This window comes from Neodiprion virginianus, chromosome 7, assembly GCF_021901495.1.
Source record: "Neodiprion virginianus isolate iyNeoVirg1 chromosome 7, iyNeoVirg1.1, whole genome shotgun sequence".
Lineage (NCBI taxonomy): Eukaryota > Metazoa > Arthropoda > Insecta > Hymenoptera > Diprionidae > Neodiprion > Neodiprion virginianus.
In genome coordinates, this window is record NC_060883.1 from 14,115,029 (window position 1) to 14,187,117 (window position 72,089).

Consider the following 72,089-nt stretch of genomic DNA (forward strand, 5'->3'; position numbering starts at 1 on the left):
GTATAGGAAATACGCGAAAGTGTCGCCGAAGATTATAAACAATGTGCGTGCTTAAGACTTTTTCAAGTGATGATTTTGATACGCGTTTAATGATTAAAGTTCAACATATTTGATTTCATTATTCGTAACGTCGAGTTGTTTGTTGTTTGAAATGCCTGCATAGAGTAAAAAAAAAACATTTTGTTGCAGATCTGTGTCGTATTGTGTCGTATCCGACAGAGATCCGACAGATTGTGTCGGATTTTTTTTACAGGGTGTACAGCAATACTTTTACTTTAATGTGAAATGTTGCAAATCATATGGTAATCGAAAATCAGCTGATAATGATATTGGAGAAATATATTATGTTATTGTACTTCTAATCAGATCTTTATAATTACGTTCAGTATTAATATCCGTACAAATTAACCTTATATTACGTTTTATATATTAATATTTTTACCTAAGTGTTGAAAGATGAATGTTTCACATTTTTTTGTAACGATTCGGAGTGAGGTTTATGGTGTTTTGTTAGATATATACGTGACTTCGGATATGTGATAATACTGTAATAAATTATTTTGAGTCGTAATGTTATGGACCTTCGGTGTTTGCAATAATTATACTGATATAGTACTGTTGTCATTAAGACTGATATGTGCAAAGATTATTGTGCAGCTATATCGACATTCGGGGAATGTGTAATCGTGTTATATATTTTCTTGATAATGTAGTACCGTTGTCATTAAGACTGACATGTGCAGCTATATCGACATTCGGGGAATGTGTAATCGTGTTATTTATTTTCTTGATAATGTAGTACTGTTGTCGTTAAGACTGATATGTTCAAAGATTATTGTGCAGTTGTATCGACATTAGGGGACATTAGGGGGAAATATAATATACACCCTTGATATTATAACCTACTTGTGTACCATATCCCGCCCCATTTCCAGATTTGCACCGGATACAATCCAACTGCAGGACGGTAACGTATCCGACAGAACCGGATAGGATACGACCACGTCGGTATGCCGCCGTATCCCGTACACTATCCGACAGGAATGGTCGACACGCGATCCGGATGCGTCATTCTACCGAACAGAATCCGACACGATCCCGCGCTAGTAAAATTCCTGCCTTTATTCCGTATACGGTCCGACATGATTCGCGGTACACGATCCGGATGCGTGACTTTCGCGAATAGAATCCGACACGATCACGGACGAAAGAAATTCCTGGCGTATTCCGAACAGAGTCCGACAGAAGCCAAAAATGAAAAATGTTGGAGAGAAAATCCGAACAGAACCGTTGACGGCGGTAACACCGGTACGACACGGATCGTACACAAAAAGGTTGTCTGCGAGGAATGGGATTCAGCCACAAAAGCCGTACACAGTCCGACAGCCAGATCTCTGTCGGATTTGTTTTGTACGGTAGAGAACGGTATCGAGCTTAGCTTCACGACATTTAGAGAGGAAATTCAAGCAAAGAGCTTAGTCCGAAAATCGAGAAGAGTATAGAAATTAGAGTCCACGATAGCCCGGGACCTCTAGAGGAAACATTGAATAGAGCCGCGTATTTAACGTTTGAACTGTAGGGAAATTTAGGAGCAGAACCGACGAATTCTGATAGTTTTATTATTTCTTTAATTTTATTTTTATCTTTTGTTCTTTACGGTTAATTTTGTAGAACCATATTATTGTCTTCTGACAATAACCATTGTATTCGAATTTATTGCTATTAAAAACTTGGGTGTTATCTAAACATGCTCTCGTCTGTCTCGCTGTCAAACATATTTCTTCAACATAAAATTTCAACTTGTAGAGGGGAGGGGAAGTAAACCAACAGCCAGCCAAGGTACTCCCTGGTCTGGAAGACTGGAAGTGTTTGGGGTCAGTAAATCATAACAGATATTAGGCAGGCGACTCAGTTTACTCTGAGTTCGCGATTAGAAGGGAGTACTGGGAAACCCGTATCTCCGACTAGATGACATACGCCTCTCTCTCTTGTCTCCGAATTGAAGCAACGACTTACAAGCTCTTGTCTTACCGAAGGAGGCAACGGGCGAAGGTGCGCTTGTTTATATATTAAGGCGGCTTTGGTGATACCTAAGTCCGCGTAGTTAGACTGTCCGGGGTTATTTGGGTCTGATAAGCTGATCCTGCTTTTTACCCATCTGAGGGAGCTCCTTATAAATCTTTCGTTTGATCAGAATTTGACAAAGAACACACAAGAACGGGTTTATCACATAGGCTCTGGCCCCCAGATAAACCGTACCCGTTACAGTATTTATTTAATTAATCAAAATGAAGATTTTATGTTCCCTGACAACGAACGTCTTTTGGAATAAACGAGTATCTTTCTGGATTCCTGGAACGGACTTCTAACGACACACGTCTCCTTGTACTTTTGTCCTAAAATAAACAGCCCCAGTCTTTTCGAATTCTCTTAATTATTTATTTCGCCCTCTTACGTAACAATATTATAAGTAAAATGCGTAAGTAATTGTTATAGAATTCATATGGTATAGTGCTTCCTGTCCCCTTGTTGTATAGATTCCACAAAAAATTAGTGGTGGGCCCAAACTATTGTACGGTTGATGAAATGACGCAGATTAGTACCTGTAGTTTGGAGAGCATAATTTCTTGTCAAGGCATACAACCTAATTTCTATGTAAGCGCGTAAGCTCGTATTTGTGATTTACGAACTCTTCGACTATCAGCATATCTCTTACATGTTTTTCAAGATCCTAAAAAAGGTTGCCACTTCCACACGAAAATTCTTTGAAAGTTGAAGAAGCGAGTACAGCTGAAAAGTTTTGTTCGTGTAGGGGCTTACCAGTGTTCGCATTACACGCCCTTCGAAACAGTTTTTCTGCAACTACACAGATTCTTGCTACACTTGGTGATGGAGTTATGAGCCCGCCATTAGTTTTTGCAGCTACAAGCGTACTTTTATTGGCAAAATTGGCATCGCTCTCAATGCTTAATATAGTCCTGCATGTAGCTAGGCATTCAACACATCGAATTCTCCTGCACATGCCTCGGATAATGAAACCAGCAATATAGCCCACCGCTTGTTCAGAAAATTCGCTTAAATTGCTTGGTACAGACCACGAGAAATTTAAAAACTCTTTGAGCAGACTATTTGCAGACCCAGTATTATATAAGTTATATCTTTTCTCAACTCGTAGATTATCCATTTCATTAAACACATTCATGTCGTACCTATCGATTTGCGCATATTTTTTTGTACGAAAAACATTAAAAATTTTTGTCTCGTCCATAGCTGTAGCATTTCCAGTTCATATTTTATCTTCATATCTAATTAGAAGTCGCTTGTCAGCTGAAACAGAGTTGCTGTCGGGTTCGGACGCCAACCACTCCTGCCTCTGACCGCACAAAAAAAGCTCAAGGTGGTCTTGCCTCATTTTATAAGTGAGCAAATATTTTAACTGCAATTCTGGTGGTTTAATATTGGTGTCAAAAATATTTAAAACTGATAGAACAAAAGTGAATAAGCCTACGAAGCCAGCTTTCCGCCTCGACTGAAACATTGATGTTCCATCAAGTTGCTTTAGCTTAGCTAAATAACTAATTTCAGCAATTATCTGAGGGCGGCACAGATGCTCATTAGTGGTTCTCAGTGGACTTTTATAACCTTTGCCCCATGGGTTTCTAGTATTAAAAAAATCAAACATTCTGTCAATACATCGAACAAAACGAACAGTTGCTTTAGAACCCTGGAATTGCGACAAGTTCAAAACATCACAACAAAATTCTATAACGTCTGCTACACTTGAGCTTAATGTTTGCGCTGCTAAATATACCTTCATGATATTTTTGTTTAAATCTACATGATGCAAACGCAACTTATGTCCTAAACGTAAACCGTCTTCCTGTTGAAAGGTAGTAAGACTTTCTATAAAACGCCATTCTATTCTACCATTATCTCCATCTGAGTGTTTTATATTCTGCGATGCAATTTTGAGCGTTCTTCAGCATATGTGAAGGATCCAAAAACGCATTAACAGGGAGTTCACCAGCTACTGGATGTTTCAAGCACGGAGGTGGATCTGAAGGGTGCATCGGCATATTTACTCCTAGCTTCTTGAGCATACTTAAATAGTCAGGGGGTCATCCATCGTCAGTGAGCAGATTTTAACACCAACTTTTTGTGGGCGAATTAAAGCTTCTGTACCAAGCGCCGCTTTTTTCGCATTTAAATGATTAATTATGAAATATCCAATCGGGATTTTCCTGCTAGAATCTAGGGTTACTGCCATTAGGACGAAGCTTCCTTTAGCTACGGGCAGATCATCTCCAGTTTCATTATATAAGCCAAAATCAACATAGCCCCGCTGATTACCATCCCTTCCTCTTTGAAAGCCTCTTTTAATCCCCATTTCATCCATCAGCACAGCACATCTGATTTGCTTTCCACCCTGATTTGCTTTTTCAACCTTACGTTGCAAAGTATTAATGCATTCCTCTGTAAAACCTGGCTCTGCATCGATGTTAGCATACCATGTTCTCAGTACATTAGGATGAGGAAGAGCTAACTCAAAAGTATCCCTAACCTAGTTGTAAGCCTTTGGCGAATAGAAATGAAGGGTGAGTGCGAAGTAACGAAGCTGAGGTGAATATTTTTCCTGAGTTGATGGACCCCTCTTATAAGTAGCTACCTTGCGTGAGAACAGTTCAAGAGGTGTCTTATTGTACGATGATAAGCAATCCAATGCAATTGGTGAAACTAGCTGTAGATCTCTTAACTTATCATCCACACTTTTTAAAGAGGTTACTTTGATATTGAGCCGCTTCACTTGACACTTCAATACTTTGATCGATTCCCTGGCATCTTGTAGTTTCCTTTCTGCAAGAACTCTTTTACACTTACAGGTCCTTGGAGTATCATCATATCGATGGTCATGCAATATTGCATTTTTCCGAGCAGCAGTTGAGGGAGTATGTTGTCCCGCACAAGCTGGTTCATCTGCAGGTGATATAGTGCTTCTGTCAGGGCCTAAATATTGAGCAGAGTTATGTCAAACTATTTTGCAATCAACAATTCTGAAGAATTAATTCTTATCATATTGAAACACGATATTGGTACAGGTTAGAGAATTCGTTGATAAACATTCGTTTCCTACATTACTTATCTAGTATGGATATAATCACTGATGTTGACTCACTATTAGCATTTTGTGATAATAATTGTGAATCAATATCACAGTTCGACGAAGTGACTCTATTGTGTGCGACAGATTGGTCCTTCTTCATATGATATTCTGGAAAAATGACATGCCACAATGCTATTTTACACGTAGATATACTACAAGTTTAGCAAATATGTTTACTTTCGTTAGACAACTTTGAAGATTTTTCTTCTAGTTTGCGTTTTTTTGGTGGAGTTGATTCTACATTAAATAGTTCAGGAAAAATTGTAGGGAAGCTCCGTTGCTTCAAATATACCCTGATGAACTTCTTATCCAAACATTCTGATGTGAAATGGTCAGAACGTAGAACGATATTTTTATTTGTTCTCAAGTTCACTTTTGCCAAATATTTAGACAGTTGGGCACCAGGCTTTAAAGGCCGAAAGGGACGATATCCAGTAATTTAAAAAGTCATCATACGATAATAAAAAAAAAGAAAAAACAAGAACAGCTGCTCTCAGCCGTTAACCTTGACCTCGCAGGATGCTCAGTTGTCAGGCTGGTACAGGGGAGCGTGCGGGCGATGAGTAAAACAAAACATATGCATGCGACAAAAGAGGTTAATGGTAAAATAGATAATTTATTGACGGAGGTTAAGGTAGGTCTCGAACACATACACACACATACGCACGCATTGATTTAAAGTAATTTCACACGAAAACCCGAGGGATGATGCAACAGGTCGAGCAACCGACAATGGCGGCTTCGAACGGTGGCGTCGTATTTTTAGGGAACAAGTTTAATGGATAAATCTTAAGAAAGTAACTCGGAGAGTTGTGCGGAACGAAAGCTTACTTAAAAAATATAGATCCAATAATCCGTACAAAGATACGAAATGAAAGGTAACACAAATATCAACAAAAATTTTGTACGAGAGAAACACGGACATATTCAACGAAATCGGTAGATGTGTGGCGTTTTGACCCAATTTGATTCGTCCCATCAGCTGGATGACGCAGTCTCGGCGATTGACAATATGGGCGGTAGTTTTGCTCACACTTCGGAACTGAAGTACCCAAAGACCCAGGTACTCCGGCTGAGGCGTTGAGACACCTGCAAGGTGTGATGACGGGAAGGTAGTCCAGCTTCTTCCTGATAGCGTTGACCTCTCTCCTGGTGACTGTCTTATATCGGGCCACTCAACCATGGGAAGGGATAGGAGGTTCGGGATATTGAAACAGATATTTACAAAGAGGGATGAGAAAATATTCTAAGATATATACAATTTCGCTCGTATCGAGACTTCTCGTCGCTACTGAATTTTACGATAATTCGAGGTGGAGGTGGTGGTCCATAACATGTGATATAAGCGCACTGTTACAACTTATAACCTTTGTATAATTTCGTGTTAAGTCATTCTTATATGTTAGTTTAAATTTCCTTTTATCTTTATCTTCTGAAAACCGTTTCTAGAAACAGTTATTTTTGTTTGCGTTAACCTTATAGTCAAATAATACTAAAGGCAGTCTGAATCCAAACAGACTACGTGCACGTGCGTACCAAAAGGACGACACCAGAGAACGAGTGGTATCCTTTAACTATCACAAGCCAACGGTCAAAACATTTTCTCTTTTACAGTGCTTTTTATGGCTTTGACTATTCATCTCATCAAGACTTGAGCAAAAACTGTTTAGCGTCAAACAAAAGTTCTTTAGGACAAACCAGATGCCCGAAAATCATCTTTACGATATTTTCGAACATGCAGCAACTGTTGAGCACGTGCAGCGTAATAAAAACTTTTTCAAGTCTGTTTGGGAAATAACGACCGAAGGCCAGAATAGTTTATCTTTGTATATATGATGCAAGTACGGAAATTCTGACCCGCACCCGCGGGAAAGGCCGGAGTGGGTGGAATTAACCCACTACACTGGATCCAGAGGGCAGGGGTAGTTTGGGGCCAATAAGAAGGCCCAAAATATCATCTCAACTTACGTAAATCTCCCGTATTGGTTCTCTTCTCATAAGAATGGAAGGAACCAATTAGGAAGCACGTTAGAAAATCGCACGCTAAAGAATAAGAGATTTGCAGCATGCAGAATCAGAGCAGTTCAATCAAGTTCTTTCAACAGAGCAGATCAATCAAGTTCTTTTAACAGAGTAGTTCAATTCAGTTCTTTCAATAGAGCAGTTCGACCAAATTCATTCAATAAAGCAGTTTTTCACAACCCGCTAATCGAGCCAGTTTGACTAAATCGTTTTTAAACGAGTACACTTCTTCGTAAACCTTCAATCAAAATAGTTGATAAAATCTCTTAGAATCAAGACTAGTAAATTAATCCTGAAGAAATTCCGTGTTTGGCGTTTTATTTGAATAGCATCATCTTGTTATAATATTATAACAATCCATTATTTTAATTTCGATTCAACTAAAATTGTATAAACATTGTCATCGTGTTGAATCCATATTGTGAGTTAACAAAATTTATTACCTTTAATGTGACTAAATCAAACTGGCAAAACTCAAATATTTCCGTACAGATTTTAGTATACCCACCGGCGCCCTATTTGGCCTTGGTGAATTATCCTTCTTTCTTTTGAAAATCTTCCATAAAACCCCACTGTAGATGCCAAAAAGCAAGATTTCTAAACAGCTAAGAAAAGGAAGTAGAGCAGGCAGAAGGGTTAAATTCCGTAAACTCCGAGTAATCGAACGGGAAGCTCATTTTAGAGAATTGTATTCTACAGCAATAGAATCTATGCAAGTCAAAGATAAAACAGAACATAATGAAGTATAAGAACAATTTCAAAGTGCGGAGAATAACGAACTATTCCGAAGGGTTAGTGAACAATTAATATAAAACATTTCATTCATTCTGCCATAGCTGATAATTCAGTGGCCACCGCCAGAGCAATCGTGCGTGAATAGAAACGGCGTGCTTTTAGAAAAGACAGAGACAATTTCGCAATTTATCTCTTATGCAGTCTCCACTGGACACACAGAGCCGCCCACACAGCCCGAGGCTACCCAGATCGACTGAAGGTAAATGACAAGTTTTATTCCAAAAGCTCAACCATGAGAGGAAAAGTCTGTGTTCATCTAAGGTAAATTGTGTTGAGGGATTCTGTCCTTGTATGAGGGTTAATTCATTGTGGCGAATTTTGGTTTTCCGTGAATAAATAATATAACCAATCAAAATCCAGCCCGTAACAAATCTCATTATGAGACATTGTATAATGTGTCATTTATAGGTACATTCACACTCGATCGTGACACAAAAACTGTATAATTCATTGAAACTTATTTGTACTGGATTTTTGAAAACCAGAGCAAATCGATAAATAGATATTTATCATTCAAATTGGCTGTTACACCATTATCATTTATTCATTATTATAGTTTATGGATATCCAGCCACTAACCTTATGATAGCAACTATTCGATGATTCAATAGCTGCAGTGGTAGAGATAATTTTTTCTACCAGATTACGCATAGACTTGTAGAGTAATAAACAGTTTCTATACCATTCGTCAAGGGTTGAAGTACTCGGAGAAAGCCACTTCGCTATATTTAATTTATGGTTATTATCCATTTCAAGTAAATGTTTTTCACTGAAGTCTTAATTCAACAGCATATGTATTTTTAGGAACAATTCAACGTTGTTTTGAGTATCATGCGCTCAAACACTTCGCTTAAATCACTGATGTATTAAAACTTATATGTAGGACTGTTGTAAATTGACAGTTGATTCAAGTGTAAGAATTGTTTCAGTGAAAATCCGGTACATCCAATTGTTCGGGAGAAATTCAATATAAATCTATATCCGCACTTTGTATAATTTAGTCTCTGTAGTATTATTCATATTGTGTTATATTGTAACAGATCGACAAAATCGCATAATTATGTGATTTTCCCGGCTCACTCGTAAAGGGTGTAAAGGCATACTGGAACTAAATTGATGTTAGCGACTAAACAAACCCGTTGCCGTTGGAAACAGTTTGTGGGTCGTGTACAGAAGTGAAAGCAGATTTCTTTAATGAAAACATGAACTGGTTTTCTATTTACACTGAAACGTATTTGTTGCATTGTAACAAAGTTATGGATTTGAACAAGATAACAATATATTATCAATGAACAACTTATCAGAATTCAGAGAATAAAGAATAAATAAAGATCTACCGAGAGAATATCTTGACAGTTCGTAATCGGTCACCGCCGACTCGGCACCACTCAAGTTCTTCATCTGCTTCTCGCAGGCTGGCCATTCCATCTTTAATTTTAAACTGTGAAATGCGGTAAAATAATTACATTGACGACGACGCCGATTATGTTTGCATTTTATTTATAGGGTATTCCCTGTCAAAACTTCTGGGAATAATAATTTGAGTTTTTGATTCCATCTGAATTTTTATGGGTGATTACACCTAATGTGATAAGCCTTCACGACTTTTTATGATTTTTTTTTGTTCATCTGTTCTTAAAATACGAATTTTTGATTTTTGTCTTATATTCACAACTTCTTGAAAAATTGACGTAATAAATCTTTTCTTTTTTTTTCTTGAAAACTTTTGTTTCTAAATATACTTTAAGATAAAAGAATATAAAAAACATGATTATTTTCAATTACGGTACGATTTTTTCATCTTAAGCTCAATCTTGACGATTTCGAGAGGTTGAACATTTTTTTTTTCTAATTCCCATACAAAGTATTGTTTTTTTTTTCACAAATTATGCTGAGTGATTAATCGACAACTCATTCTTTTTTTTTGAGAAATTTCGTTCTGTAGAATAAGGCTTCTGTATTAAACTGGACCGGAAAATCTCCTTAAATTTTAACTGAATAGTGAAATAGTCCCTTGTCTTCGAAATGGTAAAATTTACTGAGCGAGTTCTAGAGGGACTGATAATTCAACGAAATTGTCCTGTCTACAAAAGCCTTATTCCGCAGAACGAAAACGTCCAACCTCTCTAAATCGTGAAGTTTGAGCTTTAAATGAAATAATCGTACCGCATTTGATAATGATCACGTTTCCTGCAATTTTATTAAAGTATAGTAGTGAAAAAATTTTTTTTTTCAAATAACAAAACACCTCAATTTCGATTATCAATTTTTCAATGATTGATATTGATATTAACCAAAAAAAAAAATTATATTTTGTATCCCCAAATTGAAAAATCATGACTTAAATTAGAGAAAGACCCTACAGAAACTGATAAAAAACTAGCTTATCATGTTTTAAATGAGTAAAAAAGGTTCAATCAGGAAACGCATACTAGGGGTTTCAAATTAATCTAATTAATGTAATTATTTGAACAGTACCAAATTGTACCGAATCTTTCTATTATTGCAATATAATTTATCCTTATCACAATTTTTAATGATATCATTGAATAGAAGTTTTAATTAGAAAATTATAATTCTAAAATCTAATTACAAATATTGTTAAACATCGAATTATCCTTTTTATTATTGGAAATCAAGATGACAAATTTAAAATAACAACAATAAACATAAAAGATCATTGATTATGAATTAAAATTGATGTAAAATTGGGGAATCTCATCGAGTTTTCACTGTTTTACTCTTTCGAATAAAACTATCATCACGTCCATAAAAAGTTGGATATTTTTTTACGCTGTCATGTGTCTTAAATAATCTTAGAAACACATTGATGAAGTGAAATCAAATAATTTTCGAATTAGAAAATATTGAAGTAAAAGGATCTCACCCATTAGTACATCGCAACTTACATTTCTGAGTCACCGATTTTTAGATTTGACTTCATTAATGTGTTTCTAAGGTTATTTTTTACAAATGTCAGCATAAAAAAAAATAGGATTTTTTAGTCACGTGATAATAGTTTCAATATAAAAAATAAAATAATGAAGAATTCATTACAAAAGAAATAGTTAGGAGCCCCACTTTGTCCATAGGCTTGAATTGTTCGTCCGTACGTTGAGAATTTGTGGAAATTTTGTCACAAAAATCATACAGGTCCAACTTTGCGAAAACTCATTCCTTCTGTTTAAAGCATAATTTCAACGTTAAAAGTGCATTGAATATTTACTCATAATTTTTTCTAAGAAAGTTCATTTCAGGACAAAGAATTTAATGTACCTTATCTTAATGATTTAATGTGGCGATAGAAAGATAATATGGCTGATTCGAAATATGCTGCTCAATGAAAATCGTAACTATTGGAAATTGATAGCGTGTGAACTATTCGAAATAAAAATCGGAGGAAAATACTAAGTATTGTTGTTATCGCGAGGAACGTCATCGAAAACTGGTGAGGAAATCGGAAGGGGTAATGTCCTGTGATAATTTATTCTAGAAAACCATTGATGCATGGTTCAAAATGGCTACCCATCATTACCGTGCAGTACCCCAGGCGATCATAAAATGCACCAGTAATGTTTAACACGTGTTCTGGTAACATATTCTCCAAGACGTTGGTGATTCTTGCCTGGAGTACGACACGGTTCCCGATGCCGCCTTGAGTGTACAATCGGTTGTTTAAATAAGCCCATAGGCTGTAATCAACTGGTGAGAGATCAAGGAACCGCGCGGGCCACTCGATGGTAGGACTTCCCCTGCCAACCCAGCGACCAGGGAATTCTTGGTCGAGGTATTCCCTTACTTTCTAGCTTAAAATGGGGTGGCGTCCCATCTTGTTGGAACCATACTTTTGGACCCTGAAATATAGAATCAAAGAATGATATTCATATTATTATGAAAGATGTTTGTATCATTATTTCAACTTCGTATTTTTCAATTGTAATGTGTATTCGTTGAAATAATTCAATTAACAATGAATAAAATGATAATAATGATTTAATTGTTAATATCCTTGTCAGAATCGTGGAAAACCGAAGCTTCGGGTGACTGCACTGAGATTTGAACCCAGGTCCTTTCGATTGCATGCCAACTGCTTTGCAACCCGTGTTGGGTGTAATTGATTAAATTTGATTTTCGAATTACAACTGTAATTTATAATTGAAAGAATTAAGATCGCAGTCTACAAAGAAAATCATATTGAGCACATTTTATAATTTTAATTAGTTCGACAAGTATTGTCAATTACTTTGGCCATCGAGATTTTAATAAGATTCTTAGTTCACATGGGGACCCCGATGTTACATTATTATTATTAATTTCATTATTGTTATCATCATCATCATCATCATTAATAATATTATTTATAATCTAGCACTTGAATAACCTTTACTTACGTCCCTTTCAATCGCTATGATTGCAGGTATAGCTGCTCCCTGAGGAGCTATAAATATGTTTCCCCATTCAGGTTTCCCTCGATGAAAAGCGGCCCGATAATGTGCCGTCGACAACACCCACCCACATAGTCAACTAGACAGGGTACTGCGTTCGACTTTCAAGGAAAACATAGGGATTATGTTGGGACCACGCTCTTGTATTTTGCCTGTTCGGCTTTCCCACTAAAAACACCGTACTCTTGTCACTGAAGCACACTCTGAGCCGCGGATTTTGGTCATAAAGATTCATCATTTGTTCACAAAATATCAGGCGCCGTCCTGCATCACCAGGCAAAAGCTCTTGGTGATTCTGCAGCTGGTATAAGCTTTGTATTCCGCCGTACGCAACACATATCACTGAAAGTTTTGCAATTTCTTTCTTCTGAGCGATACGGCTTGCAGGTTTCATCGGATCTTCTTCGATACATAAACGTATCGCTATTTTCATTTCAAAACTTATTTTTATATTCGGTTGCGATACCTTCAGTGTTCTCCCATCTACACTTCCATTTTGTTCAAAGCGTAATACAATTTGACGGATCGTGTCAACCGGTACGATTGGGCTATCTGGGTATGTTTCCGCGAAATGGTCCGAAATCCGTCTATAGCTCATTCACTCGTAATGTTGTCACACCATCGCCACTTTTTCTTCAAGAGTGAATTTATAATTCGGCATTTTTAACGATAGTGAATTGAAAAGCAGATTCAGTTATGCCGAAGTAAATGATGGGCTGAACGAGCCATATCAAGCTGGAACGGCCACATTCAAAAATAGAAAAATTTCCTATGGAATAATTAACGGCTAATTGAAGGCTAATTAAATGCTCTATTTTCGAATTGAAAACTCCGCGCTTTTTAAAAGAATCCTGTAGCGGTGCCAGCTCGAGATGAACCTGGAACCGCTACTCCGAAAAAAAACGGGAACGAGGTGAAATTTCCGAAAAGTATTAGGGTCATGATTGAAGGCTAATTAAAGGCTCTTGGAATTTCCTATCTTTGATTTAATTGCTCCGCGTTTTTTCAAAAAAACCTGTGGCGGTGCTAGCTCGAGATAAACCTGAAACCGCTACACCTAAAAAAAACGGGAACGAGGTCAAATTTCGAAAAAGTGTGAAGGTCATAATTGAAGGCCAATTAAAAACTCCAGGAATCCGCGAATAAAAAATTTTCTGAGAACCACCCCTAGACAAGACCACCACTCCACCTCAAAACTTTAAAATTCGGTGTAACTCTTTGACGGAACAAGCTGCAGACTTCCTATAGGCGTCAAAATTACTCTACAATTAAGGGCTTTAAATCAACCACCAGCGTGAATTAAATGCTGCACTCCCAAGGGGTGGAAATCACCACAAAACTCTAAAAATCGCTGTAACTCTTGCACGGAACAAATTACAGAGTTCGTATAGGCGTCAAAATTACTCGAGAATTAAAGGCTTCTGGAATATCACCCGCTTGAAACAACTGCTCCACCCCCAGGGGGTGGAAACCACCTTAAAATTCGAAAAAATCAGTGTAACTCGTGGACGGAACAAGTTAGAGGGTTTTTAGAGGTTGTGACGATATCATAAATTCAAAAGTGCCCGCGGAATCTTGCTTAGCACAGCCATCTCGATTCAGGCGTCAGGCGGGAGACACGGCTTAGCATTTGAAAGAGTCTACGGGAAGACGCCCAACCAACCGGTTTATAATTCCCCGTAGTGATTACTTAATCATTGTAAACGAGAATTAAACTAAAATTCACACATCGATCTCGCTAGTTAATATCCATACGAATCTGAACGTCATTGCGAGATCGCCGCAAAGAAAAATTAAGAAGATCGTGGATTCCAAATTTTATAAAAAGATTCGCAAAATCACATGGACGATTACACGACGGAGCTGCTCCCGAGTATTAAATCAAGGGATAGGTGATTTTTAATATATTTATGACTGACCAACTTTTTACATCATCACCATAGACAATTTTAGATCCCAGTGAAAATTCCGGCGTATTTTATCTTAATTTATTTGTGAATGTTTGGAATGAATGTGTAATTTCAATTATTTTGACGATGGACAGGATTTGAAGTGTTTTTATATGTTATTTTTATTTTAGTTATATTTCATCTACATTTTATTTATATTTTATTTATATTCCCTTTATATTTTAATTATTTTTCATTCACGTTTTATTTATATGTTATTTAGATTTTATTTATATTCAATTTTTTCCATTTATAGTCCATGTCATATTTATTACCGTACTCGTCATTTTTTTTTTTTTTTTTGTAAGCCTGTCCATTGATTTCATATTATTTCTTTCATGTTGACAATAAATTCAAATTCTTTACCGTCCCCTTATTGAGGTATGTTATTGACCTCCCACATTAATTAGAATATAGGCAAAAACAGAAACAAAAAAAAATTATTTACAAGGTATTACATCAATTTCATAATGATAGGCTCTCTGCACAGTTCAAAAGTCTGTGTTTCAGAAAATCCATACAAGTCTTGAAGTAATCTATTTCAATTTTCAGATGTCGGTCACTCCAAAACAATGCATTATTGAATTGTCTCTGATAACAGAAGAATTTTTAAGATCACAAGCCCTAGAAAAATCAGCAGAGAAGTTTGAGTAAATTTCAGGGTTCACAAAATTTTTCAGTGCTCAGTTGATTTCACCCATGTTTTGTCAACGATCAAACTGATTATTCTGTTTTGTTAGTACTACAAAATAATTCAAGTTTCACGGGACCGGTTGCCAGTATAGTTCGCTTCTTCGTCGCTATCAGGACCTCTTTTCAATCCATGATTCCCGAGACTATTTTAAATAGAGCAATTTCTGGTTGTGTCCATAACTTCATGGTGGCGCATAAATACCTATGGAGTGCTATTCATCAGGTATCAATATTGTCAAAAATTGTTTATCGCTCACAAATTTGTTGCAATAATGTGTTCTGCGTACATAAGCCAGTCATCGTCATCCAAACCATGTTTTGCTCTCCATTGACTCGGTTCATTTTCGACGTTATCGCCCCCGATCCGTTGATTTGAATCCACCCATGAATCAGATGCGTAAATCAGTGATGATTAGTAATAAAAATATTAATAATGAAATATGATTTGATGATGATCACAAAATGCAGGTCAACAAAGGATATTTCACATTGTTAGTGTTAATATTGAATATCATCGGTAGGAAAAAATCTTTTTCATTCAACAAAATAGCTATAGGTACTCACAGCATGTATGATTTCAGTAGACTGAGGATTGTGTAGAGGCGACCGTGATGTTGGCCATCACAGCACTACCGTACATCTCGGGAAATATTTTGATTGCGAGATTTTTTAAAATAATCAATATTGCCATTTTCAACTTTTCTTGTGTGGTGTGAAGATTAATCGACAATATACCGAAGCATATTCACATCATGTGCTGTACAGCGTTGTAAGCCCTCACCCTCAAACCATACTCCGTTTTTTCGTACCTCACCACAGGTAAACATGGGCCGTTTGCATTCGCGGCACATTGAACAACTTACAGCTTTATAATACTCAAAATACTAGAAAAATATCTTCTTATTTCTTGAGGTCTTAAATATGAGTTGAATTCATAATAATATCGAACAATCAATTTTACAACTATTGTGAACGTACAGTTAGGTAGCTTAAACAAAAATAGTAGTATAGCAATGGGGGTTCTACACGCAGATTCCTGTTACCGACACTTACTGACATTCTCCCTAGACTCAAACCCTTTTCCGCGATGACGTCACAGTCTGCCGTACCGACTTCAGGTCAAAACTATGCAACCTTACCGACAGTTGTATCGGTCAACGGTAAAAATCGCGCTGCTTTACCACCAATTCTTATCGGTCGAAGGTCAAAATCGTGCTGTCTTACCGACAATCTTACCGACCGAAGGTCAAAGTCTTTATGTGGTGCTCGTCTGCCAACGGTAGAGGGTGCGGCGGGGGCGAGAACTTTTTTACCGTCCCGAATTCTTTTCCCACGATAGGACTGCTGATGTGTAACATTAACCACTCCAAATTCCTTTCCCACGGTAGGACTGCTGATGTGTAACATCAACAACCCCCACATTCTTTTCCCACGTTATCAACCACGTGACATTCCAAATTTGATAGTTCCAAGAATTGTTTTTTATCCACTCGGATGTCGCTGATGTGTCACATCAACCACCTCACATTCCTTTCCCACGCTATCAACCACGCGACATTCCAAAATTAATGGTTCTGAGAATTGTTTTTCACTTACTCGGATGTCGGTTTAATATCAACCACGTGACATTTTTTTGGCTTGTAACTGTCATGTGAACTCAACGATCAATTTTGAACGGGTTCAGTCAAGACCAGAGTGCAAGGTCGACCGATAGCCGCGGTACATTCAGAGCCATGGATCAGCGGTGTTGGGTTACTATCGCTCTAGGAATGCTAAAAGGTGCGCGCGCACACACAAATATACATACAGCTGCCCTATAAAAAGGACGCTCATCAATGCAAACGATCATTAAGTCACAACTTGTCAAGTATACGTGAGGAAAAAGCTCAAGATGGAATCCGCGAAGTGTTTGAGATTGATCGATATTATGGAATCGGCGTACAAAATCTTTGACGAATCATCATCAACAGCAGAGATTCAGAAATAGATAAAATTTGGAAGTCAAAATATTCGGCTTCTGAACAAAATTTTGCGAAAGGCTTCACCAATTGGAAAAACGATGAGAATTATCACAACGATCGGACTCTTGAAAGCGCTCGCGGAAAAATTCAAACGTCTTCAGAAAACGGGTGCATGCACGCGGAAAGTAAAAAGAAGCGATCGAGTTCACTGGGAAGATTTGGAATCAGCTTTCGAGGGGAGAATTCGAACTGGATCCATCGTCAATTTAAAGCATAAAGATGTGGAGAGATTTCTAGAAGACGCAAAGGTACTAGCTGTGAGGAGACTAAGAAACGCTTTGAATAAAGACAGGAGCTTGAAAGCCAACGTTATCCTGGCTTGTAAAATTGAAGTTAGAAAAGATGTTCGCACGGTGGAAGAGATCAAATTTTTTAATACGAGAAATGAAATCATCCTCCAGACAACGGACATCAACGAATGGTTCATCGAAAACGCTCCGTCGCGTTTGTCAAAAAAGGTGGAAGATTTCCAGGAAAAGGATTCAGGCTGGTCGCTAACTGAAATAATCAATTTGACTGTGGATATCAACAAGTACGTGCCACTACGAGGTGGTGTGTTCACATACACCCCGTTACCTAAGCATATCAGTGATAAGAAGGCTGTGGTAAAGATCAGAAACAACGACTCTTACTGCTTTCTTTGGTCGGTCACCGCAGCTCTATTCCCAGCCGACAACAACCATCCTAACGCGACCAGCTCGTACCCGCATTTCAGCTCAGTGCTACGGTATGATGGTATAAAGTTTCCTATGTCTCTAGATAAAAACACCATTTCAAAATTTGAGAAGCTTAACGGTCTTTCAATTGACGTTTATGGTATGGACCAAAGTGATCGGAAAAAAAGTGGAATAGTACCGATTCACATGAGTCAGAATGAGTCTGATAAACGTGTAATTCATCTTTTGGCGATAGAAACTAAAATCACTGACGATGACGATGATGATGTCGATATGTAAAATTATGAAAAAAATATAATCTTTCATTTTACTTGTGTTCGAAATCAGTCTCGATTAACAAGATCTCAAATTTTCAAGCATAAATGTCGTACTTGGTGATGTGATAGATGTTTGACTCACTTTCATTCTGAACAGTGTTTGACAAAGCACAATGTAGATTGCATGAATTTAAATAAAACCAAAGTTATTCTACCTACAGATGAGGAAAAAATACTGAAATTTAAAAATTTCAAGCACGAAGAAACCGTTCCATTCTGTATTTACGCAGATCTCGAATGTTTACTGAAACCTACGCTCAAAAAGATGGGTACGAGAATAATTTATCAGAAGCATCTTCAGTATAGTATAGCTTACTATTTACATTGTGCGTTTGACGATTCGCTTTCAAAATTCGAAATTAATCGTGGAGAGAATTGCATTCAATGGTTTGTGAATGATTTAGCGGAATTGGCACATTCGTTAGAAGTTTATTTCGAAACTGTTGTACCGAGGGAACCGCTCAATTTCAATCAAATCAACGAACTTCATTCAACAACAGTGTGTGACATTTGTAAAAAACCGTGTTCACTCACAGACGTGAAACATCGTGATCACTGCCATTTCACGGGAAAGTACCGGGGTGCTGCTCATCGAGGTTGCAATCTAAATTACCAAAATTCGCACACTATCCCAGTGATATTCCACAATCTGTCGGGTGACGATTCACATTTTCTCATCAAAGCACTGGCTAGATCATTCGAGGGCACAATTGAGCTTCTACCCGTAAACAAAGAAAAGTACATTTCTTTTACAAAATATGTCAAGGGGACAGATATAAAGTTTAGATTCGTAGACTCGGACCGCTTCATGCCCAGTAGTCTCGAGAAATTAGCAACGTATCTCGGTGATGATCAAAAATCTATCACACGAAAATTTTATGGTAGCTTGGATAAATTTCAGTTATTGACCAGAAAAGGAGTGTTCCCGTACGAACACATAGACAGTTGAAAGAAGCTCGAGGACAGACGGCTACCATCCAAACAACAATTTTACCCAAAATTAAATGATCGGGATATATCGGACGACGACTATGCACATGCATGTCAAGTTTGGCAAACTTTTAACGTTCAAACTTTGGGAGAGTATTCGGACTTGTATTTACAGACGGACGTTTTTTTACTAGCCGACGTTTTCCAAAAGTTTCGACAGAGCTGTTGGACAACGTACAACCTGGACCGGTTACATTATTACACCGCGCCCGGTCTGTCGTTTGATGCGATGTTAAAGTGTACCGACATCGAGCTCGAGCTTCTCACCGACATAGATATGGTTATGTTCATCGAAAAAGGTATTCGTGGTGGTGTGTCACAGTGCTCGAACCGATACGCAAAGGCTAGCAACACGTACATGGGAGAGAAATTCGATCCTGAGGTCGAAGAATCTTATCTCATGTACTTTGACGTTGATAATTTGTACGGTGCTGCTATGAGCTTTGCTCTGCCATACAGTTCCTGCGAATGGGTATCAGACTTCGGACAATGCGACGTTCTTACCATCTCGGACGATGCGGAGTTTGGTTACATACTGGAGGTGGATTTGGAATATCCTGAGGAACTGGATGAAATTCATAAAGATTTACCACTGTGTCCGGAGCACTATTTTTGGCAAAACGATGGGAAATGTTGGGAAGTGTAGAGATGTCAGGCTGATCACGAAATGGCATGGAAGATACGGTGCTAGAGCTACAACAGCCAAACCCAATTCTTACAGCTGCACCGTTTTCGACAAAGATATAATTATCGTCGAAATGAGTAAGACGAAAGTCAAGTTGAATAAATCATTGTATGCAGGTTTCTCCATCATGGATCTGGCTAAAACACATATCTACGATTTTCATCATAATTATATTGAGCAGAAATTCAGCAACCGAGCAGAATAATGTATACGGATACCGACAGTTTGATTTACAATTTCACCGTCCCCGACGTATACGAACATATGAAGGAGGACTAGCAGAAATTCGATAAGTCTGATTATCCGCTTGACAACGTTTATGGAATGCCTCTAGCGAACAAGAAAGTTCTCGGATGGACAAAATATGAGAATAACGGAAAAATAATGCTGGAATTTTTAGGATTAAGAGCTGAATTGTACGCATTCCGAGTCTTGGGAAATGAGAAAGACAATAAACGTGCCAGAGGTGTCAAAGGATCAGCGTTGGGAAAAATAACTTTCAACGATTATTTGGAATGTGTTTTGAACCATGAAAGTTTGTCTACAAATCAGCATTTGAAATTAGTCGAAAGCACGAGATATACACCGTAGAACAGCAGAAAGTGGCACTGAGCTGGAATGACGACAAGCGGATCGTGTTTCAAAACACAACCGACACGCTTCCGTGGGGCTACAAGCATACACCTTAGCTTTGTAATTTTTAACTGTACAATTATGTATAAAATATTATTATGTAGGATAGTGAATAAGAATGCTCCAGAATATAAAAAATTGTACAACGATGCATATGTCTGTCGGGTGTTATGTGTCGGGTATAAAATAAAGAGGCACATACGTTTTTACAAAAAATACATCTATTCAAATGTTACATGTCCGATTTGTTTATCCAACTGTTGTGTGTATTATCAAAACCTATCGATTTAACGTATATTTTCCTACCACGCTTCTTGAGCACCTTCTCCACCAGATAGATATCCGGATGTTCAACCCTGAGGAGCTCTTGTTCGTAGAACCAGCAGCGATGGGTTGATCTCGGTAGTCTTTGAGCTTGTACGTCACAGGATAAGTATTTTCCACTCGACTTATCGTGAATATTTCAGTCGTCCAATTGAAAGTGTAACTTTTCTCGAAGGCATTTCTGAATTGGCTGATTCGAATTTTGTCGCCGGATTTAAATTTTGCCGATATGGTAGGTATCGCTCCAAGCCCTCCGTACGCCTGACGTAATAACAGCCTCTCGTTTGCAACGGTGACATCCGACGGTTTTATTCTTACGGTTCGGTGTTTGGCGTTGTTGTAAGCCGAAACCAGAACAGATAAGATATCGAGCCACTTATAGATACCTTGCATGCTTAACCGTGTCCACATTTTACCTTTCAGCGTGCGATTGAAACGTTCACAGATCGAAGCCTTCAAATTACTGTACGTGGAGTAAAGTTTGATTCCATAGCGTGTCTTAAGCGATTCAAATTTCGAGTTGTAATATTCCGTTTTTCCGTCGACGTGTTAATTTTTCGGCATCCGTCCTTGAACAAGCACAGATTCCATTGCTTTCGTAACATCATCTCCAGACTTGCTCTTCATCGGTACAGCCCACGCATACTTTGAAAACGTATCAATGACTGTGAGCATGTACTTGTAGCCTTTGTTTTGTCCAGCGTATGACGTCATATCAACAAGATCCGCCTGCCAGGTCTCGTCGATACCGCGCACGTCTGCATGTCGATGCGGGTAATTCCGGCGTGCAGGCTCATGCGGTTCCGTCATTAGTGCTTGCTTTTTCTCGTTCATATTCCAACGCTCTTAGTCAGGTGTCCAATTGAGAAATGTTATCAGCGTTTCGAATCGACAGGTCTCTGCCTGTTTTAAAGTCTGTGTAAAAGGTATCCAAGGCTTTCTCTGTGGTGAGCTCTAATCCTTTGATCATTTGATCGAGATTGTCGATTTGTTTTTGCAGCACGTTGAATTTTCGTCTCAAGGTTTTTGAAGTTACAGCATTGTTCGGCTCTGCGGGATCTGCGACATTGCACAGTCTCTTTTTCCGTACATCTTAATGCCCGTCCGCTGTTATTTGGAATCCGACACCCGGAGGACCGCGAGTGCTTGCGGCCGTGTTTTTATCCAGATGCCATCCAAACACGTCGACGCTCATCTCGGTAATGAATGCGAAAACAATGGGAGCTGCTTGATAAATGATTCCTGCTTCGCGTAGCTCTTCGATAATGGAGATTATTTCGTTATTGTGACTCGGATTTCCCGCTGTCTGAGATGCCAGGTGTAAACGAAGACGCTCCACTCACTCGTTTGGATCATCCTCGAAAACGTATTTCGTTTCAACACCTTGTCGAGTGATCATAGCTTGCGGAAATAGACCTGTACCCTTTCGCCGAGGTAATGGGGAATAATCCATCAATTTGGCAATGACATTTTTGAATTTGTAACTGTTACCGTTTCGAACAGCCCCATCGGATGAGTAATACTTTTCATGCGCGTTCGTTGCGAGGATTATGTCTTGAAAATTTTCCCGATCTCCGGCGCTCACAGAAGAACCGTCAGGCTCCTTTATGAACAAAAGTTCCAGCAAACCCTTCGTTTTAGGGTAAAGCGTATCGCCAATACAAATGCAGTCACTCTTGAAAGATATCAACGAACCACCAATCATTGGTCCGTTTGAGAGGTTGCGTACACCGTACACGTTGTCCAATTCACCTTTTGTCTTCGCATCTCTCATCAGTGCAAAATACTCATCCCCGATTTCCTCGACCTGTGTTTCTACGATGGTTTCATCTCCCGCCGAAGCAAAGGGATCGTCCATTTCCAAGACAGTTTCATTTTTCGTTTCATTTTTGATTTCATTTATTTCTTCTTCAATTTCTTCCACCTCTTGTTTCACAGGTTTAGTATCTTTTGTAATATTCACCAGTTCTTGCAACAGAGTCACTACTGGTTTGAAAACGTCACTCAATTTCTGAGTCGTAGATTCCTTGCCCGACTTGAGCAATCTGTGGTTTCGACGGATCGCAGTACTTGCTTGAGCGGTCTGATGTAGGACATCCTTTTGATCGAAAATTTCAGAGCTCTGCATGTTGACGCAACTGAGTCTGCAACGCTACTGCGTCTCTCGGTCGAAAACGTTAGATTTTATTTCTTTTCCAGGCTATAAAAAGAATCGAATCCCCTCCTGTATCGTCCTTTGTTGAGCTCACTGTCTTTGCAGATCACCAGAAACCCGTACTTCTCACTGTTTCAGCATGCAGAGCACACACTTTTAAACTCTGTTTAAGACACATTGGTGTTCACATGGTCGTTGTATACGTGTCTCTGGTTCAGATCGTCTTGTTTAGATAACACAAGTAAGTTTACGTTGTCGCACACGAGATGTTCGGGAATACGCGCGTACGTCTGACTGGGATAGAAACAGTCAACGTCGTGATGTCTACCCATGCAAAAGTAGGCTCTAATATTTTCCTGCTTCTCGCACGCCACATCGTTGAATATGATTATTGAGTTGGGCCGTGCTTCTCTCGGTGTAATCACTTGCTCATGCTCGGTAAACGCGAAATACTCCGTATTCCTCATATGGTCCAACAATTGCTTCAACAATTGGTATGGAGGTTGGTTTAGAGATTTCGAGTAGATATAGATAATTCTAAATCTGAGTCCGTTGGAATGGGTTATGAGTGTGAGCAACGCATTAGTTTTACCACAATTCGACGGTCCACAGAATATTGCACGAACACTCTTCGGGAGTAATTCACCGTGCCGTTTGTGCTTTTTGACATTTTGCTCCGAAAGTTTGTCAAAATTCATCACGGAAAGCTTAGTAGGTTGTTTCTCAAAGCGCAGCTCAGACATGACTAATCGGATTTGCTATAAATACCCCGTTTTGAAGCACTTTTCTTCAGTCAACGCACGAACATGATCGCGTACAGAGGTGAACGAAGCAGCAGGCGGCAACATCGTGGCAAGGGTCTGGTAAATGAAATCATCAACAGCCTTCCAGTCGGATTGCATGTACCTGGTTATTAGTACTGTGGGCCTAGTACAAAATTAATGAAGCGACTCGCGCGGGGTCATCCGGGAATCAGTCTTCTTGACGCAGCTTGCAAGGACCACGACATTGCTTACTTGCAGAATCGTGAAAATCTTGAAGTTAGAAACGAGGCTGATAGGGTGTTGGCTTAGAGAGCTTGAAAACATGTTCTCTCAAAGGACGCAAATTTGGGTGAGAAGGCAGCCGCTTGGGCAATAGCTAATACAACGGAAGTGAAATCAAAACTCAGAATGGGAATTCGAAAATCAAAAAATGTGACCTTGAGAAAAATTATAAATGCTGCAAAACGTTCTATGGTTCCAAGCAACGATGCAAAAGTAGCTTTCGGATCTACACTGAAGGGAGCTGAGAACGCCGTTGGAAAGCGGGTGGGAAATGTAAAGTGCGAACACCTCGCGTCCTACCGGTACCTTCAAAAGTTGGTGGTTTTCCACGGTTTCTGATTCCTATTTTCCCTGGACTTAGTGTTACAGGCGCGTTAGCCGGTGGTGCGGCAGGTATAGCAAAAGCTGTTAACGATGGAAGTGCTGCTAGACGAGAACTGGGAGAGAGCAAACGACACAACAAAACTATGGAAGCTAACGCATTGGGCAAAGGGCTCCATATGAAAACGTACAAAACAAGTCTTGGTCTCCATCCTTCAAAAAACTAGATGCGATGTTACCACGTCGAGCGTTCACTGATTGAGACTTGTTGGAATATACAAAAATCTTTAAGGTCCCGCAATTCCGCGGTGTTCTTATGCGAAACGAAATGCCCGAAAACGGTGCACGAAAAAACGAGTCAGCTATAATTAACTTCGACGACAAAGACGGTCCGGGAACACACTGTGTTGCATACGAGAAACGCGACAATAATATTGATGACTTTGACAGTTTCGGCAACCTTCAACCACCCTCAGACCTCATAAAATACCTCGGCGTTTGTAGTGTTAAATACAATCATGAAAGGTACCAGGATTATGATACATTTGAATTCGGATACTTGTGTCCGAAATTTCTAAGTCGTGAGCTATATAAACATGGTGCGTGATTCGTCGAAGTCAGTCTACCACTCGCAGTCATAGATGATTCGTTAACGTTAACGATTTCGGGAACCTCTTCGATTCTCGAAGCAGAATATTTCCTACCGATCGAACTTGCTCCTGATAAAAGTAATGCTCTTGGCTTGGTAGAATAAGTAATCTTCAATTCGATTCCCGACGTTGATGTTGGCCAAAATAAGATTTACGTAGCTGACAAAGTGATCACCATACCTACTGGCAGCTACGAGATCGAGGACATAGGAAAGCATCTTCAAAACGTGCTAAGAGATACAGATATCAGGCTCGCCATCAAACTCAATAATAATACATTACGCAGCTAAATCACATGCAACCACACGATTAACTATGAGCCGAATGATTCCATTGCTCAACGTTTGAGATCCACACGACGTGTATTTGAGGTTGATGAAACTAACGGATCAGACGTACCTGTAACTATACTCGAGGTAAACGCGTTGCAAGTCGAGTGTAGCATTACAACGGGCGCCTACGTCAATGGACACAAAGTACACACTATTCACGAGTTTTTCCCGACTGTCCCACCAGGATATAAGTTCGTGGAAGTACCGTCGCACGTCATTCACCTTCCGATTACCGTCAAGACCATAGATCACGTTCAGCTCTGGTTAGTGGATCAAGACGGAGACCTGGTTAATTTTTGTGGATAAGTTATTACTGTGAGACTACATATCAAATCGCAATAAACGATAGGAATTGTATACAACAGACTGTCAAAGAGTAGGTATATCAGTGAGTCGGCATGCCCCGATCAAGTCAGTCATCGATCGATTCCCGAACCGTTAACACCTCGAAACGTGGAGTTCCTGATAGCTCTGGGTCTAAAGCTGGCACCTTTTGGAAAAGGAATTTCCGACAACTGAAAATCCGATTTTGCTTTTTTATCATCTGCTGCGTACCATGGAAGAAGAAATCTTAAACATTCAAACACCAGTCGTCTTTGACGAATCCGTTGCGCATTACGAGATTCACGCTCACAAACGTTACGCCTCGTCAACTTTCAACAACAGCGATGAGATTCAAATCACTGTTCAGCATCAGGATTTATGCATATTACCCAACAAAAGTTTGGTACAAATCCATGGACGACTCCTCAAACCTGATGGTACAGCTACTGTGAACACACAGCTCGTCAACAACGCGATCTGTCATCTGTTTGAAGAAATTCGCTACAAAATTAATGCAGTTGAGATTGATAGAAGCAAGAACGTTGGCTTGACAAGTCTCATGAAGGGTTACGCTTCCCTGCACCCTGGTCAGACTTGGCTGATGGAGAACGCTGGATGGCTCGATGTAGAAGAGAAGAAAAAATTAACCGATGCCGATGGTAACTTTGACGTACTGATACCGCTCAGCATGATATTGGGTTTCGATGAAGACTACCGCAAGATCGTTGTCAACGCTAAACATGAGTTAATTTTGACGAGATCAAAAACTGACGTCAACGCAATCATGCAGACTCAGGAGGAGGAATTCAAAATCACGATCAATGCAGTGGAATGGCTAATACCGTATTTGAAACTCGCGGATCAAAAAAAAGTTGACCTACTAAATTTCATTCAGAGAGATTCGCCTATTTCGATGAGCTTTCGCAGTCGGGAATTGTACGAATATCCCTTACTTCCCACAACATCGAAACACGTTTGGACTGTGAAAACTTCCACTCAGCCTGAAAAACCTCGTTACGTCATTTTGGGTTTCCAAACAAGTCGAAAGAGCAAGACCGGCAAGAACGCAAGCCATTTCGATCATTGCAATATCACGGACGTCAAGCTATTTTCAAACCCTCAATCTTATCCGTACGGTAACCTGAACCTCAACATGAGTCGTGATCTGTACGCGCTCCTGTATGAGACGTACGCAAACTTCCAAGCTACCTCCTACGACAAGAACCCTGAGCCGTTGATGACAAAGAGTGAATTCCTTCGAGACGTCCTCTTCTTCGTTATCGACTGTTCAAAACAAAACGAATCTTCACATAAATCAGTACGGATCAGTCGGACCTGTCGACATCATTCTTGTCTTTGGAGCTGAAGCCAACTTTCCCGCTGAAACATTGGCGTACTGCTTGCTTGTTCACGATTGTATTGTCGAATACAACCCGCTCAGTGGTGCAGTGAAAAAGATGGTATCAAAGCTGACCCGTTCTTACCATCTCGCACAGTTCGAAGATGGAGCTTATCGTTGACATACAAGGCTTTCGTAGACCTTCCAAAAATACCTTCACATTGAAAGAATTGGCTGTAATTCCAATCTACTTGGAAGCATCTCCATCAATATTTTCCTTTAAGCCACCTTACGAATGGGATTGCTTAGACGTCAAATACAAAAGTCAGAATTCTTGATTAGAACGCGATGTTCACGGTTTACCTTGGAGCTGTGGAACCATACCGTTTGAGAAAGTTGAGTGGACCATTGAGGACAGGCCGTGCAAAGTTGAAACCGCGTACGTAAAAGGAGAAGAAAAACGAGATTAGTTGCTTAAAATTGTCCCGAAAGTTTAAATCATCGATATGCTGGACTTTGACTGTCCGTCGCTTCAAACCTTGCAAAAAACTTCAGCTGCGTCTCTCAGATGCGACCTTTACACAATACCCAACGCAATCTGTGCAGCACAAAACGTTCTGATACTTCAAAATCGGCTACAAAATCATCATACTGTTCGGATGACGAGGATGTACGATCTGCGTTACTGCGCAGAAGCGTCTACAAGAACGGTCCCGCATTACTGGCGAATATATCATTCTGGTCATGCTACTGTTAAATAGAATTATTGTACTCTCGTTGTGAAGTAATTGTCAACTCAAAATTGTACCCTGAAAATTGTACTTAATAAAACTGTTTTTTAAAGAATATTCAAGAAATAATTTTACACCTCCACCTTCACCTTAGCCTTGTAAGTAAGATTCAACCTTGCTCACCATCCTTGACCGAGCTGTACTCAAACCGAGTTATGTTTTGCATTCCCAGAGCGGTAGTAACCCGACACCGCAGATTCTTGGCTTTGAATATATACTACCGCAGCTATCGGCCGACCTAGCACTCTGGTCTTGACTGAACCCGTTCAAAATTCAATGTTGAGTTCACATGACAGTTACAAGCCAAAAAGAATGTCACGTGGTTGATATCAAACCGACATCCGAGTGAGAGAAAAATAATTTTCAGAACCAATAATTTTGGAATGTCGCGTAGTTGATAACGTGGAAAAAGAATGTGAGGTGGTTGATGTTACACATCAGCGATATCCGAGTGGATAAAAAACAATTCTTGGAACTATCAATTTTGGTATGTCTCGTGGTCGATAACGTGGGAAAAGAATGTGGGGGTGGTTTATGTTACACATCAGCAGTCCTATCGTGAGAAAAGAATTCGGGACGGTAAAAAAGTTCTCGCCTCCGCCGCACCCTTTACCGTTGGCATACGAGCACTACATAAAGACTTTGACCTTCGGTCGGTAAGATTGTCGGTAAAACAGCACGATTTTGACCTTTGACCGATAAGAATTGTTCGTAAAGCAGTGCGATTTTCACCGTCGACCGATACAACTGTCGGTAAGGTTGCACGGTTTTGACCTCAAGTCGGTACGGCAGACTGTGACGTCATCGCGCAAAAGGGTTTGAGTCTGGGGAGAATGTTGGTAAGTGTCGGTAACAGGAATCTGCGTGTAGAACCCCCATTGCTATACTACTGAAAATATATTTCTTCTTACTTTCAAACAAGTTTGAAAGTTTCATTCCGGTAGGAAAATACGTCTTCCAAAATTTGAACCCCTAATCTTGACATTAAGAGGTTGCGCATCGCACATGTCTATTCTACGTATGAATGACATGGGAGAAAAATGGTTTATGCTCATTCTGATTTTGATCACCAGGTAACGATGCGTCGTACGGAAAATTGAAAAATATTTTTTTAGAGAATTCAGCGCGGTTCGAGAAAAGATATCTTATTATTTTCTGATAAATCTATTCTTTCAAAAGCTGTTTAATGTTCTCAGATGACGATTGACCTCGAATAACTTTTCAACGAGTGGATTTCTCGAAAAATAATGGAAGACCTTTTTTATAGAGCGTTCAATTCTCTAAGAAAATTAGTCTGTGAATTTTCTGCACGGCACATTGTAAGCTAGTTATGAAAATGAGAAGGGGTAAAAAGCAATTTGCCCATGTTAATCTGATGAAATGAAGAAAAGTACGGTGCGCATCCCCATAAAATCAATAATAAGAGCTGAAATTTTAACACGCGTATTTTTATACATAAATGGAACTCTTGAACCTGTTTGAAGGTGATTAGCATTTTTTTTTAATGCGTTGTGTTTTAAGCATTCTACATGTCTGGTCACAAATGCCTCCCTTTTTCGCTATGTTATTCATTATATCGTTAGTTTGTTTCTCTATTGTATTGGTCAAGTCCTTACATTTTTTATACATATTGGTATCATTGAGTATTTCATTTTTGAAATCGTAATAATATTAGACAAAGAGACAGACTGGCATAAAAGAATTGTAAAAGAAATGATACACATATCAACAAATGATACTGTAAACAAAAGAACAGACATCGAAAATCTCAGTCACCTTTACGTAGACATGTTATAATATCGCAAAAAAACATAAGTGTTAAAGGTCATGTAAACAAAGTGTCCAGTATAATAACAATCACATAGATAAACATATGACATTATGTTTAGAGAGATGGCAAAAAGATATGGATCATCGACGTGGGATCCGCGAATTCGTGACGAGAACGAGTGTGAACGGAACGAAAGTGATGTTGTGATGGAGAGAGATGATGATTAATAGTAACCGAGAATTTTTATTCGTTTTGATGCGGCGATACAGACCGTATCGCAAGAGAACGTTACAGAGAGTGAAGATTTTACAGAGCGAGAGAACACATAGACTATACACATACATAATTTCGAGATAGTAGACAATACATGAGATACAGCTGATGGGTTTTAAGTCGCGACACGGGCAAGCGGCGAGATTTGACGCAGAGACGGCAAGTAAACATTGCACGCGACTGTGCGTACATGTGCGAGGACGATTTTGAGTGTCGCGAGACACACATTTAACTATTCGATACCTTGCCGAAACATACCGCCCGCTTCGCTATCGGTAACGATCGCGAAATTAGATTATGCCGCCCGCCGTGCGTCATTCATTCTTAGAGTCAATAATTGTCTTAAGAGGACACTGGAAGCACACACAATTTTACGATTGGACGTTTTAACACAGCGGATTTCGTTTTAACGGTCACAACGCGAATAAGACCGTCGGTTCCCGGATTCAGTTCGATCACTTTCGCGAGGGGCCACACAGATGGAGGTAGATTTTCGTTTTTTACGAGAACGATGGATCCGATTTTGATGTTCCCGCAATGAGTCTGCCATTTCGAGAGGTTTTGGAAGGACTGAAGATACTCCGTACTCCACCGTTTCCAAAAATGCTCCAGCATTTGACGCGAGTGTTGCCAATGCGATAGCCGTTGAACTGGCACCTCGATGAGTGACGGCTCAGGAATTGTGTTCAATGCTGAGCCGACGAGAAAGTGTCCTGGAGTCAAGGCACTTGGATCCCGTGGATCGTCCGAGATAGCGCAAAGAGGTCGAGAATTAAGCGTGGCTTCTACTTGCGTGAGGAACGTCGCGAATTGCTCGAACGTTTGAGTAGCTTCTCCGATGACTCGTTTGAGGTGAAATTTGACTAACTTCACTCCGGCTTCCCATTTTCCACCGAAATGAGGCGCGGAGGGAGGATTGAACCGCCACTGGGTTCCGTGTGATGCAAGGGTGTTTGCGATTTCTGCGAACTCCTTTGACGATGCAGCGAGAAGACGGCGAAGTTCTGAGTCTGCGCCGACGAGATTCGTTCCACAATCGCTTGCGATTGAGGCACAAATTCCTCGTCGAAATGTGAAGCGTTTGTACGCCGTGATGAATGCCTCCGTCGTGTAGTCCGAAACTTGCTCGAGATGCACAGCCGAGGTCGTGAAGCAGATGAAGATAACGATATATCCCTTGCATGATTTCGCTCCTCTTCCGCGGGAGGCTCGAATCGAGAATGGACCAGTGTAGTCAACGCCAGAGTGAAGAAACGGCCTTGATTGCGTGACTCGAGACTGAGGGAGTTGGCCCATCTGTTGGCTGCTGAGGGTGGCGCGATGACGCGCACAAGGAACGCAACGATGTATGAACATGCGGATCGGTACTCTTCCTCCCAGGATCCAGTACCGCTTTCGGATTGTAGCGAGAGTGAGTTGCGGACCTCCGTGGAGCGTCAACCGATGATGATGATCGATGATCAATGTGGAGAACGATGATTCGCGAGGCAAGATGAACGGGTGCTTTTCGTCATACGAAAGCAATGAGTGATTCAGTCGACCACCGACTCTGAGGAATCTGTTCGAATCGATGAACGGCGTGAGTCGCGATAGTGGATGACTTCGAGTGAGACTTGAGCTTGTCTCGATTTGGCAAATTTCTTCTGCAAAGTACGCCTGCTGGGTCACCTTGGTCCAAGACAGTTGGGCGTCGCTCAATTCGAGAGTAGAGATCGGTCCGAAAGTGATAGACGTGTTTACGCGATTCGATGTCGTCTTCGCGAGGAACCGATTTGCTGCGCGTTTACACAATGATGTGACTCTGAGGAGAGTCGATAGTTTTGAGTAGCGATCGACGAGATCCCAGATTTGTAGCACCTTAGCTGTTGCGGTGTGCGTCGACAGCCCTTTTCTTTCCTCGAGATGAATGTTTTCTTCCGGTCGCGGAGATAAGGATGGCCAATTCACAGAAGGCTTCGAGAGCCAGGATGGTCCGAAGGTCCAAAGTTCTGATTTTTGGAGTTGCTCCGGAGATGCACCACGAGACGCAAGATCAGCGGGGTTTTCAAAACCCGAGATGTGATACCAACGAGCGCGCGCGAACTCTTGGATTTCCGTTACGCGATTACGAACGAATTCCTTCCACCGCGATGGGTGGCTTTTGATCCACGCGAGCGCGACTGTGGAATCCGTCCACAGATAAACCGGGGTGTTTTCGAAATTAAGAGTCTTTTCCACATGACACATCAACCGGACGAGAAGATTCGCAGCACAGAGTTCGAGACGAGGAATTGTCACCTTCTTTAGCGGTGCTACTTTGGTTTTCGCGCACACTAGTGAAACGCGCACTTCGTGAGTGTTGATATACGTTCGCGCGTAGATCACTGCGCCTAATGCACTTTGAGAGGCGTCCGCGAAACCGTGGATCTCTATCCCGATAGATGCTGAACTTGACCCGATCCATCGTGGGATGGTGATAGCTGAGATGCCTTGAGGATCTTGTAGAAACTCGATCCATCGCGAGGACAATGAAGCTGAGAGCGGCTCGTCCCAGTCGAAACCGAGTGCCCACAATTCCTGCATAAAGATTTTGGCTCTGATCGTGATCGGCGAGAGCCATCCGAGAGGATCAAAGAGCTGCGCGGTTGGTGAGAGAACTTTTCGTTTCGTGAAATTGTCCCGAGTTTGATGAATTTGCGGAGAGAATGCAAACGCGTCGATGTCTGGTCTCCACGCAAGACCGAGAGCCCGAAAGAATGGACTTTGATCGAGATTCAGATGCATCGCGATCTCTTGATGGTTTCGAGAAATGTCAACGAGAGTTTCTGGGTGGCTTGAAGTCCACTTTTGAAGTTCAAAGCCGCCCGCCTTGAGCAATTAATTGAGTTCGTTGATTTTCTCGCGACCTTGATCAACGTCCTCTGCTCCTGAGAGGATGTCGTTGACGTACGTGTTCTCGAGAATGACGTGGCTCGCAAAGTGATACTGCTTACCTTTGTCCTGAACGAGTTGATGAAGAACACGGATCGCGAGATACGGAGCGCTTGCAAGACCATACGTTCCCGTAGTCAGTTGATATTCTTCAATCGGTAGCTCTGGTTCTTCCCTCCAGAGGATTCGCTGAAAATCTTGGTCATCATTGTGGACCAAAATTTGTCGGTACATCTTGACGATGTCTGATGAGAACGCGACTGGATATTGTCGCCAGCGTAAGAGAACGTCCGCGAGGTCGGTTTGCACTTTTGGACCGACGAGAAGATTGTCATTGAGAGAGAGTCCGAGGTTGGTTCTTTGAGACCCGTTGAACACGACACGCAACTTTGTTGTTGAACTGCTGTCGCGAACTACACCGTGATGGGGAAGATAAAACACGCGGGAATTGTCTTCAGGTGTATTGATAGAGCGACGCATGTGCCCGAGTTCACGATATCCACGAAGGAAGCTCGAGTAAGCCTCCTTGAGTTTCGCGTCGCTACCGAACCATTTCTCCAAACGAAGGAGCATTTGATGCGCGGGATTCCGCGAGTTGCCGAGCTCTACCGAATTGTCTTTGAGCGGCAGCCGAACTACGTAACGACCGGACGCAGTTCGAGAAACCGTTTCGCGAAAGTGTTGCTCACAACGCTCTTCTTCGGAAGTTAGTGCCAAAGGTTTCGACACTTCTTCCCGCTTCCAAAACTGCTGCACGAGATCGAGCAGTTCGTGATCGAGGGAGCATTGGAAGCCTTGGACTGCGCTATACGAGGGGCTTGCTGCTTCCGCTGAAACGCAGCCGGAGAGGACCCAACCGAACTGAGTTTCTTGCGCGATTGGTGTTCCTGGTGCTCCTCTTCGAACTCCTTGACCAATGATGTTGCTGTAGATGTCAGCTCCGAGAATTACGTCGATTTGACTGGGATGTGCAAAGCTTGGATCCGCGAGGTTGAGTCCTCGTAGATGAGGCCAGTCTTCGACGAGAAGTCGAAATAAGGGTAGATACGATGCGAGTCGTGGAAGCACGAGTGCCTCCACCTGACATGAGAACGAGGTGTGAGCACGAGATTGGAGTTGCAATGTCGCGATGCCGCGAGTCACTGCCGATTGATGAGCTCCGACGCCAATGATCGGTATCGTTGCTTGATGCCGACGTAGTCGCAATTGTTGCGCTAGCGACTCCGTGACGAATGAACTTTCGGATCCTTGATCGAGTAGAGCGCGAGCGATGATTCTTTCTCCAGTCTCCGGATTCGAAGCGATCAATTGCACTGTGGCGAGAAGAACTGGAGAGCGCTTGATCATTGTAGGCTGAGCTGAGTGGTTGCTCACCTGAGAGGCGCTGTTCGAGATCGGTGCGTTCTGCACCGCAGGTTGCGCTACTGCGGCCTGTCCTTGAGATGTGCCGCTGTTGGCAGCTGTCGAGATTGAAGAAGAGTTTCGATGCAGCAAGGAATGATGTCGACCGTTGCACACGCGACACGTTTTGTTGGATCGACAGTCCTTCTGCTGATGTGGACCGAGACAATTCAAGCAAAGCTTTTTCGCAGAATCCACTTCCCTTCTTTGATCCCGAGATTTGTCGCGAAAGGTCGAACAGAACGCGATGTAGTGGTTGCCTTTGCAACAAGCACACGACTGTTCCTTTGATTGCGCTGTATGTGACCTTGTCGTCTGAAGATTTGACCTTCCTTGCGATGAGTGCGGTTTCGACGTCGCGATTTGATTATGAGCATGAGCTTGCTCCACGGCTTCGAGGGTGTGGATGCGACCGATGAGAAACGCCTTGAGCTCCGCAAAAGAGGGGGGCTCGAGTTTCTCGCTAACAGTTTTCTCCCACTCTTCGAGAGATGCTGGGTCGAGCTTGCGAATCGTCATGTGCACGATGATGTGATCCCCTAATTTCTCGGGACTATCGAGAAGTTCGAGTGTGCCAAGAGCCTCGCAAGTGTTGCTGTGCAAGCTCTTCAGTTCTGATGACGACTTTTTCGTAACACGAGGAATCGCGAAAAGTGTCGCGAGATGAGAATCCGTCAAAAGTCTCTTGTTTTCGTACCGTGAGACGAGAGTTTCCCAGGCTCGAGGGAAGTTTTCAGCGGTAAGAGCGATGTTTTTAATGAGTTGTGACGGTTCATCGGTAAGACTTGTTTTTAGGTAGTGCAGTTTTTCCACTTCCGAGAGTTGCGAATTTTCGCGAACGATTGATGTGAAGAGGTCGTGGAAAGACTTCCAGTCTGAGTAATTGCCCGAGAACGTAGGCAATTCGATGCGTGGTAGCCGTTTTGAGGCTCCTCCAGTTGTGAGTTGGGGGGCTACGGCTGTTGGCACGATCGGTGCCGATAGAGTCTTGAGAGTTCCGAGTAGATCGAGCATCTCTCCCTTCGCGTTTAAATATTGCTCTTTGCACTGTCCGTAATAGTCTTTCGCGAAATACGAAAGTCTTTTGATAGCGTCGAGTTGATCACCTTTTGCTGCGATTCTAATTTGATCGACTGTCTCGTGCATGTCTTGGAACTTCAGCCAATTTGAATTTAAAGCATCTAATCGCGATTGCACTTGCCCGAGGGTTGTTTTTGCTTCACCGAGCTTGCGCAAGTTTTCGAGAGTGCGACAGATGCGCCTGAAGAGATCGGTTTGACGTTCAATGTATTCGTCGATCGTCATTTTGACAAACGAGAAAGTGTAACTCACGCGACGAACAGTTTTCACGAACGAGATACGCACACAGTGATAGTAGGGCGTCGCGATACACACTTCGAGAGATCGGTGTTGTTGACGCTCAGATCTTAGTCACGGTCACTACAGAGGACACCGCACGTTTGAATTTAACGGACGCGACTGATTTTGATGATGGTTTTCACCGATAACGATATTGTGCACTTTGATTACGTGAACTTTCGCAACTTGATGCACACGCGATAGTTCCGTTTCACTCACTGGCTAATTCGTTTTCCCGTAAGTCGCAACGATTCGAAAGATTCGACTCGATTTGCGAATGATCCGATTCGATTCGCGACTGATCCGGCTCGAAGGACCAAAAAATGTTTAGAGAGATGGCAAAAAGATATGGATCATCGACGTGGGATCCGCGAATTCGTGACGAGAACGAGTGTGAATGACACGAAAGTGATGTTGAGATGGAGAGAGATGATGATTAATAGTAACCGAGAATTTATATTGGTTTTGATGCGGCGATACAGACCGTATCGCAAGAGAACGTTACAGAGAGTGAAGATTTTACAGAGCGAGAGAACACATAGACTATACCCATACATAATTTCGAGATAGTAGACAATACATGAGATACAGCTGATGGGTTTTGAGTCGCGACACGGGCAAGCGGCGAGATTTGACGCAGAGACGGCAAGTAAACATTGCACGCGAGTGAGCGTACATGTGCGAGGACGATTTTGAGTGTCGCGAGACACACATTTAACTATTCGATACCTTGCCGAAACACATTATATCATTGTTATGATAACTAACATTAAGCAGGTCAATTTGACAGATGGATAGTTCACTTTCTTCTATAACTCCATGTAAGAAACAACTGTTGAGCTAAGGAATGTCTAAAAATGTGAGTGTATAATATTTTATTATTTCATATTAACATAACAACTATAACAAATAATGGCATTTATGTATACAAATTTTAATCGAAAGTTCAAATTGTAAAATGTGTTCCATTTAAATTAGCTAATTTTGTAATTTTCTGTATAATATTTTTTTATGAAACCTGATGATGGCAGGCGGGGTCCTGCTGGAACGTCGTTAATAAAAGCATCATTCCATGAATTGCATCTTGTCATCATTGACTGTTAATACCAACAAAAATTTAATCATATAAGAAACACAGTCACGAACTTCAAACTTCATTCAATATTATTTTACTTCAGGTATCAAATGTTCAATATTAGGAATATATTCCGAAGCTGCAGCAACCCCATAGAATATTACCTAAGATAATTGTACTCAATAGATCCCGAACATTTAATCAGTCTTGTAAACCTGTGACGCCTTTTGAACAATTATCTAAATCATATAGGTATCATATTATTCAATTGTGCAACTATAAAATTATCTAATTATAACAATATTCCGACTACGGAATTGATATAAAATTTTCATAAAGGCACCAGTGAAAATGTCTGATATCAAATTATTCAATATTATAAAGCTTATCAAGGCAAGTTTGGAAAGTAAGCTAGAAGCTAGCTGGGATACACAAAGCAGATCATATTATGCAACAACCGATACACAAAATTAGGTCAATCTGGTGCGAATCAATCGAAACGCACTTACCCCCCAAAAGATCGCTGGTGACTCAATGCAATAAATCTGACAATCTGATCTGTATATAAACGGGTGCGGACTAAGCTCGTAAAGCCAGTTCAATGTTAAAATTCGATTAGTAAGGGGGTACTATGCCCAAACGTAGATTCAGTGTAAGAATGTAAAGTCAATTGATAAAAGGATCACTATGTCCAAACGTAGAGCATACTTAATGTAAAGTTTCAGTAATAATTCGTCACTCTAAAAAGATCTCCTTGTTAAAAGTGGACTGATTCCACCGAGACACACTATTCGAAGTACAATTTCGTGTATAATTTCAAGTTACATTATATTTCAATTGTAATCTAATTTTATAATCCATACTCAACTCTTGAATAAACTTCAGGTCAAATTTAACTTTCAATCCTTTGTCGATTACAAAAACCTCAACCATTAAAGTAATTCCGCAACATCGACCACTCATCTACGGATTTTTCGCCGTTCCACGAGAATTCCTTGCTGCCGACTACAACATTAATATGAGTTCAGCCGACAAACCGTCAATCTAATCTAATCTAAGCAACGGAATCGTTTGTGGTTCGTCTGTAGATGATTGTAGTGCATGTATAATTGCTTGATAGTTAACTGATTTTTTTCACTAAAATAAAAAAAAATTCCACACCTATCTAGCCGATAATCATATATAAAGTTCAATATATTTAATAAATTCCGTCACGTATCGATAGAGAATCGTTTTTAGGGCAATAATTTATTGTTGCAAGTGTTTGATAGTGTTGTGTGAGCGTGCTTTCAGGCGGCGCCACTTAAAAGCGGGGGGCTTCAGAGTGGGAGCTACCGAGCGGGGATACGAGTGGACACGAGCCAGAGGTCGGTCGCTCCCGAAAGCACGCTCTCACGATACCTTGATTCTCACTCTTACACACATACCGGGACAATCTCTTGAAACTATACATAGAATGCGCATGCGCGAGTTTTATCGGCTGCTCGGACAGGCTGGCCACTCCGAGTTTCAGCTGTCAAACTCTGTTTCTGGCGGCCACGTAGTTCATACGAATTTTTGAGGTTAGAATCTCAACAGTCGAGGTAGTGACTCGAAAAGTTGATGCTAATGCTCTTTGAAAATTGGCTTTATTCGACTGAAATGAGAAATCTGTTTAAATGTTGGGTGCTTGGAAGAAACGCAGCAGGCAGGTGGGAACATTTTATTTGATCACTTTTATTATTTCGTACATCAGAAATAACAATAAAATTATTTTCTATCAACAGGTGATACGGTCAAAATAATTACATCTCTAATATTTACTGTTATCTGCGTATTCAAATTATCACACGTACAAAGATTATCACCACTTTCAAGCAACTCAGCAACCTTCTCACTCTCTTGTGATTTCAGGCGGTAATATTGAATTTTATCACTTTTGAAAATGGGACATTAAACCGAGCGTTCGAGAAAGTTAAATATCACACTATCTGTAACAGAACTGTAAATATTTTTTTTCTCGAAAATAGTTCAACAAAATTTACAAATAGTCGATAGTCAATGTATTTTTTCCGATCAATAAATTATTGCTACTACTATTAAAAAATTTCTAATGATTATCAGAGTTCATTTCGTAAATTTTCAATGATGTTCAATTAAATAAATGAAGGGAACCTAATACTCAAATTGAAAATTCAAGTAATATTAGATTTATTAAAATGATTTCTGTATTTCATGTTAGTGCTGTTCGAAATAAAGAAAATCTAATCGGAAGCGTAGAAACCAGGAACGTAGATCACATCCTATGACACAAGTTGAAAATCAACTTTCTCAAAATCCGCCTTAACGTCACAATTAGCTTCTAGGACAATCAGGTTTTAGAGTAATGTCAGAAAATTATTACGATGATATTGACTTATCGGATTCAAGTTTGTATCCCTTTTTCCATCAAAATAAATTAATATCTAATTTTCAACGAAGTTTATGAAGATTTTTTTCCAAATAATGTAATCCGATACAATATCTTGTTCATAGTCCTCCGAACATCACCTTGTAACAAGGATATTTGGAAAGAGTCCCTTTGTTGCAGGAACCATTATAAAATTCTTGGTTTTCAATTCGTGCTACTGAATAACTTTTGCGTTTCAGATTCCATTTCCAATCTCAAAATGAGATTTTTTTTGCTCCAGACAATGCTAACATGAAATGCAGAAATAATGGCGGTAAATGGAGATTCACAAGCTTTCAGTCTTAGCGTAGGACCCTATACAGAATGTAAAATTGTATTTGGTTTTGAGTTATCATGCAACTAGCTAGCCTAATGACACCGTCAACTAAGATTACATTTAAAGACATTTTTAACTGAAGTTATTTAACAATTCTAGATTTAGATTGATTCAGTTTGCCTAGCAAAATTCAATCCTACAATCTAATTGAGGACTTGAAAATCTATTTATCTGAATTTAATTCCAAAGACAGTAAAAGTAAGCTTCAAAATAAGATACCAAATTAAATGGTATAAAGTTTGAAAAACAATGCTGGTCAATAAGAATGCTTAAATTGCAATGGTACATAGAATGAATTGGCAGCAACGGTTAAGTAACAAACTTATCGCTTGATCAAAGTAAAATGATGGGATATTCAGCCATCATCATCCGTAGTATATCCCGCTCTTCAATTTTGCCTCAACTGATGTTAAGAAGGTGGCGATGGCCTGATGAAATTCACTCTGGCACCTGATGTCTGACGGAACAACCAGGTTCGATGGTTATAATGATTGCACCGCTCGAGAAACCAGGATCCTTGCCACCTAAACGTTTTGACCATCAGGTAAGGCATAATTTTCCTCGTATTAATCAAAGTTCAAACTTTGAGCCTGCTGAAAAAAAAAAATAATTTCATCTAACAATTATATCTAAACTAATTTAATATTGTAATAGTCAAAGATCACGTAATTAGAAATTTACCTACATGCTTCCATGCCTGACAAATTTAGTCCCGCTTTGACAATGAATTATTTCGTATCTGAAAATATTAGAAGCTATTATTATCAGACAGGATCTTTTGGTATTTTTTGATACAACTAATTTCCAATAAAATGCATAAAACATAAATCGTTAATGAGACGCATTCTTAATTTTATGTAAACAAAGAATCTGTTCACAATAAACTTTGTTTTCACTTACCTACCTCTGTTTGTCCAGACTCCCACTTGTTAATGACATTTCACATTGAATTTCAGATTTCTTCTTTCAATAACAAAATAACACCCAATTTCTGTATCATTTGATATTTGCTTTTCCGTTAAATTCTTTATTGCGTCGGTTGAATATCTTCCGATATCGACCGCGGTGTTGCTGAACGATGGTGTTGCTGTTCTTCTTAAACAATTCACGTTACGTAAAAATAAACAGCAGCATAACCTCAATCCACGGCTTTACGCGCGAGAGATTCACAGCTTTAGTTTCATTTTGTGTACGTTGGCGCTCTGCTCAGCAAACGAAAACATCGCCGCAGGACGATTTCACCGACCAATGAGATTGAATTATTTGGCGCATGCGCATTGTATGTATAGTTTCAAGAGATTGTCCCGGTATATTTGTTTACGCCTACCCGTCCCCGCGGTTCCCACAACAGATAGTTTACCCCTTCTTCTGATTTATTAAAATTATAAAATTGCAAAGTTGGGGTTATACACTACTGGTATTGCTCCACTGAAAAATCAGCTGGTGATTTTAGTCTGTTGAATGAACCAGCTGAGAATGGTAACAGTCAACGTCCTGCATCACATCTAACAGAGCCATGTGCACTCCAAAATTTGAATCTTGTTTGAATTTTAGCTAACGATTTTTATTCTTTTAGAGTGAGACGATTGTTTTTTATTCCGATAATTCGAATAATGCAGCCCAAGGTATCATTTTACTATAGGTCGCGTGTGTGGTAACTTTGTAACAGACATTAATACGATAAAAGTATATTATCCATGACACTTATATGGGGACAGGTAGTAAATTAATAGATTATGAAAACTTCAGTTCATATGCTAATAGATCATCAATAAGTTCATAGAAAAGCAAGCACTATTTTGAGCAAACTCATTCAACGATAATCAGACAGCATAATTAGTACAATAAGCTGACAAATACGTGCTATGGATAAGGTGCTGAATAGAGTTCTTTGCTAGGACAAAGAGGACTTAATGGTCGCCGGCGTTACTTGCTAAACCATTGAAGTAAGTATAGGCTGAACATGAACGTAGATTTGGTGGCAATAACTCACGAATTTCTTACAGAACATGAATTCTCTATTTGTTAGTACAATAAATATTTGAGTATCATCAATAAAGTTTGATTTTTCTTTCAAAAGTGAATAAAACCTTAAAAAATGACAAGGATCATAGTAATAAAAGTATTTTGTAGGTTGAATTATGTATTTTTTCAATCGAACAAAACGCCTTCCTTTTCTCTGAATATTATTCAATGCGATAGAATAATATCATTACTAATCCAAATCTGGTCAATTCAAGGCTTTCTGTATGACAAACTCTAATGATCACATATGTATATACTGTATTAAACCAATTGGCGTAACTCGCACTGGGTTGACAAAGAAGTACCGATGATTATAAATCATCATACGAGTATGCTTATTAATTCTTCAACTTAAATTACATCTTACATCTATTCAATCCGACAAAACTCCTTGTTTTCCTCTAAACAATATTCAATGTGATAGAAAACTGTTTTACTAGTAATACAAACCTGGTCGATTTACAGCTCTTCTGGATCACAAACGTTAGTGAGAACATATATTGCACCGATTGGCGTAAACTTCTGACTGGGTTGACAGAGACGTACTGATGGTTTCAAATCATATTCTTGCCAATTTCCGGATTTCCGGCGACAATAAGTAGTAAAATGTCCTCCTTCGCCAGAAATAACACCAACGAGTCTGCAAAATAGATGAGCGCATTTGGTAATGTATAATTTTTAATTGATGTCGATCAAACTTTAACTATGAAGCAAAAATGTCGTACCTGTATTGTTTATCGAGGATTAATTCGGTTTGAATCTCTCTCACATCAGTTGCGCAGTTCTTACAGCTGCAGTTAAACTTGCTCGTATCTCCAGTTCTATATAAATGTGATGATTTGCTATAATGGTTTGAGTGCATGTATTTCCACAGTTGCATTTTTTATTGTAAATAATGGAATGAAAATTCAATCCTTTCTGAAGTGCCTGAAAACCTTTACGCAGAATAATGATATGATTTACACGCAATGTTACCTCACAAACAATCTCATCCTTGCAATAATGACGATCAGATGTTTGAAATGTGCTGGGTATATATTCGAAAAATTTTCGCCATACATCTGCTGGACTATCCGTGGCATCATAGAAAATCACCAAACCAAAATTGCCATAACTGCCGACAGGCATTTGCTCTGATATAAACGTTTCAATAAGATGAAACACTCTATATATAACTCGGATGTCATTCCAGTATCCACGAATTTCATGATAAATTGAAAAAGTTCATTTTCAAATTCCTTCATAAAATAATAATATTTGGAATCGTCCAAGGCAGCAGTTACCAGAATACTGGCGATGGAATCAAATGCACATGTATCCCTTATAACATAGACACTACTATCAATTTCACATGTCTCGCATTGGTCCCACAGAGGAGTTCATTTGCCAACAAAAAATTTTGACGCTTGTTCAATGTCTTTAAACATTTTTTGTGTTCAACCTCTTCTCTGCTATCTGACCCACCTGGTCATGAAAATCATACATAACAATACTGGTCATGATTCTCGAATATATGGGTATAACTTATGGTACAACTTAAAGAGAATTAGGTAGAGTGGAAGGTCCCATAAGGGGGACTTTGTCCGTGAAATTTTCAAAAAATCTATTTTTTTTTTTATTACGTATTCTTAATCTGCATGTAAGTAGAAATAAATCTGTCAAAGCATTTCCCGGATTTCGAACGTTTACGATATTTTAAACTCGATTGAAGTCGACACGGTCAGCGCACTCTGAGCGTCTCAGCAGAGGCAGGTGACCAATGCAGCAAAAAAGGCCCGGATTGAGCAGCGGGAGATGTTAGCGGCTCAACATGAGCAGCTAGAAGAAGAGGAGGGATGCCTCTATGGACCAGGCATTGCCGATTAGCGGTAATTATAATCACATTTGTGTAAACACATTACAAAACTTTAAACGCGTTTTTCTCGAAAACACGTTTATAAAAATGGCTGATATTCTCCTGACCGCTGTAATTAACATATCGACATGAAATTTGGAGAACATACTCCGAAAAGATGTCTTCGTGAATGACGGATCGTTTTATGCGAAAAAAACGCGAAAATTCGAATTTTTTTTGAAATGCCGCCATTTTCCGAAATTTGTACTAAACAAAAAACCCATCCGCCATTCCATGACCAAAGCGTCACAGATTGATAATATGCTTTGAATTTGTGTTTCAGATCAACAAAGAGGGGGAAGTGATGTCAGCCGTTTACATTCCGCGATTTGAGGACCTGTTTTCGCGAAGCTGCAACGGCCGCCATTTTGATCTTATTCCAAAACAAAAATTTTTTAATGTTCTGTACATCACGAATAAAAGCAAGAAAAAAACCGCACTCAAAAAGCTTTACTCGTTTCCTTTAAAAAAAATAAAATGTAAACACCTGAAAAATGGCACTCCAAGGACAAAGTCCCCCAGGCACCCATGTATAATTTTGTAGCCAGTTTCGTAAAGTAGAATGTAACGTCATAGTCATACGTGTATTGATATTAAAAAATATGCAAATTACACGAAAAAATTGAAAATTAGTAATTTGAGGAACCATTAATATTGTTACAAAGAGTAAAATCACCCATTCTATTTCCTTTTCTATCGATCTAGTAGTCATTACAGATAAAAGACATGTAATATTTCAAATGGCATAAAATTAATAAGGCTGCTGCGTCAACCAGTATTACTGTAAAAACATTCTTGGTTCGGACGATAAACTAAAAACACTTACTTGCATTAAAAGCTTCTTTAAATATTTAATTTTAGCCTTTGATTGATTTGCTAACTAAGCTCACGAACCCACATTTTATTTCGAAACGTGAGTCCGTTTCAATATCTACGCTATTTACACTATTTACAGTTTTGGTATTAACAATATTCACAGTATTAATCTTTTCTTTCTATTAATGTCTATTTATTCTTATTTTTTTTTCGCTCCAAATTTTCTAATTTTTTTATCTCTATGCTGAGCTTGAGCTGTAGCTGTATTTTGCTTTCTTCTTTCAATTCTCGCCACAAGAACCTAGCTTCCGAATGAGATTTGACCCATACGCAATTCAGGTTTCATCACTCACATAAGAAATTTTTGATACGCACTTGTGCTTATACATCCACTTGGCTTGATAGTGGAAATGCTGCGTCGAACCAGTAAACAGCGCGGATACCGTTTGCATGTAGACTTTGGATCAAAGTGATCTATGCAAATATGAAACTGTTCCAGTTTTTTCAACACCACATGAGAAAGTCATGTTTTCTTCGCTGATACAAACGAATCACATCCATCCATCTCGGATGCTTAATTTTACGAACTTTACATAGTATTTTTTTATCAATAAATGTGTCGAACAGTTTTGATTATTCATTTGCTTCTTTCTCTAATCCTTTTTCAAATTATTATCCCATTGTATGCTATAAAAAATACCCAAATTGAAGAAATACAATATTTAAATGATTGCGAAGAAAACATGGCTGTCTCAGATCGAGTAGTTTAATCGATTCACCTTTTTATACAGGTAAGTTGGCTAATAAATGATCATGGAATACTTTAATATTTCTTTCAAGTACTGAATACCCACTGGTGTCGATGATATTGCGACAATAGCGCGGATTTCGCTCGGTAAAGTAAGCTATAACTCCGAAGATATTGGTAGTGGAGAAAAAAGTTTTAGACAAAGGTTGTTAGTAATTAAAAGATCTACAACTTCGACCATGAGAAAAATTGCATAAAAGTCAACGGTTGGGAAGGAAATAGCGAAAGATGAAAAATAGGGAGAAAAAAACGAAAATTTTTGCCTTTCGGAAGAAATAACTTGAAAAATATTGATGTTAAAAAAAAAGTTGGTAAATTTAATTTAGAAGAGCAAAGGTTTCTGAAAGCTATTGCCTAACACTAACCGTTCTCGAGATATCGAATTGAACGCGTTTTTAGCGAGAGGGGCCTAGGTGACCTTCGGAGAACCCCGCAAATTGAATTCATGCTCAGAATGCACCCCCCTATCGATCCCTAACAATCCCCAAACTACATAATTTAATGTTTACTTAACCTACTTTGAGCGACAATTTGATTGGACTAGTCTGGCCGCTGCCAAGTAGTATTTTACTATTTTCGCGAGCTTCTTGGGCCGCCAAGCAGACCACAAGCCCAGACATGAGCCGCTATTTCACCCCACTTACTGTACGTGGCCCGGCGGCACACGCACCGGCCTGCAACTCGCTGTCTGCAAATTTTTTACACAATCACATAACATAACGTAACTATATTAGGCTACTCTCTAGTTTCAAACTGAGAATTACGAGTGACAGCATAAATTTTTAATTACGCTAACATAATTAAAATTTTTTAAAAATTCTTATTTCTAGTTTTTCAATTAAAAAATTGAAAGTAATTGTAATAATGAGAGTTCTCTCATTGAAAGAGAAGAATTAATTCTCGATTAAATTTTTCTAACTATCAAAATAAAGAACTGATTTTTTATTCAATGTTTCGAATCAACAGAATAAATTCCCAATAGAATTTTTCGAATTAAAAAATAAAAAATAATTCTGAAAAATAGAAGTAATTCCTACTTAAATTTCTTGGAGTACAAAAAAAGAATCACTCATAAAATTTTTTGAATCAAGAAACAAAAAACAATTCGTAATTGATACTTTGCTTCTACATTCAGGTAGGCACTGGCTTGCCTATCAACACTGATCTGTACTTCCTATGTAAAAACGACTCTTATCCCATAAAATTTATAAATTTATAAATAAAAAAAGGAATAAATCAACGATTCGATTTGTGGTTTACGGGTATTAAGTAAACTAGTTCCGACGAGTGGCTGTCGAACTCATGGGTTAAACTAGACCTTGAACTAGGCAAACTCGTCGTCTATGCGTGATTACATGTAACTATCTCTCTAATTCTCTACGTATTATAGGGAATGGACGGTTGGAAATAAAAATAAGTATCAAAGGGCAAAACTGGTTTCAATTGATATCAATGACTGTATAAGAAATTTCGCCTCTTCAAGTGTATATATAGGACTGTAATGTGTAGATGTTGTATTTACTCTTTTGAATCCTTGCTTTTTGATGGGAAGCCACGTAAGACAAGCGAAGCCGTCTAATGAATGATATGCGGATGTTCAAATCATTTTTTACGAGAAGAATATTGTTGAAAGAGTGTAAATTCGAAAATTTGGTGATTTCGAAAAATTAACGACGGAGCCAGGAATCGAACCTGGCGTCTAGAGATGCTTGACCGGAGCCTTACTCCACCAGACCACCTAGCCGCCCTGACTCTGTTGTCGTAAATTTCTCTCATCACCAGTGACTTCGAATTCGTTTTCGTGTACCTGGTATGAATGTATAAGAAATTTCGAATCAAGGATTCAAAAGGGTAAACACACCATCTACACATTGCAGTCCTATATATACTTCTCGCAAAAATTAAGGGAACAACAAAATTTTCGCGATTTTTTGGTGATTTTCAACAGGCTGTATTTCAGTGGAAAATGGTCGTGCAAGAAATAAAAAAACAAAGCTTTTGAAGCTTGAAGACTCTAGTTTTTGAATTTTTCGGTTAAAAATTTTTCGAAGCACTATTAGCCATGCAATCCTTGAGTAAAGCACGAAGAAAAAATTTTCAAAATTTTTTACATTTTTTTTTTCGCTCTACGGGCTTGGAAAAATTTTTCCGAGCTAAACCAATGCATAGGTCGCATAGCCTGTTTATTCAGCTTCAAGATGCTTTTTTTTAAACCTCGATACGACCATTTGTCTTCGAGATATCGAATTTTGAATGCCAAAGGATCCTTTTTCACTCAACTGCCGATATCTCTGGAACTACCGGTCGCACAGCGAGCCGAAGGGCAGTTTCTTTTTCTGCAGAAAATTTCCTACAAAAATCTGTCAAGGTTGATGTCAAAAAAAATTTTTTTCCACCTGTAGCGTTAACGTGAAAAAAGAGCAAAAAAATGCCATTTTACCTTTTTTTGAATAATTGAGTGTATCTTCGTCAATATTGGGGGGAAATCTTAGGTTAGAAGAAAATTTTACAGCCTAATGTACCCCAAAGGTCCCCCTAAATCGGTAGATCGATCGGTTCAGCGGTTTTCCTGGACCGATTGATTGAAATTTTGACAAAATTAAGAGAACAAGGTCCCTTAAGAAACAAAAACCTTGTTCCCTTGATTTTTTTAAAATTTCAATCAATCGGTCCAGGAAAACCGCTGAACCGATCGATTTACCGATTTAGGGGGACCTTTGGGGTACATTAGGCTGTAAAATTTTCTTCTTACCTAAGCTTTCCCCCCAATATTGACGAAGATACAGTCGATTATCCAAAAATTCTTTAAGAAACAAAAACCTTGTTCCCTTAATTTTTTCAAAATTTCAATCAATCTGTCCAGGAAAACCGCTGAACCGATCGATCTACCGATTTAGGGGGACCTTTGGGGTACATTAGGCTGTAAAATTTTCTTCTAACCTAAGATTTCCCCCCAATATTGACGAAGATACACTCAATTATTCAAAAAAAGGTAAAATGGCATTTTTTTGCTCTTTTTTCACGTTAACGCTACAGGTGGAAAAAAATTTTTTTTGACATCAACCTTGACAGATTTTTGTAGGAAATTTTCTGCAGAAAAAGAAACTGCCCTTCAGCTCGCTGTGCGACCGGTAGTTCCAGAGATATCGGCAGTTGAGTGAAAAAGGATCCTTTGGCATTCAAAATTCGATATCTCGAAGACAAATGGTCGTATCGAGGTTTAAAAAAAAGCATCTTGAAGCTGAATAAACAGGCTATGCGACCTATGCATTGGTTTAGCTCGGAAAAATTTTTCCAAGCCCGTAGAGCGAAAAAAAAAATGTAAAAAATTTTGAAAATTTTTTCTTCGTGCTTTATTCAAGGATTGCATGGCTAATAGTGCTTCGAAAAATTTTTAACCGAAAAATTCAAAAACTAGAGTCTTCAAGCTTCAAAAGCTTTGTTTTTTTATTTCTTGCACGACCATTTTCCACTGAAATACAGCCTGTTGAAAATCACCAAAAAATTGCGAAAATTTTGTTGTTCCCTTAATTTTTGCGAGAAGTGTATATACTAGAGTGTTTCAAAAAGACCGATTATTTTTTTTTTTCGAAGAACATTGAAAAATCTTCCGAGTGTCCCTCAGAAATGACCTCGGTAAAATACGAGCTCTTAATATTGATATTTAAAGGTGGCGATTCTCAATTTTCTATTTCCTATTTAAATAACATGGGAAAAATTTTTTTTTAAATTTAGAATTTTATTGCTCAAAAACGAATCAGTGTGAAGATATAAACAAAACATACTCTTGTAGGAAATTTTACGCTCTACGAAAAAGATCTGAATAAAGATTTACGTAAGGTAAGTCGTTTCGGAGTTATCAGGCCTCAAACATCGAACCGTTTGAAATAACGATGTTATTAATTTATAAATGCTACAAAACTGACTCATATCGTTGATTAATGAGATTTATTAATTAACATTTCATTGGAAGTCTATAGTTTCAATTTTAAAATCAATAATGTTGTGTATTTAAGTGATATGTATCAGTTTTGTAGCATTTATAAATTAATAACATCATTATTTCAAACGGTTCGATGTTTGAGGTATGATAACTCCAAAACGACTTACCTTACGCAAATCTTTATTCAGATCTTTTTTGTAGAGCGTAAAATTTCCTACAAGAGTATGTTTTGTTTATATCTTCACACTGATTCGTTTTCGAGCAATAAAATTCTGAATTTTAAAAAAAAAATTTCCCATGTTATTTAAATGGGAAATAGAAAATTGAGAACCGCCACCTCTAAATATCAATATTAAGAGCTCATATTTTACTGAGGTCATTTTTGAGGGACACTCGGAAGAATTTTCAATGTTCTTCGAAAATGAAAGTCGGTTTTTTTGAAACACTCTAATATATACACAGTGCTTGAAGAGAAGAAATTTCTTATACATTCATACTGTGCACACGAAAACAAATTCGAACTCACTGGTGATGAGAGAAATTAACGACAATAGAGTCATGGCGGCTAGGTGGTCTAGTGGAGTAAGGCTCCGGTCAAGCATCTCTAGACGCCAGGTACGATTCCTGACTCCGTCTTTAACTTTTCGAAATCACCAAATTTTCGAATTTACATTCCTTCATCGATATCAATCACTGTTGAATGTGGAATTTTTGTGACAGCGTGGTGCGAACTGATGCGCCCGCGGGTTCGACTTCTGTGGATGGGGTGAATTGAGCCTGCTACAGCAGCCGACGATGAGCTCACAAGAGCCTTGCTGAAATCCTAAACTCCAAAGGTGATGACAGTGAGTTGAGCAACGCGGTTGATTTGTTGTTGATTGGATTAAATAGTTTCAATTTTTTCCAAATTTTAAGCTATAATATTTTATCTTGCTACACCCGTTTCGAAAATCACGTATTTGCATATCTAAACTCCTAGAACTTGAGTCTTTCGTGATTACAAATTTTTTAAATTGTATTATTTTGAGTCGAGGTTTGAGTAATACGTAGAGTGCACGTTTCTGATGTTTCTCAGATTTTTTGCATAGTTCTGCGAACCAAGACATATTGGTGGTAATAGCTAGTGTTTATAATTTTTCTCAAAGTTGAGCAAAGAATCGTTGAACGCAGAACACTATCAGCCTCCGAAAGATTTGGCAACTGGCGTCTACTTTTTCTGATACATATATATCAAATTCCAAAGACACGTGCCTGTACTTTTTGAGCTAGCGCGCTTTTCCCTTAGCAATAATAAAAATCTATTACGGGGACTCATAACACTAAATATTCCGGAAAAATATTTTTGTATGATAAGGATTATTATGGTTCATGACAAAGTGATCTGTATGTTGAATTTTAAATACGTTCAGATGGATTCTCGGGTTATCTTCTTGCTATACTACTTTCGATTACCGTTTTCGGTACTCTTTTTATTGCAGTTGGCTACAAACCACATGTCTCTTTTTGAACAGCCTCTTCAACTTTTTCAACAGCACCTTACGGACACGGAACAATGTAGTTAATTCTCACCTCTCGAAAGTAAACAAATGTGTAACAATGCAAGAGTACCTTTTGATAAAGGTAGTACGTACAGCCAACAGGATAAAAATTGACTTTGTGGATAATGTTGCGTTGGAAACAGGATCTAATAATCTGAAAGCTATCCGATGATTTTCCTTGTAAATCAGTTATTGACAAACAGCCATTGCTTTTTGCTCTGTAAAAGTCAAATTTTTCCCGTCAACTTTAGCACACTGAGAATCTATAAATTCACAATAATTACTGTTGAGCATTTCAAAAATCGAGAAGAAAAATATGGTTTGATAAGTACGTCAATATTATGCCAAAGGTGAAAAGTTTTATTAAGCTGTTTCTCGTCGCATTTCCAAAAAGTTGTATCACTAAATAACTATGTTAATAGCTCATCAGAATACGAAAATAAATTGACAAGACTATGATTTTTCATTCCAGTTAATTTGTAACTAACTCCATGATAGATTCATTTTCATTATTTAATTTCATATGTATTCAAGCGCTTCCGTAATTTTTCTTAGATAAAACCCAAGTACGGCTTCCAAATTTTTAGAAAACTCCCAGAATAGGCCTTCGACATATCTTCCCCATATCTTTACACACACACACACACACACACACACGCACGCACGCACGCACGCACACACAAACAATGAAATGAATGAAATAAATAAAATAAATATAATAAGTAGAATGAATAGATAGAAAGAGAGAGAGAGAGAGAGAGAGAGAGAGAGAGAGAGAGAGAGAGAGAGAGAGAGAGAGAGAGAGAGAGAGAGAGAGAGAGAGAGAGAGAGAGAGAGAGAGAGAGAGAGAGAGAGAGAGAGAGAGAGAGAGAGAGAGAGAGAGAGAGAGATTTTAGATTTAGATTTATTTTGATTTTATGCCGTGGCCCGTAGGAGCCAATGGGCAAGTTGAACAGAGACAGAGAAAATAATAGAATATCTTAAAAGTATAAACATAAACAGGAAGAGTAACAGCAAACTTATAATACTAAATAGATGTAATACTATATAGATATAAATAGGAAAAGAAAATAGAGAAGTACATTTCTGAGAATTATTAAGGGCAATGTAACAAGATAACAAAATAACACTTATAATTGCGATAATGAGGTAGGGAGTAGACTTAACCTAAAAGGGGGTGAACGAAAACTAAGTAATCAGAGCCTCGGCGACGGTGCTAGGTTGACGGCTGCTAACTCCAATGCGAAAAGCCGATCGAAGAGTTTAGCCTTGAAGACCGCCAGAGAGGAGGATTGCCGGAGTGATAGAGGTAGACTGTGCCAGAAATATATAGCCGACAGGAGAAATGAATTTCGGTAGCAAGTCGTGCGATGAGCGGGGATATGAAATGATGCTGGGTAATCTGTAGTTGCAAGCCTCAAAGAGCGACGTACGTCGGGATCTGTTTCGACAAAAGAACTTCGTAAATAAGTCGGTATAGACGTCAATAGAAGCTGATACAGAAAAGAGCCTAAAAAGTACAGGCGACGACTTGCTACCGACGGCCATTTCAACTGAAGACGGTAAGGTGTAATATGAGCGTCCCTACGACAGTTGTAGATAAATCGGATGCCACAGTTTACGAGCCTCATCAGTTTAAGATTTAAATAATCGGTAAGGTCGCAATAGACGAGGCTACAGTAGTCAAGATGCGGGAGAACTAGCGCATGAACGAGCAGCGTTTTGACTTCCGGTGATAGAATGTTTCTATGTTGTTCTAGTTTATGAAGAGTCCCATGGACTCTGCGAGAGATCTGAGCTACGTGGGCATTCCAAGATAAGTCGGCAGAAATAAAGACGCCAAGATTTCGAACCGAGTTAACGTATGGGATACATTGTTCATTTATAGTGACTCGTGGAAGATTGTCGTGACATATTTGAGTGAGATAGGAGGAGCTACCAAGGATAATGGCCTTGGTTTTCGCAACATTGAGCTTCAAGCCGTTTTCAGTCGCCCAATCCGACACCGCCCCTGCATCGATACTGACCCGGCCGAGAGCCGAAGCAATGTCGGTCAAGGAGGTATGCAGATATATCTGCAGATCGTCGGCAAATACAATATGCTTCGTGTGGGTTAGTACGTGGCCAATATCGTTAATGAAAATAAGAAAGAGAATCGGACCCAGTACCGAGCCCTGAGGAACTCCTGAATGGTTTGTTAGGAAACTAGAATGTGTGCCGAGGAGAGTTTGGACGGCCTGGGATCGGTTTGAAAGGTAAGAGTGGAACTGTTATGAGCTGGGTTGGCTGAAGACCAAACCACTCGATGCGTATAACGCTTAGTTGAGACTAAATTTTCCGGATATATTATTTGAATTTGTTGACACCGTTCCCCCCTTAATTAAACTGGCTTTGATGTAAAAATGGTCACTTACCTTTGTTGTTAGCAGTTGATTTTCGGGCTCTGTGGGGCGGCTCTGCGTGCTCGGCGAGGAGGTATACGGTATTAAATGACTGGTTTACACTCGATATGGGTTTAATTACAATTATACGTTTATTCGATAAAAATGAGGTTAGTTATGTACTATGGTAGAAAGGAAGTTTGTGTTTGAGTAAAATAACGCGGAGTTCGCTCAGCGCTTGACGTGATTGGATTTTGTAATAAAAACTGAGAGAAAGACTTCTTCTTAAAAGCTGACTGACTACCGATCGACTACCGTTTTGACTACTCATTCACTACTCTCTTTTAAAAGATTCGGGTGGTCTTGTCTGAACTACTTCCTGATTGGTTACCAGTATCCTTAAGGGATGCTGGACCAATCAGGAGGGCCTGATAAAATTTTGAGTTTTTCTATTCGTCAAGACTACCCCCGCCCATCGGGTACGGTGTAGCATGAGACTTTATCATTAACTATCCCGCCTTTACCACACGTGCGGGTAGGAATTTCCGTTTTATGTTTGTATATAATAAAGATATCCTTATTTTAATGTTCGGGCCAATATTGCCCAGACAGACACTTGAGATAGACCCATACGGATCTATCCGTTGCACGTGTTCATTTCCAGAAGTTATAAAAAGGTGATAAAGAGAGTCGTATGCATGCAATGCATACGGAGACGCAAAAATAAAAGTAAAAGATAAAAATATAAAATATAAATGTATTAAATTAAGAGGTAATAAAAAAGATAAAACTAGTGGGTAGGGGCAGAGGAGATCGAGGATGTAACACCTCCCCCCTCCGTTTCAAATGTTAAACGTGTGTTTAACATTTGACGTTCACGTAGATGATCTTCAAGCACACTGGTGGGAATAACTTTTATTGCTTGCGAATGAGGTACGACCGGTGGGTTTTCCATGTCTTGTTCCTTTGTCGAAGTTTCTTCGTTGTTCTTGTTGTGCGATTGGGGTTTTCCCAAATGCGTTAGCAGGGTCGTTAATGAGCTGAGTAGTGCCCCCAGCAAAAGTATGCTCCAGCCATAAATGGTGTGCAGGGTATATCCATGGATTCCGACGTTGATTATAGTTTTTATTAATTGAATTATGAAATAAACTCCTATTACTCCAGAACTAGCGGTACCCAACATCATGAACCCGTTCCATATTTTTCGGGATGTAGATTCTGCGATTTTGTTCAAAGAATTTTCGTCCAGTAGGCCGGATAAAGAGATTTTCGTATCAGATACAGAATGTCCAGTTGCACCCCTTGCAACTGCGTTTAGAACGGCTGGTTTCTCGATCGGGAACATCACTCTGTCGCGGTAGCTTTCTAAGTCCTCTTCCGTGTAGATTCCACTGACAGAGAGAGGTGGCGGTTTGGTATACTGCCAAGATAATCTGGTCATCGGTGTAAGTTTCTTCGGTGCTTCTATGATAACCTTGGGTAGCGGTGAAAATGTAATCCATGTTCCATCGATATTGAATGTACTTGGTTGCAATTCGCTGCATTCTCGTTCACTTGATTTTCTCACTATAATACGTGATTTCGGCGTTAAAAAGAGCGACTGATTTTGAAACGTTATTGGAATTTCTTGATGACATGTCTCTGATTTCCTGACGGTTACTGTCACAGGTACACATTTGATTAGTTGCACAACTTCTCCTGCTCGTATAGCCATGTAACCTGGTCCCTTCATGACGTTGTATGCGAATTCATCTGGTGTGTGAATTGCAAGTGTAAGGGTGTTGCGTAAAACTTGTTCTTCCAGGGTACATTTTTGTTTAATAAGATCCTTATAAACTTGAGTTATTTGTTTACTAAGGTGTTTTTCCAAATATACGATTTTTGAGTTCATGTATGAAAGGATGTCAACATTCTCGGCGTCAATTTTACTTTCAGCTTTAATTGGGTTTGCAGGGTCAATTTCCACAATGAATAATTTGGGATGTTCTGTTCGTGAGATTTTATAACCGCAGATTTTGAATTCGGTGGTCTTCATTAAGGCAAAAGTCGTCTTTTCACTTGAGTAAGTGTAAACATCTGGTGTAAATCCTTCTTCTTGGGGTTCCCTAATTTTCGTCGCTGGTCCGGTATACAAGGCATTATAACGATCAAGTTTACAATCGTTCGACGGCGAGTTTGTCCAATAGGCATACGATCCATCATTCCCAAAGCAATCAGTATTAGACAACGTACACCTGGTCCCATCCTTCAAAAAGAGCTTATTTCCATCGAATTTGACCGTCGCTGAATATTTTTCGACTGTTACTTTTGCTATCCCCTGAGCGATGACATCTTCCCATTGACCATAGCCATCGTCGTAACTAGCGCCAACACAGCTTCCGGTGTCGGTTATTTTTCCCGCGAAAATTGCGTCTCGGATGTTGGTTCTATTTTGAAGAAGTCCCGATAAGACGACGTTATTTCCCAGTCTTATGATTCCGAAATTATAAAGACCCATACATGCTTCTCTGTTAACTTCGTGTATGTAAACGCGTCGTCCCTTTCTCACCACAGAATTGTGTGAATGCATACCACAATGGTAAACCGTTCTGTCTATCTCAATTTTACATTGAATGATGTCTATGTGATGAAATTCGGCTAATTGAAGTAGTTGGACGTGAATATTTTCAGAACTGGGTTCCCTCTCCGGTATGTCGCATTTTCCGATACTGGCCGTATCGATGATTGATGTGTTTCTTGATGTTCCTCCACAGTCGTATCCCACCAGTGCCCAAGTTACGGCGGGCAACCATAACATGATCATAAGAATGATTTTACTCATTGTTCCCCTTTGCTAGAACAAAGTGTTCCGTTCATTTAATAATGAGGGAATATTTGCTTATATTAATAGTCTTTTCATTATTTGAAATGAAATCGAGTTATACTTATTTACGTTTAAATGTGTGTGTTATAGAATTTATTTATATCTAGTCCTGCGCTTTCATTAGGCTATTTCTATTTAGTTATAATTAGTTATAATAATGAATTATCCTTTTAGCATTTTCAGTTTATTCATATGAACTATTTTAATCTTATTTCCAACTTGAATTTTGACATCTTGGTTCTCTAATAATTCCTGTATCTCATACGGTCCTGAATATTGATCAGAAAATTTCCCTTTTTTTGGTTCTTTTAGAAGAAAAACTAGGTCTCCTTTCACCAAGTTTAACGAATTTAATTTTTTATCATAATAATATTTGGATTTTTCTTTTGAATGTATCAGATTTTCTTTAGCCTGATTTTGAATATTTTTAATCTTGGTGAAAAGTTCGATTAGGTATTCTTCGTAAGTTCGATCATTCAATTCCTCTATTATTTCATGCTCAGATGGTAATCTTGCTAATTTGCCGAAAACTAGTTCATAAGGTGTATGTTTTGTTCCCTCATGGACACTTGTATTATAAGAGAACATTGCAAGATCTAACCATTTATCCCAATTATTATTTTTTGTAACATATTGCTTTAAATATTCGGCTAGGACGTGATGTGATCTTCCTATAGACCCATTTGATTGGGGATGAAAAGCGGTTGTTTTACATTGTTTGATTTTAAATTTCTTTGCTATTGTTTTCATTAATGAACTTGTAAGATTAGCACCTTGATCAGTAAGAATTTGCTTAGGAGCTCCAAATTTACAAATAAAGTTATTGATTAGAGCTTCTGCCACATCAATTGAGGTTGTTGAATTTAGGGGTACTGCTACAGAATATTTCGTTAATTGATCTTGAATTGTTAAAATATATTCATTGTTTGAAGGAGTGATAGGTAAAGGACCTACAATGTCCATAGATATTTTGTCAAAGCTTGAACCTGGTGTATCGGTTAATACCATAGGTTGCTTAGTTTTTATTCTAGTTAGTTTTTTGAGTTGACATTCCATACATCCTGTAACATATTGTTGGATTTGTGATTTCATATTTGGCCAAAAGAAATTCTGTCTGATTCTGTTGTATGTCTTTGTAACTCCCTTATGTCCTCCTATTGGCAGTGCATGATATTCTCGAATTATCTCTGTACGTTCATTAAGCGATGGGACTCTAATTAAATTTTTGCAGATTGTTATTTTACATTCATTATCATTAAAGATGGATTCCAACAAAATTTGAATTTCCTTCCAATCCATCTCATCTATTTTCCTAGTTTTTGCAATTGATAAACTATTCAAATTTAATTCTCGAACGACATCCAATAGAGATTTCAGTGATTCTATAAAAATATCACGGTCTAAAGGTGTATTTACTGATTCTTTGATTGGTAGCGCAATACACTTTTTGCTTCCTATTGGAGTTACTCGTGCCCTTCCCAACATAGCTTCGGTGATTTTTGGTAATTTATTTGTATTTTGTAAATCTCTAGATCCCTCATCTAACGGGATCCCTCGAGTAGTTACAAAAATGACACAATTATCGCTACGCATGGAAAGTCTGTCCCTAGTCTCAATAAATTTTAGGTTATTTTGTGGTTCTTCCTGATCTGATTCAAGTTCTACCATTTCTATTTCGCTGTCTGCGGATGATCCTGTATCCTTATCAGATTCACCATCAGAATATTCAATAGGGCTATTCATGATTTCCGCCCTTTCGTTTTCGATAGATTTGTGAACTTTTGCGTCTTGTATATTATTATTCGTATTGATAGTTTCTAGGATTTCATCATTTATTGTACTTTTAGATTGCTCTTGGTTTTCATTGTAAAAAAGATTAAAATCGTTTAAAATATCTTCTGCATTGATATGTGTTTTAGTTCTTAGTTTGCGCGTTTTAAAATTGTCTGTGTATCTGTCTGGTGCTCTTATGGTCTGTCTGTCTCGAAGTTTACGACCTGCATTTTCTGTATTCTGAATACTTGGGTCTTCTGATTTTCTATCCTTTTCTACGCCTGGGCCAGCTGTTACACTATCTTCTCGCGATGGACTGCCCTCGTGGTATGATTTATTACCTGAAGGTCCTTGACCCTGTAGCCTATATATTTTGGATGTTTCAGTTTTCTTATTGGCATATATAAGTACTTCAAATGGTTCTGCGAAAAGGATATCGATTTTTTCTTTTATCTTTTCCCATGGCAATTTATCTAAACCACTGCCTATCTTAGGCATAGCGATTTTATAACAGTTCAAATTTTCACATAAACTTCTTAGTGATATCAGACTTCGTTCTAATGATTTTAATGTTGGTTTTTCGTTACTTTCCTTTTTCGTTATTAAATAAAATATGTATCTATTACCATCTTTTAGAAAAGCTACGTCACCAACAGATTTTTTCTGAGACTTCAAACGACCAATATTTCCGAAACGTGTTTTGAATTCGCGAGCTATACCTGCGTTCATACAAAGATCTTCTGCTACGCAATGAACTAACGAGTAACTTTCATCTACTGTAAATAAATCCCCTGAAATTAGTTTAGTGTTCTCCCTCGGCTTTTGCATCTTATCCACGAGCTGTTGTTTGATTGCTAATACTTGTGTCTCGCTTAGCACTGGATTTCTAGATAATGCGTCGGCATTCGCGTTTATTTTTCCAGGTTTGTATTCCCAGCTATATTCATATTCCGCGAGTTTTAATCTCCACCGTACGAGTCTCGACATTGGATCTTTGACTGAGTGCAACCAAATTAAAGGTCTATGATCTGTGACCAATTTGAATTTCTTTCCATATAAATATGGTCTGAAATAATTTACCGCGTAGACTATTGCCAATAATTCTTTTTCAATCGTTGAGTAATTTCTTTCTGCTTGGTTTAATAATCTAGATGTATAAGCTATCGGCAAATCTTTTCCGACTGTTCCTTGACTTAATACACCTCCTATTGCGAATCCTGATGCATCTGTTGTTACTATAAAGGGTTTGGTAAAATCAGGATATTGAAGTATTGGATTTTCGCACAGTTTATCTCGTAATTGATTGAAGGCGTTTTGTTGTGTGTCCGTCCAGAGAAATTTAACATCTTTTTTCAAAAGTTCCGTCAAAGGTTTTGCTATTTTAGAGAAATTCGGTACAAAGCGTCGATAGTAACCAATTAGACCTAAGAATTGTTTTATATTCTTTGCGTTCTTGGGTTTTGGGAATTCTTTTACTGCTATGATTTTCTTTGGGTCGGGTTTAACACCGTCCTCACTGATTATGTGCCCTAAATAAACTACTTCTTTCTTTAAAAATTCACATTTATCTGGTTGAAGTTTTAAATTCGCATTTCTTAATTTGATCATTAATGAATTGAATTTATTCTCGTGTTCCTTGAGAGAGCTTGAGTATATTACTATGTCATCGAGGTAAACAAATAGTTCTATACCCTGTAAACCCCGTAAAACATGGTCCATCAACCTTTGAAACGTTGCTGGAGCGTTCTTCAGACCAAACGGCATTCTTTGAAACTCGAAATGACCATACGGCGTTGAAAATGCTGTTTTAGTTGCATCGATTTCTTTCATTTTGATTTGGTGAAAACCCGAGGCCAAATCGAATATTGAAAAGTATTTTGCACTGCCCAATTGATCTAAAATTTCTGTTATATTCGGTAGCGGGTAGGCGTCTCCTACTGTCTTCTCATTTAAATTTCGGTAATCTATAACCATTCTCCAGCGTTTATTACCCTTGGAATCGTCCTTCTTCGGTACAATCCATAATGGGGAATTATATGGAGATAATGACGGTTTAATAATGTCATTATTTAATAAATCTTTTACCTGCCTATTTATTTCATCTTTATGAATTGGCGGGAATCTATATTGTTTAATATTTATTGGTTGTTCGTCAATTGTATTTATTTCGTGTTCTATAACATTTGTGGCTCCTAATAGCTCACCGGGAATATGAAACCTGTCTTGGTTTTCATATATTAAACGATGTATACTTTCTTTTTCTTCATCGTTCAAGTGTTCGAGTCTTAATAACTCTAATATTTCGTTATAACGTGTTTTTACGTCGATTTTATTAATTTTTCGAATTCTTTGAAAGTTTTGAATGCAATGATCATTTTGGATGCTCTTATTATTTTGAATGCGATGATCATTTTGGATGCTCTTATTATTTCGGTTATTTCTTTTTGAAATTAATTCTGGATTTGAAAACAAACCTTGTTGACCTATCCTATCGTCATTTCCCTGCCCTAAGGAAAGGTTTGACTCAGAAATTCCATTTCTCACTAGAGGATTTGCTAAATCACTCACGCAATTTTCCTGCAAGTCAAGCCCTAAGGTTGAATCGTGCAGCGGTATCGCGCCCTCGCTAGGTAGCAAACTTATGGTCGGTACAAGCAAATCTATCTCCTCATCCGTAGAATTAATTATTCGAATATGCGCTTTTCCGTTATCGTTTCTAACTAACGCTTCTCCTAAGAATACTCCCTCTTTTACAGTAAATCTTGGTACGTAACCTTCGTTTACGTCCTTATTTTTTATTTTTATATAGAATGGAGCATTTGAACGCGCGGGAATTGTAACTACCTCTCGCGTAATGAAATAAAATACTAAGTCGTTTATTTCGACTAATTCCTGAGCATAATTAATTGTTGCTTTTTGGGATTGAAAGAAATTTGTTCCCAGTATGCCGGCTTGAGGAATTGGGAAATTATTACTGACGACATGAAAGTAAACGGGCATTCCAGATATTTCAATTTTGACACATCCTAAGGTGTGAACGTAATTATTTGTTATTCCTCTCAATTGCAACACATTATTCGTATCAATATTATTCAATGATGAAAGATTTCCTACTTTTAAAAGATTCGGCTCCGATCCCGTATCTATCATTACGTTTATTTCGTCTATCAAGTCCTTAGATTTTATTTTTATTGTAGGTACTTGATCAGTGATTTTTAATTTTATTGTTGCGACGCGGACTCTTGTACCTCCTGAGTAATCATGGCTGTTTGGGTTTGGTTGACCCCCCGGGGTCCGCTTTGTGTTACCGAGGGTCCCTGGCCGTTTCCCGAGTTTTGATTACTGGTATTTCCCTCAACATTTCGGCGATACTGCAGTTTACGACATACTTCTATTGTATGACCTGTTCTTTTACAGTACCTGCAAGATGGTAAGCTCCCATTAGTGGAGTTGCTTTCCCGTTCATTGTTCTGGCTATTTTGAGGTAGGTTTTGTATCGGAATTTCACGCCTATTTTCAAATCTATTATTGTCATTGTCAAATCTCTGGGTATTTCGAGGCTGATTTTGTGTCGGGACTTCGCGCCTGTTGTCAAATCTGTTGTTGCCATTGTTTCCGTTATTCTCCCTTTCGTTTAGGGGTTGGTTTTCCCGTTTAAAACGACAATTTATTGTGTTATGATTATTTCGCCCACATATACGGCATTTCAGTGATGCTAGAAAGTTAGTTTGTAGCGCGCTTTCTCTTATTTTTTCCATATCGAATCGTTTACCCAAATCTATAGCTCCGTCAAATGCTTCGGGAAGGGAAGTGTATCCCTTCAAATATAGCCCTGTGCTAAATTCTGTTGGCAGACCCTCTATGAAGCCTTTTAATGTTTCAGATTCTATGGATTTCTCTGTTTCCTCATCTATGCTACCGTTTGCACGTCGTTCACATTCGAGAATTGAAGTTTTGAGATCTTTAATTCGGCCAATGTATTCAATGATATGTTCACTCGGTCCCTTGAATATTCTAGCTAGTTCTCCGCGGTAGAAATTTACTGATCGAGAAGGTGTGAAAACTGACGATAATTTGTCTAGGAATGATTCGAGCGTGTCAAAGGTTTGATCCTCTACTACAATGTACGCTTTATCTTTTAGCTTTGCTTTAATGTTCCTAACCAACTGTTTTTCTAACCTGGGTGCAATCACACCTTTTGCTCGTCTACATGCTCGGACAAACAGTGGGAAAGCTACATTTTCTCCGTCAAAAGATGGTACTCCTGCCAAAATTGAACTCATCGGAATTGATTGTTCTGCCGTAATAGGTTCTATATAATTTTGCGGATGTTCCATTGCACCCGTATTGACTGTTTTTAATATTTCCTTTAAATTTGCTAATTCTTCCTTTATACTGACATCTGAATTTGGAACGCTTTCCTTGGGTTTTATTGATTTTACTTCTAATTTCGCAATTTCGCGTTCTTCCTCCTTTTGTAAATCTTCTAATAATTTTTGCATTTCTGTTTTCTTCCTTTGGTATTCCTTTTTCCGCTCAGCTAATAGCAACATTTGAGGATTCATAGTTTTCCGTTTTAATTTTCTGTCTTTAAGTTCTTCGATTTGTTTCTGAATTTCAGCCTGTTCTCTTAAAAATTCTTTTTCGCATTTTTCTAATAATATCTGAGGATCTTCAACTGTTTCCAAATCTTGAATAGGATTGCTACAATGCGAACTATCGTTTACGTCTATTTGCATATTTGTTGTTTCTTCTCTTGATTCGGGAGTTTGAGATAATGTTTTATTAGTATTTATGACCGTCTGTTCGGTTTTTTCGGACACTGTCTCTATCCTAATTTCTGATTCAGTTTGTTTATCTAATGATTTTTGATTTGACCGCGCTTCCTCTAATTGTCTCTGTGCTTGAACGCGTTCTTCGCGTTCCTTATCTAAATGTTTTTGTATTTCTAATTGTTTGACTAAAAATTCCCGTTCTAATTTTTCTTGCAGCTCATTCTCTCGTTTCTTAATTTGTTCTTCTTGTTTTTTAGCTAAATCTGCTGACCGTAATTCTACCACTTCTTCAGCTTTTCGTAACCTATTTTGCAAGGCGTTAATTTGATCATTGTATGCAGCTTCTGTTGCCTTAAACTGTTGTGATGTACTAGCAATTTTTTCACGCTCTAAATCTAATAGCCGTTTTTCTTTATTCACTTGTTCCGTGTAAGCTAATAATTCTGTTTCCGTAAGTGGAGTAGGCTTTCCGGTTTCATTGTCCTTACTTCGCGTTATCGGCATGATTTTAAAATAAATAGGCTTTGCTGTCACCAATGAGTTTCAATACTCATGAAAAGAAAAATTGAAATCGTAATAATAAAAAAAAATTCCGATTTTTAGCTAAATTCGATCCGCACCGCTGTTACCACTGTTATGAGCTGGGTTGGCTGAAGACCAAACCACTCGATGCGTATAACGCTTAGTTGAGACTAAATTTTCCGGATATATTATTTGAATTTGTTGACACCGTTCCCCCCTTAATTAAACTGGCATTGATGTAAAAATGGTCACTTACCTTTGTTGTTAGCAGTTGATTTTCGGGCTCTGTGGGGCGGCTCTGCGTGCTCGGCGAGGAGGTATACGGTATTAAATGACTGGTTTACACTCGATATGGGTTTAATTACAATTATATGTTTATTCGATAAAAATGAGGTTAGTTATGTACTATGGTAGAAAGGAAGTTTGTGTTTGAGTAAAATAACGCGGAGTTCGCTCAGCGCTTGACGTGATTGGATTTTGTAATAAAAACTGAGAGAAAGACTTCTTCTTAAAAGCTGACTGACTACTGCTCGACTACCGTTTTGCTACTCATTCACTACTCTCTTTTAAAAGATTCGGGTGGTCTTGTCTGAACTACTTCCTGATTGGTTACCAGTATCCTTAAGGGATGCTGGACCAATCAGGAGGGCCTGATAAAATTTTGAGTTTTTCTATTCGTCAAGACTACCCCCGCCCATCGGGTACGGTGTAGCATGAGACTTTATCATTAACTATCCCGCCTTTACCACACGTGCGGGTAGGAATTTCCGTTTTATGTTTGTATATAATAAAGATATCCTTATTTTAATGTTCGGGCCAATATTGCCCAGACAGACACTTGAGATAGACCCATACGGATCTATCCGTTGCACGTGTTCATTTCCAGAAGTTATAAAAAGGTGATAAAGAGAGCCGTATGCATGCAATGCATACGGAGACGCAAAAATAAAAGTAAAAGATAAAAATATAAAATATAAATGTATTAAATTAAGAGGTAATAAAAAAGATAAAACTAGTGGGTAGGGGCAGAGGAGATCGAGGATGTAACACAACTTCAAAATAAACATTGATGCCGTTTACATTTAATAATATAAACATAGGAGTTGCTTCAACTTTTTGTTTACTTGTATGTTTATATAATGCGTTACTCTCATTACTCTTAACCTTAGCACAATTGTAAGCGTCATTTTCTAATTTTAGATTTACATTTACATTAACATGCGGTACATCGTCATTTACAATATTTGTTTTACAATCTACTATCGTTTCATATTCGTTATATTCAGTAAGATTCAATTTGAAAAAATCATATTCGCTTGACTCTTCGACTCGTTCATCATTTTCCGATTGCAGTAAGTTAACATTTGTATTTGTCGGAAATTTATTTCCCGTAAACCTACATACTTGGGCTAAATGCCCTTTTACATTACACTGATGGCACACCAAATCACGATATCTGCACTCCTCACGCGTGTGATTTCCCTTGCCGCAACAAGAGCACTTCACTACACTTGTTTTCTGCGTTGATCGTTGACCTTGCCGTGCTTCGCTTGATGATCGTTGATTTCTGTGTTGTTGCTGCTGTCTTCCGTTGTAGTTATTTTTATATCCTTGGTTTCTTCCTTGATAACTGCTGCCTCGATGCTGCTGCCATGGTTGTGTAGCACCGCGTAATGCAAATACATCTGCTTTTGCATTTCTGGTATCTAATGCATTTTCTGAGGATGCGGCGTCTTTTTCTGCTGACTCTCGAGTGGTAGCAATTTCACATGCTATTTTAAATGTCAGAGATTTTTCTTCAAACAGTTTCACTCGGGTATTTCTATCTTTTATTCCGCAAACAAACTGGTCCTTCAGTGCATCATCCAGGTTACTAAAATTGCAATATAGCGATAGTTTTTTTAGGCGCGCTACGAAGTCAGCAATAGTTTCGTTTTCTTTTTGACTGGCTTTATGAAAAGTGCAGCGCTCCATTGCCTCTGATGGTTTTGGTTTAAGGTGGTCAGACATGAGTTTTATATTTTCGGCGAACGAAGTATCTTTTATTTTCTTTGGAGCCGCGAGCTGTTTCAATAGTGCGTGTGCGTCATCGCTTAAATGCGTAACCAAGTTTGCTATTTTAATCGGCTCGTCCGTGATCTTTTTTGCGGTGAAAAAGAAATCTAATTTATCTTCAAACAGCTCCCAATCGTCGTCTAAGTTAAATTGAAAATGTGGATCGCCCATATCGCTATCTTTGTCTGAATCGACGTTGCTAGACTTATCGTTTGCTACCTTTTCTTGTGTAGGTAACGTAGTTTTCTTACTTGGTTTTTTTGATTCCGACCCGTCTACTTGCGTTTGTGAGCTCGCTGCTTGCTCTGATGTTTCTTTCTTTTCACTTTTTTTTATTTCTGATCTAAGTAATTCACGCAACGTGTTATAATTTTCACCCTCTTCAAATGCTACACCTCTGTTTTGTAATTCTTGTATTATCTCTCCTTTGTTTAGATTTTGTATCCAGCCTGTTTTATTCGACATTAATTTGCAACGTTGCTCCTTTGAATTTAATGAATGTAATTTTATGAACTATTAGCCCCTTCCGACTAAATATAGTGACCGATTTATTTTCTTTTTTTAGAACAATTTTCGCTGCGTAATACGCCTTTCCGTATTACGCTTAACTGCAAATCTTCAATTGCTTCCCGAACACGTGTTTGCCACTAACCTCAAAATAGTTTTTGAGCGCGTGGTAAAGGTTTATCTGTACTAGTACGCGGGATTCTTTTTCTTGTCGCCAGTTATTATATATCAATGGTGTAACGTAAGGGTATAAATGATTACTCACAACACAGCTGGATGATATTTGACGTATGGATTTATTATGTATAAAGATACGGCTATGCTACGAGCATGCCGGAGTACCTATGTGCTTGTCGGAGCCATGCACACAACTGACTCGCTCTCTGAACGTGAGAGTAGAGGCGCTACGGTATCACACATACATATGCAACTAGGAATGTATATCAATACATTACAACAATAATATCGGTTGGCGCAGCAACCTTATTCTTTTTGAAGACATAAGAGGTTTATAAACGTCTTTTATCTATGCTGACTACTAGATCATTAAAGAGGGGGCAAAACGGGTGATTTCACCCTTTGTAACAATATATATATATATATATATATATATACATATATATATGAATATATATATGTATATTATAATTTTCAATTTACTTTTAAAAAGAGGGAAATTGAAAAAAAAAATTTTTTTCCACAATCTTTCAATTTTTTAAAATTATGTATAATTATCAGAAAAATCCTATATATTTTTAATTATTCGCTTTTTTTTTATTTTATTTCATTATTCTATAATTTTTTTACATTCACAATCATTTTTTATTTTATTACATTATTTACCTCAATTACCTTCATTTATATTTTATTATATAAATGTATAATATAAATATATATAAATATATATACCGGGACAATCTCTTGAAACTATACATATAACGCGCATGCGCCAAATAATTTAATCTCATTGGTCGGTGAAATCGCGCCGCGGTGATGTTTTCATCTGCTGAGCAAGGCGCCAACGTACACAAAATGTAACAAAAGCTGTAATTCTCTCGCGCGTAAAGCCGTAGATTGAGGTTATGCTGCTGTTTATTTTTACGTAGCGTGTATTGTTCAAGAAAAATAGTATCGTTCAGCAATACCGTGGTTGATTTCGGAAGATATTCAACCGACGCAATAAAGAATTTAACGGAAAAGCAAATATCAAATGATACAGAAATTGGGTGTTATTTATTGAAAGAAGAAATCTGACATTCAACGTGAAATGTCATTAACAAGTGGGAATCTGGACAAACAGAGGTAGGTAAGTAAAAACAATGTTTATTGTGAACAGATTCTTTATTTACATAAAATTAAAAATAAATGAATGGTTGAGACCCAGTAGAAGGTATTTCCAGAGTAGATTCGTTACGGTGCAGTGCTCCAGAAGTCAGTAATTAGTGCCGATGAACATGAAATAAATAAAAGAGATGAGTAACAAGGAATAAAGAAATTATTCATCTTAAACACGAAGCTTAGGGGGACAAGGAGTAGCAATTAACAGAAAACGTACCCGACGCAATACTCACAAAAAACCTCGCCGACATCATTGATTAGTTGACAAAGTTTTTGCAGCTCCATTGTACAACAATCAATGTTCCGTTAACAAAGAGGGTTCACCAGATATCCAAGAATAAAAAGAGAAAAAGAACAACAGTTAATATTACAGTGTAAATCATGCTATTAATGAAAAATTAGGAAACAAAACAATAACTTACAAGACAATCGTCCGATAACACTGGGAGACCAATCTCCACTCTTCTGATCACCCCTCGTCTGGCCATTGGTGGCCTTTCAAAAAGTGCTGCCGTTTCTTTTGCCTTCAAAAATACCGGAAGATCCTGTTTGATAATAATAGCTTCTAATATTTTCAGGTACGAAATAATTCATTGTCAAAGCGGGACTAAATTTGTCAGGCATGGAAGCATGTAAGTAAATTTCCAATTACGTGATCTTTGACAATGACAATATTTTAACATGGATTCAATGATAAAATTGTTTTTTTTTTCAGTAGGCTCGAAGTTTAAACTTTAATTAACACGAGGAAAATTATGTCTTACCTGATGGTCAAAACGTTTAGGTGGCAAGGATCCTGGTTTCTCGAGCGGTGCAATCATTAGAACCATCGAACCTGGTTGTTTCGTCAGACATCAGGTGCTAGAGTGAATTTTATCAGGCCATCGCCACCTTCTTAACATCAGTTGAGGCAAAATTGAAGAGCGGGATATACTACAGATCATAATGGCTGAATATCCCATCATTTTACTTTGATCGAGCCAATAGCGATAAGTTTGTTACTTAACCGTTGCTGCCAATTCATTCTACCGAGGAATCATTCTGTGCACCATTGTAATTTAAGCATTATTATTGACCAGCATTGTTTTTCAAACTTTATACCATTTGATTTGGTATCTTATTTTGAAGCTTACTTTTACTCTCTTTGGCATTGAATTCAGATAAATAGTTTTTCAAGTCCTCAATTAAATTGTAGGGTTGAATTTTGCTAGGCATACTGAATCAATCTAAATCTAGAACTGTTAAATAAGTTCAGTTAAAAATGTCTTTAAATTTAATCTTAGTTGACGGTGTCATCTGGCTAGCTAGTTGCACGATAACTTGAAACCAAATTCAATTTTACACTCTTTATAGGGTCCTACGCTAAGACTGAAAGCTTGTGAATCTCCATGTACCGCAATTATTTCTGCATTTCATGTTAGCATTATCTGGAGCAAAAAAAATCCCATTTTGAGATTGAAAATGGATCCTGAAACACAGAGTTATTCAATAGCACGAATTGAAAACCAAGAATTTTATGATGGTTTCTGCAACAAAGGGACTCTTTCCAAATATCCTTGTTAGAAGGTGATGTTCGGAGGACTATAAACAAGATATTGTATCGGATTACATTATTTGGAAAAAAATCTTCATAAACTTCGTTAAAAATTAGATATTCATTTATTTTGATGGAACAAGGGACACAATCTTTACATTACTTTAAAATTGACATTACTCTAAAACATGATTGTCCTTGAAGCTAATTGTGACATTGAGGCGCATTTTGAGAAACTTGATTTTCAACTTGTGTCACAGGATGTGATTTACGTTCCTGAGTTCTACGCTTTCGATTAGATTTTCTTTGTTTCGAACCGCACTTACATGAAATACAGAAATCATTTTAATAAATCTAATATTACTTGAATTTTCAATTTGAGTATTAGGTTCCCTTCATTTATTCAATCGAACATCATTGAAAATTTGCGAAATAAATTCTGATAATCATTCGGAAATTTTAAATAGTAGTAGCAATAATTTGTTAATCGGAAAAAATACATTGACTATCGACTATTCGTAAATTTTGTTGAACTATTTTCAAGAAAAAAAAGATTCACAGTTCCGTTACAGATGGTGAGATATTTAAATTTCTTGAACGCTCGGTTTAATGTCTCATTTTCGAAAGTGATAAAATTCAATATTACCGCCTGAAATCACAAAAGAGTGAGAAAGTTGCTTAGTTGCTTGAAAGTGGCGATGATCTTTGTACGTCTGACAAATTGAATGGGCAGATAACAGTGAATATCAGAGATGTAATTATTTTAGTCGTATCACCTGTTGATAGATAAAAATTCCACTGTTATTTCTAATGTACGAAATAATAAAAATGATTAAATAAAGTGTTCGCACCTACCTGCTGCGTTTCTTCCAAGCACCCAACATTTAAACAGATTTCTCATTTTAGTCGAATAAAGCCAATTTTCAAAGAGCATTAGCATCAACTTTCCGAGTCACTACCTCGACTGTTTGAGATTCTAACCTCAAAAATTCGTATGAACTACTACGCCGCCAGAAACAGAGTTTGACAGCTGAAACTCGGAGTGGCCAACCTGCCCGAGCAGCCGATAAAACTCGCGCATGCGCATTATATGTATAGTTTCAAGAGATTGTCCCGGTATACATATATATCTACATGTATATATATATATATATATATATATATATATATATATATATATATATATATATATATAGATATACACATATATATATATATATATATATACATATGTATATTATAATTTTCAATTTACTTTTAAAAAATGGGAAATTGAAAAAAAAAATTTTTTCTTACATTATTTTAGTTTTTCAAAATAATGTATAATTATTAGAAAAATCCTGAATATTTTTAATTAGTCGCTTATTTTTTATTTTATTTCATTTTTTCATAATTTTTTCCTTTCACAATCATTTTTTATTTTATCACATTATTTACCTTAATTACCTTCATTTATATTTTATTATATTAATGTATAATATAAATATATATAAATATATATATACATATATATCTATATATATATATATATATATATATACGAATATATATATATATATATATATATATATATATACATATATATATATATACACATATATATATATATATACATATATATATGAATATATATAGGAATATATATCTGTATATTATAATTTTCAATTTACTTTTAAAAAGAGGGAAATTAAAAAAAAAATTTTTTCCACAATATTTCAATTCCTTAAAATTATGTATAATTATCAGACAAATCCTAAATATTTTTAATTATTCGCTCATTTTCTATTCTATTTCATTTCCTTATGATTCTTCCATTCACGATTATTTTTTATTTTATTACATTATTTACCTCAATTACCTTAATTTGTATACTATTATATTAATGTATAATATAAATATATATAAATGAAAATATACATATATTTGTGTACATATATATATATATATTATAATTTTCAATTTACTTTGAAAAAATGGAAAATTGAAAAAAAAAAATTTTTTCCAACATTATTTAAATTTTTTAAAATCATGTATAATTATTAGAAAAATCCTAAATATTTTCAATTATTCGCTTATTTTTCATTTTATTTTATTTTTTTATAATTTTTTCCATTCACAATCATTTTTTATTTTATTACATTATTTACCTTGATTACCTTCATTTTTATTCTATTATATCAATGTATAATATGAATATATATAAATATATATATACATATACATGTATATATATATATATATATATTTATATATATATATATATATATATATATATATATATATATATATATATATATATATACATATCTATATATATATATATATATATATATAAATATATATGTATATTATGATGTTCGATTTACTTTCAAAAAGAGGGAAATTGAAAAAAAAAAAATTTTTCTCACATTATTTCAATTTTTGAAAATTATGTATAATTATTAGAAGAATCCTGAATATTTTCAATTATTCGCTCATTTTTTATTTCATATCATTTTTTTATAATTTTCTCCATTCACAATCATTTTTTATTTTATTACATTATTTACCTCAATTACCTTCATTTATATTCTATTATATTAATGTATAATATAAATATATATAAATATATATACAAATATATATGTATATATATATATATATATATATACATATATATATGTATATATATATGTATATATGAATACATGAATACATATATGTATATTATAATTTCCAATGTACTTTTAAAGAGAGGGACATTGAAAGAAAAAAAATCTCATTCCACATTATTTCAATTTTTTAAAATTATGTATAATTATTAGGAAAATCTTAAATATTTCGAATCATCCGCTTATTTTTTATTCGATTTCATTTCTTTATAATTTCTTTCATTTATGATCATTTTTTATTTTATTGCATTACTTACCTTAATTACCTTCATTTATATTCCATTATATGGATGTATATTATGAATGTATGTCAAAAAGTATATGTATATATGTATGTTTATATATATGTATATAAATATATATACAGGGTGTCCCTAAATTGAGGGACACGGACCAGCCAGCGTGATACCTGACCGAAATGCAACCGAGAATTTCTTTACCGGAAGGTCGTCCGACGCATAGTTTTTGAATTATAAGCGATAGCGTTAGGCCAATCAGAGTGCACCATTTCATCTGGATTTGCCGCCACGGAAATTGCTGTTTTGTTCGCTGGATGAATTATTATTATTCGGTTACAAAGTAAATATCGGCACCACCCCTCTCTCGCTGTTGTACCCCTTCTCGAGCGCTGACCTCGGTATTGTTGCCGCGGCACACGCTGCCGGCCGCACACCCACGGACGCACACTTGTGTGTGTGAAAATAAGCGAATGCCCAGCTACACAATACTACCAAACACACATCTACGCGTGAAAATAAAAGTAAATCTCGAAATAAATCAGCGGATTTAAGATTCAACGTTATAAAACACTTCCAATCATCGATGTATGCATAAAACTAGAGATTTTAGATGATTGATATGCCGTTAGGGTTCATAATTAGTCATTCAATCAATCTGAATTATGCTTTCCGAACATTTTCTGTGTCTTTGCAACACAACTTTTCCACTAGTTTCAAATTCATCATTGACATCCGATTCTTCAATAATGCGAGGAAACAACAACTCGCTGAATTGACGTGTCAATAGGTTTGTAAATCAATTACAATTCACCTGAGTTACCACAAAATAACTGAATAAATGAGAATTCACGGAATCACTAAAAATGATAACTGAAATCATGAGAATTATTTGAGATATAACTGAATTAGGAAGAGTTGTGATAAGTCAAGTCACTTTGAATAACTTTAGATTCGTGCCAAAATTTTATGTTTAGAGAGAAAAATAATTAAATTCAAATAAAAAAGTAATTTTAAATCAAGAAGAAGAAAATTTCCAAATACCTGAATTCAAATGAAGCAATTTGAATTTAATAAATCTATCCGAATTTAAGGAAAAATATCAATCATTATTTGGATCAGAAAAATGAAGTCGAATTACATGAATAAATTCAATTAATTCAACTCAAAAAAATATGGTGTCATGCAAATTCCCAGTTATTTCCT

General features: G+C 37.8%; 2 protein-coding genes and 1 long non-coding RNA gene across 3 annotated transcripts; all 3 read right to left on the reverse strand.

Moving 5' to 3' along the window:
• Positions 1 to 30,056: 30,056 nt before the first annotated feature.
• LOC124309445 (uncharacterized) lies at positions 30,057 to 32,477 on the reverse strand. The gene has a single exon (XM_046773108.1). The coding sequence runs from the start codon at positions 32,475 to 32,477 to the stop codon at positions 30,057 to 30,059; it is 2,421 nt and encodes an 806-aa protein (XP_046629064.1).
• A 93-nt stretch (positions 32,478 to 32,570) lies between these two features.
• On the reverse strand, positions 32,571 to 35,330 carry LOC124309446 (uncharacterized). Its single transcript, XM_046773110.1, has one exon. The coding sequence runs from the start codon at positions 35,328 to 35,330 to the stop codon at positions 32,571 to 32,573; it is 2,760 nt and encodes a 919-aa protein (XP_046629066.1).
• A 31,097-nt stretch (positions 35,331 to 66,427) lies between these two features.
• Positions 66,428 to 67,286, reverse strand: LOC124308511 (uncharacterized). Its single transcript, XR_006909009.1, has 2 exons — positions 67,227 to 67,286; positions 66,428 to 66,986 (listed from the first exon to the last, which is right to left on the reverse strand). It is a non-coding gene; the product is annotated as an uncharacterized LOC124308511 (long non-coding RNA).
• Between the last annotated feature and the right edge of the window lie 4,803 nt (positions 67,287 to 72,089).

Coding starts and splice junctions, on each gene's coding strand:
- LOC124309445 (XM_046773108.1), bottom strand. CDS start 32,477: ATGCATCTGAATCTCGATCAAAGTCCATTCTTTCGGGCTCTCGGTCTT.
- LOC124309446 (XM_046773110.1), bottom strand. CDS start 35,330: ATGACGATCGACGAATACATTGAACGTCAAACCGATCTCTTCAGGCGC.